We start from the raw sequence: 72,089 nt of genomic DNA on the forward strand, positions 1-72,089 counted from the left end.
TGTGGATTTAAAACATTTTAATGACTTTCAGTGACACTGGTAGGTGAGTTGAGGTCACAGAGATTTATAATTGGATGAAGTCTGGAGTATACGTCACTGCAGGTGTGAACACATTCCCCATCAACTACCCAGCCAGATTAATGACCAATTGGGTTATTTCATTAAATTTTCAAGTAAAAGTTTTTTTTTAAATGTCCCTCAGGAATCTCTTCAAGGTTGCAATTAAATTGTGCAATGAATTAAATTTTCTCTAATAAATTTCAGCCCAATCCTGAGTCCCTGAGATTAATAAAACATATAGAGATATATTATGCTATGAGTTCTGGAACCTCCAAAAGAACTGAAGAGACGTTCTTAAAGAAACAATGTGGGCATAGAAGCTGAAGAGGGTCTTCAAGGTTGGCCTAATGGCACCACTCTCTACAAGAGGACAGACAGTGCCAGGGTAAGGTGCCATATTCTCCAGTCCCAGCAAAACGGCAAAGGAGAAGGAATGCCACAGCACCTCTGTTGAGATAGATATGGGGAAATGGAATCTGGGGATTTTGGTATGATTCCACTTGGTTCTCAAGAAGGCCTAGGTGGGAGGGGAGGAGATTTGAACATGATTCTAGATTTTTTCCATTATTACAATGTACTGCTGTTTTCCTCCACAACACTCCCGGACCCTCAAGGAAAATGAGAAAGAGAAAATAAGCAAGGCAATCTGTACCACTTGGTGGGGCTCCTTCTCTTTAGGCAATGACCAGGACATCCAGACCATGGTTCTCCAAAGGAGGCGGTCCCTAGGAGATGTAGGGAGGAGAGAGATGGAGGGAGCTGGTTTAGTTTGCACCCTTGGCTCTCCCATCCATTTTAAGTGAGGATGTCTTACATGTTTTTTAAAATTTTTAATTTAAAATGTTTTAAAAGATTTTATTTATTTATTTGAGAGAGAAAGAGAGCACAAATTGGGGGCGGGGGCAGCAAAGGGAATAAGAGAACCAGGCTCTCTGGTAAGTAGGGAGACTGATGCAGGGCTCCATCCCAGGACCCTGGGATCATGACCTGAGCTGAAGGCAGACGCTTAACTGACCGAGCCACCCAGGCATCCCTTTTTTTAAGTAGCTACTTATTGCAGTGTAATTTTAAATGCACAATTCAATGACCGTTGCCATGTCATCTAACCACCATCACAATCAAGATGTAGAACGTTTGTATTATCTAAGAAAGTTCTCTCATGTTCCTTTGCACCTTTGCATCCACCCCTGCCCCAGGCAACTGCTAATCTACTTTCTGTCAAGACAGTTTCACTTTTTCTACAATCTCATACAAAGGAAATCATGTGGCACAAAGACTTTTTTGCTTTGTTTTTAGAAGAGGAATTACCTGTCCAACCTTAGCTCCCTGTTGCCCTCAGTGGTCACTGGAGTTCTGGCAACTCCACGTGGCTGTGTGGCTGCAAAAGTCCTCCAATCACACTGCATGCTGACCATCTTGCAAGGTCAGTAATGGAGCCTTCCTGTGTACCATTAATGTACACAGGGGTCTTGCATTTTCGTCAGAAGGAAGCAAATAGAAGTCTTTCTAGGACTATCATAGCATAACTTGGATGACTCTTCCCTCTGCCTTTCAAAGGTCTCCCTTTCCAGCCATGTGTGAGGAGAGAAAGAAGAGTCTTGACTGTTTAGATTGTGGTGTGTGGATGGTGGGGGAGGGAATAAAATCCCACCACATAAAATTGGGCTTATTTGTTTTCCCCCAAATCCCACATCAACTTGAATTTTCTTCAAAGAATGCACTTTTAAAAAGACTTATCCTGGACCAATGGAGTAGAAGGAAAATTTGTCCTGAGGACTCAGTCTACTAGGGGCCATTGGGGGCTAAGGAGAAGAGAGTGATGCCATCTGAAGGAGAGCACTCCATCAGACTCAGCCAGGGTCCAGCCCCATACTCAGGGCTCCTGGCTGGGTTCTCAAAAAGAGAAAAACACCCCTGGGCTGAGATGGGTTCAACCTGGGGGGCAGGGGTTTAGGAACCACATCAAGGCCTTAGAGGAAGGAAACAGAAGGGTCCCAGAATAAAATCATATTGTTTGGATTCTTACAGATGCACCTTCTTCCAAGAAGGCATCAAAAAAGAAAGCCAGAAAGCAAGAAGGTGTTTGTGTGTTTGCTTTAATCTCCCCTAGAGAAGGGCAGGAAAGTCAGTGTTTCCTGTCCATCCACTCGATGGCAGGTACCATATTAAGTGCTTTATACCCATGGTCTTATGAAAAAAAAAACAAAAAACCCTAAACTAAATTATAAACTTTTTTCCCACTTTTTATGAGAAGGGAGAAGTTGACGTAGGAATGAAAAGAAAAGGGATCTTTTAAAGAAAAGTAACAGTAGAAGAGTAAGAAAAGAATGAAAAATCCTAAGGGTTTATACACGTGTAACGGTTCACAGATTTTCAGAGCAGGCATGCTCTGATGCTCTGCTATGTGTTGGCCAAATTAATTCAGTAGGACTCACTGATGAATGATAGAATTCTTAGACCCAACTCAAGGAAGGTTAAGTTTTTTTTTCAGGATAATTACAAAATAAACAAAAGCAGTGTCCAAGAGTAGACAAGCTAGTCACTCTCACTCAAAGAGAGAGGCATAGAAAGCTAAGCAAGTCAAGAAAAGAGAGATCCGAGAGGGTTGAGGGTATTCAAATGTGAGGGAAAAGGAGTAAGGAGTTAGGACACTGGTTAATAATCATGTTTAATGGTAATAATAATTAACTACAAAAGCTGGTGTCCCTGTCCATAACATAAATAATCTTATTTATGACAGCTCACTATGTAAAATGTTTGGCTTCTTACTCTCCCTAGAATGGGTAAATAATGTCATGATTATTTGTAGACAGGTCCAGAGGACACAGACCTTCTATAAAGGATTGGGAACCTCTGGGTTCTAGCACGTAAAACTGCCCTCTATCCAGCTTCTAAGACAAAACTTCCCTCTATCTGTAGCTTCCAACCTGGCCCAAAGCCCTGCCTGATGTCAAATAGCATTTTAGGGCAAATAATTCACCACAGTAAAGAGAGTGCTGAGCCCTCTCCTGCTTCTATATCTGCATCATTGCTCATGGAGGTGGTGAGGTGGGAACTGTTTCACCAGCTATTTCAATGTGAAAGTAAATATGTTCCTGTCCAGCCAGCAGGTCATTCACTTTGGGTGCCACCTATCTCCAGTCATTCTTCTTTCTCATCATTAGTCCTCCAGAGCCCGTCAGTATCCAAGAAAGCCCACAAAATGTCTCCATCTTCATTCACTTTTAACACTTTAATGCATGGCACATACATCAGATACAAATGCAAAATAGAATCACGTTATCTTCTTCAGCCTAATGCCTTATGCTGGAAGACAGGAACCTTAAATTATGAAGGATTTTTTTTTTTACAAGGGTTTATAGAAAGCTCACTACATTGTGGCACTTGTGCAGTGGCTTATAAAAAATGTCCTCATATCTCACAATAGCTACGATTTGTCCGAAATTTATATAATCCCTTAAAATTAGTGTTATCATGATATACCTTTCTCCATCTTTTTACTTTTTATGTATCTAAGTGTATCAAAGTATAATGTACTGATAGAAAACCTGAGGTAAAGTAAGATCAGTAATCAGTAGATGATTACTATTACAAAGATAGTTTATTACCATTCCTAAGAGGAGAGGACACACCATGCTGCAAGGGGCCACACAGGGAAACATCAGGGCCAGTCAAGAGGCAGAGAAAGAGGAGAACCCCTGGCAAGAGTCTTTATTGTGCCTTCTTCAGGATGAAAACAGCAAGGGGGGACAAGCAGGCTCAGGATTGGCTTGTTTGAATAATTTCAGTGGGCTCCAGGGTATAAGGACACCTGGTCCTGGTAGGTAGAGCAAGGGGATAATGACTCAGTGTGAGAGTCAGATGGGAGAGGTGGTTGGGAGCATGGACTCTGGATTGATTGGCTTGTATCTGAGAAGCACACTCCACTGAAGGGAGGGCAATGAGGAAGGCTGGAAGTCAAGGAAAGGTGACTAAGGTATATTATTGAGTCGCCTAGAAAAAGACATGTCAAGCAGATATATCTAGAAAAAGACACATAGAACAGATGTTAAAACACAGAGTTTAGTGAAGCTAGAAAACATGAGTTTAATACATTGAGTCTTAATTTTTAAACTGAGTTGGATCTATTTTTAAAATCTAATCTGACAATCTCTGGTTCTTAACTGATATGTTTAGGCCACTCTCATTTAAATACATTGTCAGTATAGCTTAGTGAAAATCTCTCATCTTTACAAATGTTTCTATTTACTGAATTTGTACTTTCTTTCCTCTTCTTTCTCTACCTTCTGTGGTTTTAACTGAGCATTTTATTTGATCCCATTTTCTGTCTCCTCTCTTATATCATTTATACTTCTTTTAAACACATTTTAGTAGTTATCCTAGACTTTGCAGTATACCTTGCAACTACTCTAAGTCCACCCTCAAATAATACTATATCTCCTCATGTAGAAAGCAGTTACCTTATACTAGAATATTCCAAGTCCTGTGACATCTTACTTATCCATATGCTATAAACTAACTCCTTTAAACAGGGACATTGTTGTTCTAACTCCTTTAAACAGGGACATCTGGGTGGATCAGTGGTTGAATGTCTGTCTTTGGCTCAGGGCGTGATCCCGAAGTCCCAGGATCAAGTCCCACATCCAGCTTCCTGCATGGAACCTGCTTCTCCTTCTGCCTATGTCTCTGCCTCTGTGTGTGTGTGTGTGTGTCTCATAAATAAATAAAAATCCTAAAAAAATAACTCCTTTAAACAATTCTCTTTTAGACGAGTTAAAAATAAGAAAAAGTGAAGAATCAATTTATCTTTATTTATACCTTTTATAATATTTTTCCTTTCTTTTGTAGATCTCAATTTCTGACTTAGATAATTTTCCTTCTTCCTGAAGGCTTTCCTCTAACCTTGCAGGGTAAGTCTATTAGCAATAAGTTCCTCAGTTTTTGTTTGTCTTCAAAAGTCTTTATTTCTCCTTCATTTTTTAAAGATTTTATTTATTTATTCATGAGAGACACAGAGAGAGGCAGAGACACAGGCAGAGGGAACCTGATGTGGGACTTGATCCCAAGAACTGGAATCAGGACCTGAGCCCAAAGCAGACGCTCAACCACCGAGCCACCCAGGTGCCCCTCCTTCATTTTTGAAAGCTAACTTTGCTAGCTATAGAATTCTGGCATATTCTAGATGTCAAATTCAATCCTCAACACTTTAAAGATTTCCCTCCACTCTCTTCTTGCATGGTTTCTGAGAAGTCAACTGTCATTCTTTTTTTTTTTTTTAAGATTTTATTTATTTATTTGAGAGAGAGAGAGAGTGCTTGAGACAGAGCATGAGCAGAGGGAGGAGGAGAAGAAGAGGAAGAAGCAGACTCCCTGCTGAGCATGGAGCCTGATGAGGGGTTCGATCCCAGGACCCTGGGATCCTGATCTGAGTCAAAGACATTTAACCTCTGAGCTCCCCGAGCATCCCATCAACCGTCATTCTTATCCTTATTCCCCTAGAGCCAAAATGTTTACTCTCACTCTGATATCTTTCAGATTTCTCTTTGTTTTTGGTTTTCTGCAGTTTGAATATGATATGCCTACCTGTAGATTTCTTGGTATTTAAGCCGACACAGTGCCTTCTGAAATTCTTGGATTTGTGGTTTGATATCTGTCAATAATTTTGGAAAATTATCAGACATTCCTTCAAATATTTCTACTGCTCCATTCTCTTTTTTATTTTGTCTCTGATAGTCCAGTTATGCATGTTACACCTTTTATAATTTCCCCATGGTTCTTGGATGTTCTGCTCTATTTTTCATTCTTTTCTCCTTTTTTTCTCATTGAATTTCAGCTTGAGAACTATCTATTGACCTACCTGCAACGTCACTAATTCTTCCCTGAGCTGTGCTAGTCCACTGATGAGCCTATCAAAGACATTCTTTATTTATGTTACTGGGCTTTTGACTTTTGGCAACTGCTTTTGATTTTTCTTTAGAGTTTTTCTCTCTTTACATTACCCATTCATTGTTCATGCATGCCATATATCTACTTTTTCCATTACAGCATTTAACATATTCATCATAGTTATTTTTTAAGACTTATTTATTTATTTGAGAGAGAGCACTAGTGAATGGGAGGAGGGGCATGACTCTTTCTTTTATTCACAGAGACACTAGGAATTGACATATGAGTAATTACTGAACTTCAGGTACCAAACAAATGCACTTACTTACCAAAAGGGCTTGTCCTTAGCTCTTTCTTTCTAGTTACAAAAGAAAAGGGTAAGGTGTCCCTCCTCTTCTTCAAGCTAATTTCTCTACCTGTCTCTGGATTCCTTCCCTTCAGCCTTCTCAGGAATCCCACTATCTCCTCCCACGATGATGTCATTCTTCACCACTTTTTCCTTCACTTGCCACCGACTTCTCTTATGTGTTCAATTCTTGCCTCTTTTCCCATCAGCCTTTAAACACACCTTAAGTTCATCTGGAGAACACAAAGTCTGCTCAACCACATGCTGCTGGCCTCCAGCCCTTTCTCTCTTACCTCCATTACAGCCAAACTTTTCCAGAAGTATTTGTTTGTGCTCACTGCCTCCATTTTCTCATCCTCCTCCCACTCCTCAGCATGCCCCCTCCATCTCCCTCACATCTTTTTGAAGCCATCATTGTGTAAGTTTCTGCTAAAACTAATAGACTCATCTTATCTGACTTGTATCTTATTTGACTTGTATCTTATTTAACCTGGTTGATATCTCTATCATTTTTGCAATGTTTTCTTGGCTTCTCTTATTTCACAGTCCCTTGGTTTTCTTGACAAGGATTTGTGATCTCCAGGGTTCCACACACTTCATCTTATCTCACTTGACATGTGCCCTCTGTGCCATCTCATCAGTCTCTATGTCTGTACTTATCTTTGTGCTGAGGCTCCCACATCTGATCTCTATTCCAGATTTCTCTCCTAATCTTCAGATCCATTTTATCCGGCTATCTATCAAGTGTCTGCATGTGGATGATGTATGGCCACCTCAAATATGTCAATGCAGCACTCAAAACCTTCTCTACTATTCTTTGTAAATGCTCTATCAGCTCTTCAATGCTCAAAGACATCACATCACTCTTCACTTTCTTTATCCTATTCAATCTATTTACAAATATGGTAGATTCTTCCTTCTGAAAACATCTCACATGATAGAACTCTCTCCATTCCAGTTTCTACTATTTTAGTTAAAGTTGCAATCATGTCTCATCTGGGTTGTTAAAATGGTCTTCCAGCCTTTAGGTTTCTCCCTCTCCTCCAATCCATTTTTAATACTGTATCTCATCATCTTACTCCCCTGGCCAGAATTCTCTAATGTTCTCTTCTTTCTTTGAAGGTAGTCTATATTCTTTAGCATAGAATGAAGCCCCTGAATAACCTGACATGTCTTACATCTCCAGCCCTATCTCTCTTCTAACAGGAATCCCAGGCTAGATATTTCATCCACTCCCAACTTCTTTCAGTCCCTTTCACATGCCATGCTCTTTCTCACTGGTGAGCTGGTCCTTCTTCCTGGAATACTGTTTCACCTATTTTTTTCCTCCTCCTTGGCACTTCTTGGCCTCACCTCCAGGCCCTTAATATAATATGTTCCTACTTATATTTCACATTGCTAATGGGTCCTTGGCAAACTCCAAGTGAGTTAGGTAAAACATCTAGCTTAGAGCTGTGCAGATAATAAAACAAATACTCATTGAATTGAAACCATGATTTATCAAAACCATATTGAAATTCACAGAAAAACATATGACCTACCAAGCATTGCCTTCATTAATAGAGCTTGGCTGTCTTCTTCATATGGAACCACACTCTTACTATACTCTCAAAGAATCAAGTGACATATTAAAATAAATATTACAACTGTCAAAAACTTGCAGGGAGGGCAGCCCAGGTGGCTCAGCGGTTTAGCACTGCCTTCAGCCCAGGGTAGGGAGACAGGCTATGTATCGAGGTTAACCACGATTCTGTAGGGGTCCTCCTCGCCGAGACAGCCTGGAGAGGATGGCAACGAGGAAGATAAGGAAAATCAACGAGAGGAGACCCAAGGTCAGCGGCCGCCTCAACGTCGGTACCGCCGCAACTTCAATTGCCAACGCAGACGCCCAGAACACCCTAAACCGCCAGGAGGCAGAGACCGAAGAAGCAGCCGATCCCCCAGCTGAGGAGGCCCAGCAGGGCGGGATCCAGTAAATGCGGCTTACCACCTCTACCATCGTCCGGTTTAGTCATCCAACACGAAGAAATGAAGATGAAATGCCAGCAATAAGAAATGAACAAAAGATTGGAGCTGAAGACCTTCAGAGCTTGCTTTTTGCCCATTGACCAGATAAGTAGAACTATCTGCATTATCTATGCAGCATGGGGTTTTTATTATTTTTACCTATAGACGTCTCTTTTTGGTAATGATAAACGTGTTTTTTTGTTTGTTTGCTTGTTTTTAGCCTGGTTTTTCTCAATACACCTTTAAAGGTTTTTAAATTGTTTCATATCTGGTCAAGTTGAGATTTTTAAGAACCTCATTTTTAATTTGTAATAAAAGTTTACAACTTGATTTTTTCAAAAAAGTCAACAAACGGCAAGCACCCATTAATAAAGGTCTTAAATAATTTAAAAATATATATAATACTTATAAAGATATATTTATTGAAGCAAATGGAAACATACAGTTCATGGAAAAATAAATACAAATACTCCATCTATACATGGAAATCTTTAAGGGAAAAAATAGAAAGCAAAAGTACAAGACACAGTTTTCACCTATCGTTCTGGAAAACGGCCAAAAGATAATTATGCCTTGCGTCAGAAGGGAATGAGCAAAAAGGCATTGCCATACATTATGCAAAGCCAAAAAATACAAAGATATGCAGTGCTGCATTGTTCACATGACAAGAACAACAAAACTATAATAAAAAATCTAGATATCTATCAAGGGGGTGCCAAAAAAATAAATTGTGGTATAGTCATACAGCAGAATCCCATGTAATCCTTAAAAAGATTAGCATAGTTTCATAAACACAAAAATAAAATGCCTAAAAAGTTGTCCATGGTATATTAGTGAAGAAAAGAAAGGTGCAGGATGCTGTGTGGGGAACCTTATGACTTAAATGTGATATACGCTTATATATGCCTCAGAAGCTAACCCCATAGAGGTAACTGTTGCACTTAAATTTGTTTACACCTGATGTTTAGCTCAGATTGAGCCTGTCTAAAAGACTAATGTAACTCACTTAATCACTTCTTTTTCTTAAGAGTTAGAGGGGTAACTTCTTAGCCCATTTCATTTCCTCTGAGAATCTGACAAAATATTGGAACTTCTTCCCAGAAAAGTCAGGCATAAGTACATACAAAATTTTATCTATGATTTCAAAGTGAATTTATTGGAGTTCACTCACAGATTTCTGGTGATCCAAAGATCCTTAGCAAGGAGCTCTTTGTTAAGTAAGAACTTGTGATACAGTACCACACAGAATTCTAGGAAAGCATTACAGCTAGATCTGGATAAGCTGCACACTCTCTTAAGTTTAGTGGGTGTGTTGCTCCTCAGATATGTTCTCAAAGCCTTGGAAGGGCAAGTGAGTATAATCATATGGGTACAAGACTGACAAGGGACCTAGATGGGTTCCAGTCCACACCACTCCTACTTGGTCTACTGGTACTTTTCATCTGAGAGATAAGGTAATTGGAACTTTGCCTTGGTCTTTCCAAAGGGAAGGTTATCCCCTAGGCATTATGCCACTGAAAAGGACAGCCTTAAAGGGCTTTCCTGAAGCAACAGAAGATCAGCTAGAGGAGTATCTCTTTAAATGAACTTCAGGGCCTCTCATGGGTAATGGCCCTTGAGGACATGATGGTCTTCTAGCATGGTATAACACCTGCAGTTCAGAGTGATCCTCTAGCCAATAAAGCCCAATAATTGGTATGTAGATTCTATTTTATAGAGCATGGTAAAGTAGAGCACATTTTAGAAAGATTTCATTGCAAATGGATGAAATAAAAGCTTTAGAAATTAAAGCATTATACTTTAATTATCTGTAAAATTATTTTTCAGAATGTAATATTCCCCAGTTGAGATTTTCTGAAATGTATAAAGTACAAAGGATAAAAAATGTTTGATTCTTCTTAGCAGCTGCATCTGCCCCAGAGAAGCAAATGCTTGCATCTTGTCTCTCACATCTGGTTGCCTTAAGACATCAGCAGCATGATGAGTTCAATTAAAGTCATGAACTTGAGGTTTTTTCCTATGTTATTGTTATAAGGTTGGGAGTGGCTCTTCTTCTAGCTCTGAACATCCCAAGCAGAAACTAGCTATCTCAATTGGAGAAGTTTAAATAGAAAAAAATGACACGACCTGATTCAAATATTGGAAAGATAATTTTAGCACCTAAGGAAAAAAAATAAGATGATCCTGGGGCTTAGGACAAGAGAGAGTAGGGAGACCAGTCAGGAGGCTATTGCAATAGCTCAGGTAAGAAGTGATGGTGGACCACAAGATCCAGCAATCCCACTTCTAGAAATTTACCCCAAAGAATTGAAAGTAGGGTCTTGAACAAACATGATCATTGCAGCACTAATTCACAGTAGCCAAGAAGTGCAAATAACCTAAATGTCCATTAATAGATAAACAGATAAAGAAAATGTGGTAGCTATGCAGTGGAATATTATTCAGTCTTAAAAAGAAAGAAAATCTTGTCAAATAATACAACATGGGTGAACCTTGAGGACATTGTGTTAAGTGACATATGCCAGTCAAAAATGACAAGTACTATTATGATTCCACTACTGTGAGGTATCCAACATAAGTCAAACTCTGAAAAACAGAAAGTAGCATGGTGATGGAGAGGCTAGGGGGCAGGGGAAAGGGGAGTAGTTGTTTAATGAGTATAGAATTGCAGTTTTGCAAAACGAGAAAGTTCTGAAGATCTGCTTCACCACAACGTGAGTATATTTGACACTACTGAACTGTACACTTAAAACTAGTTAAGATGTTAAATTTTCTGTTAGAGGTGCAAGAGAAAAAAGAAGTGATGGTGGCATGGATGGACTAGCAGTTTCCCGTAGGAAAGAAGGTTTCCTGTAGAAAGATTCAGCCTGCCATTTGTGATGGTTAAAAATTTGTTTTTCTTTTTAAGAGAGGGAAGTGGGAGGAGCAGAAGGAGAGAGAGAAAATCCCAAGCAGGCTCCATGCCCAGTGTGGATGGAGCCCAACACTGATCAGGATCCAGCCAAAATCAAGAGTGAGACTGAGCCACCGAGGTGATGGCTAATTTTATATGTTGACTAGACCATGAGAAGCCCAGATATTTGGCTTAATATTATTCTGGGTGCTTCTGCAAAGTTGTTTTTGGATGAGATTGACATTTAAATCAGTACCCTGAGTAAAGCAGATTGCCCCCCACCCCAATATACGTGAGCCTTATCCAATCAGTTGAATGCCCAAATATAACAAAAATGCTGACCTTCCTGGGAGTGAGAGGGGCCTCCTCTTGTCTGACTACTTTTGAGATGGGACATTGACTTTTTCCTACCTTCAGACGTGAACTGAAACCTTGCCTCTTCCTGATCTATCTTCGAGCCTATTGGCCTAGAGACTAGAACTACACCATTCATTCTCCTGCTTCTCAGGCCTTTAGACTGAGACTGGAACTAAATCACTGGCTCTCCCGGATCTCTGTTTGCTGACTCACCCTGCAGATCTTGGGACTTCTCAGCATTCATAATCACATGACTCAATTCCTAACAGTAAATTTCATATATTTCAATAAATTTCATATACATATGTTATTGGTTCTGTTTCCCTAGAGAACACTAACATAAAACAGGAACCCACATTTTATAATAATATCTTATTAATTTAAATGTTTTATACAATAATTTTTATTGATTTCATTTTTTAGTTTGAGCAAAGTAGATTGAATATCATTTTTGTATATACACATAAAATGTTTAATACAGTGAATTCTCTGTGCATGTTTTAAAAATAATCATAGTCAAATGTGACCACCCATTTTAATACCTCAAAATATGCCTTTGGGATTCGTGGTATAAGCTAAAAGATTTTTTGTTTAAAATTTGTAGAAAAATGACTTCAGTTTGTCAACTGGTTCAGACTTTTGTCTGCTACAATTCATGTTTAGACAGATCCTAAGACATGTTTCTTAACACTGTCGAAAGCTTGTCCTCTTCTTTTTCCCATTATCTATCTCTCCCTGAGCAATTCAGCCTTTGTGTGAAACCACCCACCTAGGGAGTGGGAAGCTGCAATGGTATCAGGACCTGAGCAGGGGGAAGTAGGTGTCTATAGAGGGACTTCCAAGTGCAGGTTCCTCAGTGAGAGGGGTGCCTGCATGGGTGGGTGGGGGGGCCAAGTGCAAGGGTGTGGAAGCCTGAGCAGGTGAGATGGTATCACTCCAGTGGGCAACCAGCCAAAGAGGGAGGGTCTCAGCGGAGGTGGGCACACTTGTAGGAGTCAGCCCTGAATGAGGTGCTGCAGTCTGAGCTGGGTTAAGGAAGATATCCTAATGTCAGTGCCTATAACTTTCAGAAGGGTCAAGGTCGCGAAGGTCAAGGGAACACCAAGAAAGAATTGAGAGCTAAATGAAACTAACAAGATCTATTAACTCAATGGGATGCCTGATTCTTATCTGGACCCTTGTGTTCTAAAGGGTAATAATAGGACAATTAGCAAAACTTGAATGAGATGTGAGGCTTAGATGGAACTATCATCATATCAGTGTGAATATCCTCATTTTGATGGTTGTATTATGGTTGTGTTGGAGAAGGCATTTTCACACGGGAAATAATATATTGAAGTGTTTGGGGGGTGATGGGGTGTCAGGTTGACAACTTTTACCCACATGGTTGACAAAATGTTCTTTGTACTGTTCTTGCAGCTTTTATGTAAGTTTGAGATTATTTCAAAAGAAAAACAAAAAGAAGAATCTTTAAGGAACATGTGTCAACCTTATTTTCTGGCACTGTGGCACCACTTGACTGAATTGTGATGAATCAGGTTTCAGGATACTGGTTCATTTCTCTTTCCTCAGTTTTACAAGACAAACTACTTCTTGCTCTTGTGGGTCGTCCCTCATTTTCTTTAAAGCAAAGTTTAATGGGATTTGTCTTTGGAAAAGATTTAAACCCACAGTGTTGACTCTTTTAGAAATGAAAACACTTTAGACTTGATAATGTACCATGTACCGAATTGTAAGTGAACAAATAATGAATCTGATATGATTAAAAACACCTGTCAAATGCTTATGGGCAAACCATGTCAAAAGTTCTAAAAAATATACCGCAATTTTGTAGAACTATATTTTTTGTTATTTTATTATGGTCTTTTGGAAGGAAACGAATGTTTGGAATCTGTTTCCTTGAGTATTTCCTTTGCCAGTTGTGCCTCTTGCTTCTGTTAGTTGGACCTTTTGTGAATTCATTTCAGTTGTGACTATGATGCCTGTTTATCTTGTCAGTCATTCAAACTCACACATTTTTATTAACTACCTACTTAAACCATGAAAGCTGTCACCACTGAATTCTAGCTGATTTCTAAGCAGAATTGTTTTTAAATGTTGTATTCAGGGTACTCTGTACCAGGTATGAGTGAAACAAATTCAAGGGGCTATATTCTCAGATACATTGCATTTCTGAAATTCAAATGTATTAATTTCCAAATATTGAAATAGCTCTTACTCTATGCCAAAAACTAACCTGAGCACATTAAAAATATTAACTCATTTCACCCTCCAATAACTCAACGAGGAATTTTTTATTATTATTCTCATTTGACTGATGAGAAAACTAAGATACAAGAGTATAAGTAACATAATCAAAGTCTCAGCTAGAAAAGAGCATGGCCAAATTTGGAATCCAGATGGTCTGGTTCACAATGCCCTATCCTTAAGCACAATGTTACTCTACCCTTCTTCTTAATGAGAAGTTGTCCTAGATGGATTGTCTTTAGAAAATAGATGCTCAAGAAACTTAAGAATCAGTTAAATTTCAGCTCAATATTGCAGACTGAGCAAACATAGTTGCTTCATCTCTCTGCCTAGCAACCTCACTGAAATTATCATAGAGGAATAAATAAATAACAAAATAGAAAACGGAAACAGACTTGTGAGTTCAACAACTTTCTGGAATTCAGAAAAAACAATTTGGCCAAATTCTTTGGTCAAGGAATTACGAGGGAAATTAGAAAATATTGTGAAATAAATAAGATTGGAAAACAATAAGCCAACATTTATAAGATGAAGAGAACGCAGTATCAATAGGGAAGACTATAGGTGTAAATGCTTACATTAAGAAAGAAGAAAGTCTCAAATCAAAATCTAACTTTACATCAATTAGAGAAAGAAGAAACTCAAAGTTAGCATGAAGAAGATAACACTAAAGATTAGAGCATAAACAAGATAAAGAATAGAAAAAAGCCCAATAGGGATATAAGTAAAACTAAGAGTTGGATTGTTGAAAAGATCAACAAAATTAAAAACCCTTAGCTAGATTGCCTTGAAAAAAAGAGAGACTTCTTAAATAACTAAAATCAGATTTGAAATATGGGACATTGCAACTAATGCCACAGAGATGAAAAGGATTATAAGAGAATACTACAAACGCTTATATGCCCAAAAATTGAATAACCCATAGGAAATGGATCAATTCCTAGAAACATACAACCTACTAAGACTGAATAATGAAGAAACAAAAAATTTGAATAGACTAGTAAGGAGATTGAATCTGTAATTCAAAACCTGCCAACAAAGAAAAGCCCAGGATCAGATGGCTTCACTGGGGAATGCTACCAAACACTTAAAGAAGAATTAATACCACTCCTCCTCAAACTCCTCTAAAAAATGGAAGAGAAGGGAACACATCCAGACTTCTTCTGTGACAACAACATCACTCCAATACCAAAGCTAAAGACACCACAAGAAAACTGCAGACTCTATACAAATATTGAATTATTACCTCGTACACCTGAAACTATTAAGTTACAGGTCAATAAAAACTGAAATTTTTTTATTACAGGTCAATAAAAAAAGAAAACTAGAGACCAATATCCCTGATAAATATTGATGCAAAAATCCTCAACAAAATACTAGCAAGCTGAATTCATCAGCACTTAAAAGGATTATACATCATGACCAAACAGGATTTTTTTTTTTCCTGGAATGCAAAGATGCCTCGACCCAAATGTTTTTCAATCAGGGTGCCAAGACCACTCAGTGGGGGAGAAACAGTCTCTTTAACAGTGATGGAAAAACTGGATATCTATATGCAAAAGAATGAAGCCACATAAAAAATAGCAATATACAACAATTAACTCAAAATTAATGGGTTAAAGACTTAAACTAATGCCTAAACAACAAAACTCCCAGAAGAAAATACCAATGAAAAGCTTCATAACGTGATTTGCCAATGATTTCTTGGATATGACACCAAAAGCATAGGTAACAAAAGCAAAAATAGACAAATAGGACGATATCAAACTTTTAAAAGCCTGCGCATCATAGGAAACAATAAATAGTGAAAAGGTAACCTACAGAATGGGAGAAAATATTTGCAAATCACATATCTAATAATGAGTTAAATATACAGACTATAGAAAGAACACCTACAATCCAGCAAGAACAAAAATAACCTGAAGGAAAAATGGACAAAGAACTTACATATACATTTCTCCAAAAAAGATATAGAAATGGCTAACAAGTATTTTTAAAAAAAGATGCTCAACTTCACTAATCATTAGAGAAACACAAATCAAAACACAATGTGATACCACCTCACACCTATTAGGATGGCTACTATCAAAAAAACAAAACTCCTAGAAGATGTGTTGTTGAGGATATGGAGACAATGGAATCCTTGTGGGAATGTAAAAGGGTCCAGCCACTATGGAAAATGTTACGGAGGTTTCTCAAAAAATTAAAAATACAGTTATGCCATATTATCCAGCAATCCCACTTCTGGGTATTTACCCAAAAGAATTAAAGCCGAGTCTTGGAGAGATATTAGTACTCTTGGGTTCACTGAAGCATTGTTCACAATAGTCAAGAAGTAGAAGCCACCCAAATATTCACTGAGGGATACATGAATAAATAATGAATATATGTGGTATATACATGCAGTGAAATATTATTCGGCCTTTAAAAAGAAAGAAATCTTGTCATGGCACAAGGATGGAGGTTAGGGACATTACGCTAAATGAAAAATGCCACTCACAAAGAGAAATATTGTACGACTCTACTTACATGAAGTATCTAAAGTAGTCAAAGTCACAGAAACAGATTAGAATGATGGTTGCCAAGGGCTGGGAGAAGGGAGAATAGGAGTTGTTGTTCAGTGGGTATAGACTTTATTTTATAAGATGGGAAACTTCTGGAAATCTGTTGCACAGCAACATGAACATAACACTATTACACTGAAAAAAAGTAATAAATGAGTCCTTATCTTTTCAATTTAGACACTGAAAAATGTGTGTATAAAATATCATTATGTCTGCGATTAACTTCAAAATAATCTTGGGCAGCCCGGGTGGCTCAGCGGTTTAGCACCGCCTTCAGCCCAGGGCGTGATCCTGGAGACCTTGGATCCAGTGCCCCGTCCGGCTCCCTGCATGGAGCCTGCTTCTCCCTCTGCCTTCGTCTCTGCCCCTCTCTTTCTCGCTCTCTCTGTCTCTCATAAATAAATAAAATCTGTAAAAAAAAATCTGAAGGTTGCTTGGAGGAGAGGGTGAAAGTATAAATGAAGACTGGCATCGGTTGACAGTTCTTAAAGCTGAGTGGGTTCATTATACCATTCCCTCTACCCCATGTAGGTTTGAAATTTTCCAGAATGGAGGAGTTTAAAAAAAAAAAAAAAGCAACATTATCAAAATGAAAAATTAAATCAATAAAAAGTGCTAGATGAGAAAGTCAAGGAAATATCCCACATTGTATAATGAAAAAAGATGAAAAGAACAGGGAAAGAAAGCTAAGAGATATACAGGACCTCCAGAAGGTCATCCAATCATAGGAGCACCAGAAAGAGAAAATAAACAATGGAAGATAGGAGAAAATGGTTTATTTTTTTGTTCATCAGATGGATGTTATTGTACTTCTACTATTGGTAGGAGTATAAATGGGCAGTCATGTGAGGCCATCAATCTGATTATATCTTAAAATGAAAATATCTGATATCTTGCAACTGAAATCTCTTTTATCTACCTTAGAAAAAGTCATAACTGCACATAGTAAATGTTCTTAAATAAATGACTAATTCTTTAATTAATAATTTTATTATTTAAATAAATTCTGGTTATTTAGATTGGCTCTTCCTCCTCTCATTATCTAGGAGCAAAGAAGATTACTGCCTGGATCTAATCCCACTCCAGATTTCCCTACCTGTGTCTTAGGTTCTGTTTCTCAACCCTAAACCTTTGACCAAGAATGAAACTATTTAAAAATTAAGATGTCAACTGTGATCCCAGTCACAGGTCTTTTTGCCTGAATGGAAGGATGTGATACCTACTATTCCCCATCCGTTTTGTAGGAAGTGAATTGATGCTGGCTTCTCTTTGTCTTATTCCAAGTTGGGACATGAGATTTGCCCTGCATTAGGTTGTTGAGACCTGAAGCCTGGGAAGATGCATTGAAAATTACACAGGAGCTCATTGTGAAGAAGTTTTTCCACCAAGCTCCAGCATCCAAACTAAAAGTGACCTGTTTGCAGCTTTTGTGACATTGACTGTTCTTCTGGGAACTCTTATCATTGGAACCCCCTACTTTCTTCTCAAGAAAGGCCACCTTCAGAGGGCCATTTCAGTCCAGGATGACATAGACCTGGCAGAGACAAGCAGTACTGGTGCTCACCACAGTTTCCAAGATATTGGACGTCAGAAAACAAAGGATCATGATCTCTGAGAGATGGGAAACAAGATTTTCATTAAGCAGACTCCTACCCAGTTTCTACAAATGAAAACCAAGTCACTCATCTAAAAATCTCACAATTTCTAAACAAGAGGATTTAGAGTCTTCCGTTTGCATTAAAACTCAACTTATGGTGGTGGTAACCTGGCTTTGATTGCATGGGCATAGAATGAGAAAGTTTTCTCAAAAATTGCTGTATAAGGCATAGAAAATTCTCAGATTTGTTAGTTTTACATTCTTTGCGTGTTCAATGTGTTAAACTTGCACTACAAATCAATGGCAAGCCTTTTGCTATCTGGCCTCTTTTACAAATTTGAGAAGTTGCTATGTTTGCAACTGATCTGGTTTTAGGCAAAGTTGAGAGAGCTGTAATGGGTGAAGTGGCCTACTGAATGCCCTTTATTAGTATAGGTGACAGTAGATCATTATGTCACTATGTGGTGTGTCTCTTCCTAAGTCTGAATCCCAAGATCTGTCTTCTCTCCTTCTCTTTAGATTGCTATGCTTCCTTCGATAGCTTGTAAGGTGTTTAATTCTACTTGGATAAAGGGAATGGAAACATAATTCCTCAAAGCAGACTTCTTTGCTTCTAGCAGAGCAAATTACAGCAAGATTGTGCAGTGAGCATAGAAAGGAAGTATTTTAAATGTCATGATTCAATAAACCATCCTGTCAGTCCCATCATCACTTGAGAGGAGGCCGTTCAGTGTATGAAGACACTAAGACTATGATCTTACCTTCTCTTGTGCTCATGTATGCTTTCACATGACTTTTTCTCCAGCTTCAGAAAATGACTACATAAAAGTTGCCTTTTCTAGAAATTTAGTAAGTTTTTAGCTGAAAAGAAAATCTTTTAGTGCTTTTTATTTATTTATTTATTATTTATTGGAGTTCAATTTGCCAACATATAGCATAACACCCAGTGTAATGCTTGTTTTTAACACAGGTCTTCAAAATTGTAATTATTTCATTTTAACTTTAATTCCGGTTCCCTTCCATGCCACATCAAGACCTCTAGAGGCAGGATAGATGGCCCTTGTTTTCATCAACTGCTTTGTTCCTATTGAGTCAATTTCTCCTGCTTCTATTCTGCACCAAGATTACACCTTGAGGTCAAATGAATTTACCATCATAACAGGCCCCCAAAGCTCAGGTATACTAAGGAACCCTAGAACCTCAAATATTGTATTGAAATGATCGTGTGGCTGACTCTCCTTTGGGAAGTAACAAAACATTTTGTAGGAGTATTAATTTGAAAAAATAAAATAATCCATTCAATCAAAAAAAATTCTGGTTATTTAATTAAATTCAGGTGTATCCATATAATGCAAAATTCATGGAAAGAAATGAAGTATGTGCAGATATAGATATATCTCCCAGATACATAATTAATGATAAAAATCATTTACAGAACAATGTTTAATATTGTTTTTTAAAAAGATATAAATTTTATACAGCTAAAGAGAAAACAGATTATAATTACTTCTTACGTACATGGAGTTTCAAGTAATACATTAACAATACCTCTTTGGGGGGCAGCCCGGGTGGCTCAGCGGTTTAGCGCCGACTTTGGCCCAGGATGTGATCCTGGAGACCTGGGATCAAGTCCCTCGTCAGGCTCCCTGAATGGAGCCTGCTTCTCCCCCTGCCTGTGTCTCTGCCTCTCTCTCTCTGTGGGTCTTTCATGAATAAATAAATAAAATATTTAAAAAAAAAAAACCCTCTTTGGGATACATTCTATGTAAAGAAAAAAAAAGCAGTTTACAGAACATAATGTATGGGTTTACTTCTCTCACTCTAAAAAGTTTAACTTGCTATAAAAGTGAAATAGACTATTCCTAGGATGAAGGAAATAATTCATCTTACTTTCAAAAGATAAAACTTTGGCTTTCGGATGCCCGGTTGGCTCAGCGGTTTAGCACCGTCTTCAGCCCAGGGCGTGATCTTGAGTCCCAGGATAGAGTCCCATGTAGGGCTCCCTGCATGGAGCCTGCTTCTCCCTCTTCCTGTGTGTCTCTGCCCCCCTCTCTCTGTATCTCCCATGAATAAATAAATAAAATCTTAAAAAACAAACACAACTTTGGCTTTGCCAGGTTCTCCAGTATAGTTAGATCTACATGGTTACTTTTTGGTTGAAGGACACATTTAGAAAGGCCATGCATGCCCCTGGGGATTCACATATATTTCTCCAAGTGCCATTTGACCTAATACCATTGGCTAGCAGTGTACCCTGCTCTGTGGGAATGGAGGTCCTAGTGTGAAAAATATATGCCCTTAGCCAGCCAGTCTTGGTTTGGTTGGAAAATGTCTTCCAGAGACAAAGGAACATACGTATATATTCTTGAGATAGATACTCTAGTATTTTACATATGAGAACTGAGGCCCAAAGACTCACTTACCAAGCCCACATATCCAAAATAACCATGTTTTGAGATCTGATGGTATGGCCAGGATTCTCCTTTTACATTCTTTGGCCTCTTCACTTTATATCCAGAGTTTACACATTTGCACTTAAGGATGTCAGGTGAGGAGATGTGATCCAGCAAATGCACAGCCATGGTGGTTTCTGCTGCCTTATGTTTAGCTCACATTTGTAAAACAGCAGCAGTACTCTGAATCCAAGGGAAATGAGGTAAGGACTGGAGAGGCCCATTTCTTTACATGCCTAATCCATACAAGTTGGCCTCTAACTCTCGAAATCATTGGCACCATTAGCACTACTTAACCTACCTTTAGTTGGTTTCTATATATTCCAAGGTCCTGCAGGTGGTTTGTTTCCAAGTAATTCTTAAATGTTTGAGGAATTGAAGGCAATAGCAGTTCCCAAAATTTTAAATGCTGTATTCTGGCTGTATTACAGGCTCTCTCAATATTACCTATTAGCTTAAATACAACTCCCAAAAATCTGAGTGGGAAGAATTACAATTGTTTATGTATTAGTTACTTTGGCATACATCACTTAAAATTCAGAACTGTTACGAAGGCCATAGAGCTGTTCTTTCAACATCTCCTGATTTACTGAGGCACGCTTTTCCCTATTCTGTAGTCCTAAGTAGCTGTTTTCACAGAATTGTTATTTTCTCAACCAGTTCTCAGGGTATTAAGTGTATTCCAAGACTTCTATGTCGCAATATATTTAGATCATCAAAACAAACTTGCAAGTACCTGCATGGAGGTCACACATCACCAGGCACTTGTTTTAAAATGATTGTAACTGCTACCTAACTAAAGAGCTCTCTTAGCAGTCCTCAATGTAAAGCTTAAAATTGGCTGGAAAACAGGCCAGTAACTCACCATCTGGCTTCTGATTAATAATTCCTTCACTTCCTTTTTAAAAATATTTTGAGAGAGAACACAAGAGGGCCAGTATAGAAAGGCTGAGGGAGAAGCAGACTCCCCATTGAGCAGGGAGCCCAATGAAGGGCTCCATCCTGGGATTCCAGGTCACGACCTGAGCCCAAAGCACACTTAACTGAGCCACCCAGGCACCCCAATAATTCCTTCACTTCTAAACCAAGAACACCAGTTTCTTAGAATGAATCACTGCTCACCTCAGGAGACCTACCTAGACTCCTATTGTGGAATTCTTCAAACACTATGCTTTTGGCTCAATGTTTACTGAACAGTAAGTAAAATCTTTTACCAAGCATATTAGTCAAAAAATACCTGGGATTGAGTTTATCAACTTGGCATATTTCTAGATTCAGTTCCACTCAAATCTCTTAAGTCCAAATTTTCTGAAATCTGAGGAAAAATGGTGAATCCAAAGGACTTGGATGTTTAAAGTAGTGAGATAGGGGATGTGGATTCAATTTTTGAGTGACCCATGTGGTTGCATGGTGAACATGGATTGAGCACACACGTTTTGGGGAGGGAAGAGGATTTTCATTTTAGACATGTCAAGTTTGAGCTATGTGAGATGCAGGTCATCTAGTACACAACTGGATGTACAGAGCAATCTCAGCTGAAGTTCAATTTGAACAGTTACTGAGGACAGTGGACAACAGTCTAGAGTATGGTTTAAGCCTAAATCCAGAGAAAGGCATGACCTTCATGACTATAATCCTATTAAGCATAGCAAATGTGATCACAATGTTACCTATTATCATGCCAACAGGGGATGGCACATAACATGCTTTCCTCTCCTAAAGTTAACATAAATATATTATTTACAGACCATGTTAGTGTAATTCCATATTGGATTTAAATTCCAAGGATTGTCTATAAAACAAGTGTTCTATAGATATAACCATAATGTTAACAAATACTGATCTGTTTTAAAACCTATTAATTTGGGACACCTGGGTGGCTCAGTGGTTGAGCATCTCTGCCTTTGGCTCAGGGCGTGATCCTGGAGTCCTAGGATCAAGTCCTCCATCAGGCTCCCTGTATGGAACCTGCTTTTCTATCTGCCTCTCATGGGAAAAAACCAAAACTATTAATCTAAAATATAATCTGAACATTTCTCAGCAAAACTGCTTAATATAAGGGCCAGTATTTCCAGAACATTTTAAAATTTGCAAGGTTTACTCTAGCCCAAAGAGGAAGGACTATTAATTGGCAGAAACCACTATTTCCCATGTTAGTTACCTGTCCATGTAAGCAGCACCCTGTATCTACTAAGTCAAAATTTTGGGGGTAGAACTCAGATATCCTTTTGGAAAAGCTCCAATATGCAGCCAGTTATGAACCACCACACCGTATACCTTTATCAATACTAAGATCACCGTGTATTTTAATACAATTCAGTTTTTAAGCGATGTCAGGTGTCAACTGCTTTAGTGGCCTCTATGACATACGATGAAAACAGGATAGACCACCCACCTTAGGATGTTCATCTAACTTTGACTACTCCAAAGGTAGGCTAGATTTCACAGCACAACTCTGTATTCCTAAAATTCGTTGGTATGATGAATGTCAACAAGACTTAACAACAACAACAAAAAGACTTAACAACAGAATATCAATTTATTAAAAAAGGTTGATTTAAGCATCTGCGATGGTGACTTCAACCTCGACTCCAGGCTCAATACTGATGGAGGTAATCTGCTTAACAATCTCAGAAGGACTGTGCAGATCAATGAGTCGCTTGTGGATCCTCATCTGAAAACGATCCCAAGTCTTAGAACCTTCACCACAAGGAGTCTTTCTCGTAGTGATTCTCAGAGTCTGCGACAAAAGAAACCAACCATTTATGGTTTTGTACTCACCCCCACGACATCTGGAAAATCACCAGTCTCACATATTTCATTTGAATACTTCCCTAAAAGTTCTCAGACACCACTAATTGATAATGGCCAGTGCGTTTTTCCCTCAGCCTGGACAGCGCTCTTAAAAAACACCCCACCCCACCCCACGCAAGGGACAACAAGTTACCTGTGAAAACCAGCTACCTAACATGAACTCAATCCTACCCAGTTTTTCTTTCAGCGTCTGTGTTCTCTCCACCTCGGCTCACCTTGGTAGGCATCCGCACTGGTCCTTTCACTTTGAGATTCTTTTCCTTTGCACCTCTGATCAAGTCAGCACACACTACAGGAAAATAAAACCGTCTTTCAGTTCGTTCAGAACAGTCCAAGGCGGCGTTAGGAAATTTTAACTCCTGCTGGCTCAGAATAGCGTATAGAACTATCATCATTATTCAACACAGTAATGGTCTCCTCATCGCCAACAAAGATCTAAAAGACACGGTAACAGTTAGGGATACATCATGCTTCCCTTCCCTTTTAAGTTAAGCAACTTGTCGCTGGACTTGAATCAAGAGTGTGCAGCGATAAAGCCAAATTCATGGTTTTGGGGGTTTTTCTGCCCAAGCGTCTCACCCTGAAGGTATCGTACTGACCCTTTTCCAAGGATTTTACGTTGCGGCTGGTTAGAGTAATTCTAATTCGGTGAATCGCCACCTCTGGTTCTACGGGCGTCTTCCCAGTGTCTTTAAACGCCTGTTATCACACAAACGAAACACATTTCTTAAAAGCCTGGACGCGGCCTTCATCAAGAGGCCTCTCAGGCTGCTCCACCATCCCATGAGCCCCTTTACTAGGCAAGGGAGGCTCGGACTCCCGCCGCCGCCTCCTCCCATCCCGGAACCCGTCCCCAGAAGGGACCAAGTCCCGCCGCGTCTCGGACCCCGCGGCGCCGCCGCCCGCCTCACCATGGCTGCGGCGCGGCTTCCTGACCGACTTGTTCCTCAGCGAACAGCGGTGAGTCAGGAGCGGGAGCGGGGCGTCCTGAGCTCCGCTCTAGCTGCGACCGCGTCTTCCTCAAAGAGAAAGGCCGGAGGCCTGCGTAGCGCTTATATAGCTGCGCTGTCGTCCGCATCCGGGTCGCGCACGCGTCTCCGCGCTGCCCCGGAAGAGGAATTGCCCTGACGCCTCGGGAGGCGGCTGCGCGAGCCGGGGCTGCAGTACCCGTGGAGCTGGCGGGAAACGCGCGGTGCGGCTGCGGCCGCCCCCTTTCGGTCCGGCGGAGACAGCGCCCCGCGAGGGGGCGTCCCCGCCGGCGCGGTTTCCCTGGTCCTCTGGTCCTCTGGCCCCCTGGGAGGGAGGGCGGGGAGGCGGCGACCTAAAGCCTGAGAAGCTCCTCTGCCTGCCGCGTCCGCCCCTGGCGTCTGCAAAGTCCAAACGACTCCTGCGGTTTTGACGGTGCGGGCGTTGCCTCCTCTACAAACCGAACGGCTGGTTCTCGGAGCAGGTGGGTGACTTAGTTCCGGGTCCGACCCCCGTGGATGTTAGGAAGGATGCCTGACAACCTGGGCGCGTTGTCTTAAGCTTCAGCCGGCAGTTGCTCTTCGTAGCCTGAAACACACGTCCGTGAGTCTTCGCCTGCTGGCTTCCCGGAGCGCAGAGGCCTCCGGTCGGTCTCTAGGAAGCCCCTGACCCTGGGTTCGTTCCTCCTCCGAGGCGATTGCCCTGGCGCGGGTGGAGCATCGCGGCCCCTCCCGGGCGCCCGCGCCGGCCCCCGACCCCCGGTCCGTGGGGATGAGACCCTCCAAGGTCTCCCTGATACCGAGTGCGGGAGACCCAGCGTCGTGGAGAAGCCAAGAGTAGTCCACTGACTTGGGTTCACACAGGCGCGAGAGCGTAAGGAGGACACGAACAACTGAAAGATGACGCTGGGTTAAGTGGAACGAGACGGGAGAGGCTGGTTTTGGTACAGGGCAGAAGGAAGAGTGAATAACCGCATTATTTTGCAGGTGCGCGTGAATGCAGAAGACTTAGTGTGCCCGGACACGAAACCCTGAATGGAGGAGATCTGACCTCTCCCCTTAGGGCTCCTTCTGGAGCCTCCCTCTTCTGTTCCTTGAAGGGAAATTATACTTGAAACTTTTATCAAATAATAGCACTAACCGATTTGGTCATAATTGGGCTTAGCTAATCGCTGGCTCTCTTTGGCTCACAAAAATAGGTATACTAGATTTTTCTGCCACTTAACAATTAATTGAAATATTGAAATAGTTCTGTTTTTGGTTCAGTTATTCTAAGTGTCATCTGGCTGTAAAAACCCTGTTAGTAGAATTTGCAGCAAAAAAACTGAAAGCCTGCATTCTTAGTTTACTGGCTATAACCCAAGTGAGACGCTGTAACTTCGGGCTTTAACTTACTGCTATGGCTACCAGGGAATGCTTGGGAAGTATATTTGTGATTTTTTTTATTTTTTTATTTTTATTTTTTTAGGAATAAATCTGGTACAGCTATTCTTAGGTTTCCCTTTCCTTTCAAGTACTTGAGAAAATGGTGGACAAATTAACTACCTTGACTATAGAAAAGAATTTCAGTATAGAAAAAGGCTAAATGTAGCCCAGTATGTATGGGAAAAAATTGTGGATGTGACTAGAATGAAGGAAACAGCTGGTTGAGATAATGTTAGAAAAATGTAATGAAAGCATCACAATTTTCAAATTTATGTTTGGTTCAGACAGTCTGTTATATTTTTCTCTTAAATTAATACTTAACTGCTCCTGTAGCCCCCACATTTTCATTAAGAGTGTAATGTTCTAACATAACGTAAGATATTGGAGAAAAAGTAAAAATTAACAATTTATCCAAAAGAAGAAGAAAATACAGTATGCCATCCTTAATGCCTTAGATCAATTACTAGATATACGTATCCTTTGATGGCTTATCAAGGGATATGCATATTGTAAAATTGTAAGTACTTTTGGTGTTAAGTAAGTTGGCCTCTGGCAAAGTTATACCCAAATAGATACTTCCTCCAGCAGTGTAATGAAGATCTTACTGTGAAAGATGGACTTAAATATCTGTTTCATTTTAAAATTAAAAAATATTCTTAAGACCATTGCAAACTTTATGTTTTCAACATCTCCATTCATAGCCTTCCTTTTCTGATTTTTGTAGGTCTTTTAAAACGATCTCATAAAAACTTTTTACTGTAGGTATTTGTTCCTTTCTGTGGACAGCCATCTACTGGTCTTTTGCTGCAATGACAGTGTCATCATATTCCTTACAAAAGGAAATTAACAGCTTAAAAACTACTTAATTCGTGGTACACATTAGTAAAATAAAAAGAGCAAAATTTCAAATGAATGTGTCAAATGTCTGTTTAGACATTATTTTATTTGCAGAGTTTTTATCTAAATAAATTTGTGTTGAAATTTAAGAATAAAGTCTGAAATTTAACAATAAAAACCAGAAAGTTTAAAACTTTCTCTTGTGGTTACCCATGTTGTATTGATAGGGGAGTGAAATGTGGAGGCAATTCCTTGTGGTTTACAAGGATTACGTGTGAGGACTTGAACAGTACTGGGTACATGACAGCATTAATTAATTACTATTACTGTATTAACTAATATTACTGCATTAATATCCATTTGTTTGATCCTCACATCAACCCTGGAGCGTAAGTGCTGTTATTCATATTTTATGCATGAGAAAGCTGAGGTTAGGTGACCTGCCCAAGGTCACAGGAAAAGCCGGTGTTTGAACCTATGCAGTCTAACTCCAAAGTTTGTGCTCTTAGCCACTGTGCTTATGGTGTCTCTTACTGTTTGTCTCTTACTGTATATTAGCTCTTACTGTTATCATTAGTAGTAGTAGTACGCATCTGCGAGGTGTAAAATCCTATTATGTTGGATAAAGTAGCATAGCAAGGCTGTCTGTATTTTACTTTAGTTGAGGATAGAAATTTTATTGAGCTACTAATATGTGTCCTTTGTAAGGTTGAATCCTTATTTTTTAACTCTTCATTTTTTTGGTTTGAAGTCCTATAGATACCCAAGGCCAGTTAATTCGTTTTGCTCATTAAAATCATTTCACTAAAGTGAGCAGTGGAACAGAACTAGGGACACAGATCTTTTCATTGAGAATGATTCATATGGAACATGCATTGGGTTGATAATTTTTTGATCATATTTAACTGCAGAGCTCAAACAATTCTCTGTAGGGGTAGAAATGTTCTATTCACCAGGCCTTGTAGTACTTCTTTCCCCTCTTCCTTTCTCATGTTCCCAAGCCTGCAGGCCTAGAGATTCTAATGTTTCTTGAAATGCAATTTGAAAAGTTGGTCTACTCCTGTCACATAGTGCCATTTCCTAGTTTTAGCAGAGAACCTGCAAAGGACTCCCATGGTCAGATTTTTGGGATCCTGATATCATGCAGGGGAGCCAGGGATAGATTTACCTATCAATCATTTCCCCCTGAGGTTGTGCTTTTCATGTTGTATAGAATTGGTACAACTTTTTAGAAAATGCCATTTGCCTCCCTTTATGAGAAGATTGAAACCTCTGGCTTTCATGACACAATTCTGCTGCATTGCTTGTGTGGTGGACAGCCCAAATGTAACCCCACAGAGATCTCCGCCACCTGTTACTCATGCCCCTGTGGAATCTCCTCCTCTTGAATGTGGACATGTGTAAGATGCTCTAAATGCTGGAATTTGGCAAAAGTGCTGGGATGTCAGATTGAGTAGGGTTCTGACTTCCATCTTCCTGGCAGACTTTCTCTCTTGCTAGCTTTGTTAAAACCAAGCTGACAGGTTGGGAGGTGCTATAGGGAGAGGACCCCAGGCAAGGGAATGAGGGTAGTCTGTGGTCAACAGCCAGCATGAATTGCAGCTTTCAGTCCAATAGCCCCCAAAGAACTGAATAATTGTGTGATTTTGGAAGCAGATATCTCCTTGGTCGAGCTTTCAGTTGAGACCTCAGCACTGGCACCCCTTAAGTATTAAGGTACCTCCCAAGGCCTGGTTCTGGGTCTGATGAACACATGTAGGAGAGGCAGCTGCAGTGCAGCAAAGGGGACACTGATAGGAGTTTTGAGGACATGCTTAAGTCCACTGCTAGGGCAGCCATCTCTCATGAGTCATCCTATCTATGTGGGCCTCAGTTTTCTCATTGTAAAAGGAGGGTGCTGGACTATGTGATCTTCCAACTTTGAAAGGCTATTGCATGGAGATAAACAGATCAGAGAATATCTCTTCATCACCAACATATTGCCAGACATTCAAGATGGTTCTGCTTCCTTTGTCCCTCCTTTGGGCTACCCAACACCAGAGGGAGGAGGCTTGAAATAGCAGAGGAGACTCCCTCTCCTCATTTCAAGTCCTTTGATCTCAGGTGGCCATTCATCTGCTATGGCCAGGATAGCCTCAGTACATCATGACCAAGATGTTACTATTACTAGTGCTAACTTTCACTCAAGAGTGCTCCTATCTGGAATATAGATGTTATAGTTTCCTTACTCAAGCACAAGTCTAATTGGTGATAGCAAGGACAAAGCTTTGAATTAGATCAGTTTAGGGTTTCAAACTGAATTTGACTGAGTTCAATAACCTGAAGTTACCAGAAAGTCATTGATTCTTTCCTAGATTTTAATTAAGGGGTGGGAAAAGATGAGTGACACAATGCAGTTGAAACCAATAATTAGAAGAGAAAACTTTTCCATGTTTATACCCCACTTGATGGGACTCCTCAAGAAATTAATTGACTGCTAAGAAAGACCCTCCATGTTCTGAGATCATTTTTAAAAATTATCCCATGGTTGGTTTCTTTTCTTTCTTTTCTTTTCTTTTCTTTTCTTTTCTTTTCTTTTCTTTTCTTTTCTTTTCTTTTCTTTTCTTTTCTTTCTTGATTTTATTTATTCATGAGAAACACACACACACAGAGGCAGAGACACAGGCAGAGGGAGAAGCAGGCTCCATGCAGGGATCCTGATGTGGGACTCGATCCTGGGACCTCAGGATCACGCCCTGGGCCAAAGGCAGGCACCAAACTGCTGAGCCACCCAGGGATCCCAGGTTTTCTTAGATCTTAAAAATCTATTAACATGGTGAATAAGTTTTTTAATATTGAGCCTTTTTTTGCATTCCTGGAAAGAATCTCTCTTAAACATATTACAAGTGAGATTGTTTTTAAATTATGTGTGTCTGTATGTGTATTTATATGCTGGCATCAAATAAATTTGGAAGCTTCCCTTCATGCTGTGGAAAGTTTATATAGTAGTATGGTAATGTGTAAGACTTGGTAGAATGCATGTTTTAGTGAGAGGTAACTATAAAGTATAATTTCTTCTATGGTGATTAATTTTCCCTGATACCTCTGTTCCAGCATCAATTTTAGTGATTTATAATTTTCTGGAACAGTGCTTCTCAAACTTTTCATTCTTAGTAACTCTTTATATGTTTAAAAATTATTGAAGACCCCAAAGAGCTTTTAAGTGGCACTATGTCTATTGGTATTTGTTATATTAGAGGCTAAAAATGAGGAAGTCCACAAACATTTGTTAATCTCTTAAAAAATAATAACAAACTTATTCATTGTTAACATATTTTTTGAAAAATAACTATTTTCATTGTTTTTCTATTTTTGTTCAACTCTTTAATGTCTGACTTCATAGAAGAAACTCAATTTTCATATCTGCCTCTGCATTTAGTCTGTCACAATATGTTGCTGTGGTTGAAGTATGTGTAGAAATTCTGGTGAGCACAGATAAGAAGTTGGAAAAGGGAAAGGATTTTAATAACCTACTTAGATATTTGTAGATACTCTTCTTTGATGCACTTACACTGGCTAAGTGGTAGTTTCTTAAGGATTAGGTACAATGAGAATCTGAAACCATGCAGTGGAGTGATCTTGATATGAGATGTTTCAAGACAGTATCAGCGTGGTTTGAAGTGAGAACTACTCTTTGAAAAACTTAGTTTAAATGGAAGCATGTGGGTACATAAGCCATTTATTTAATTTTATTATATTTTTTAACTTATTTTTTAAGATTATTTATTTATTTATTAACGAGAGACACACACACAGAGAGAGAGAGAGAGAGAGGCAGAGACACAGGCAGAGGGAGAAGCAGGCTTCATGCAGGGAGCTCGATGTGGGACTCGATCCTGGGACTGTGGGATCACGCCCTGAGCCAAAGGCAGGTGCTCAACTGCTGAGCCACCCAGGCGTTCCAACTTAATTTTTTATTGTGGTAAAAAAGCCATAAAATTTACCACGTAAAGCATTAAGCGTATAGTTCAGTAGTGTTAGGTGTATTCATATTGTTATGAAAGGATCTCCAGAACTTTTTTATCTTGAAAATTTGAAACTCTGTATTTATTAACAACTCCTTTTCCTCCTTTCCCAGCCCCTGTTAATCACATTCTAATTTCTGTTTCTATGAATTTGACAATTTGAGATACCTCATGTAAGTGTAATTGTACAGTATTCATCTTTTTTATGGCTGGCTGTTGCCATAATGTTCTTAAACTTCATCATTGTCATAGCATATTGCCAGATTTCCTTCCTTTTTAAGGTTGAATAATATTTCACTGCATATATATATATGCCACATTTTGTGTATTTATTTATTTATTTATTTATTTATTTATTTATTTATTATTTATTTTTTTAATATTTATTTATCCATTCATCTGTTTATGGACTTTTGGGTTGTTTTCACTTCTTGGCTATTGTGACTAATGTTGCGATGAACATCATTGTGCAGTATGTCTTTGAGACCCTCCTTTTAATTTTTTGAATATATACCCAAAAGTGGGATTGCTGTATTGTAGGGTAGGTACTTCTACTTTTAAAATTATGAGACTCATCCATACTGTTTCCCATAAAGCGTGCACTATTTTACAATCCCACCAGCAGTGCACAAGGGTTCTAATTTCTCCACTTTTTAAATCCTCAGCTTTTTAAATTTATCTATCTATCTATCTATCTATCTATTTATTTATTTATTTATTTATTTATTTATTTTTGATAATAGCCCTCCTATGGATGTTAGGTGATATCTCATTTTGATTTTAGTTTACATTTCTCTGATGATTAGTGACATTGAGCAATCTTCTCATATGCTTTTGTCCATCTGTATGTCTTCTTTGGAGCAAACATCCATTTAAGTCCTCTGTCCATGTTTAAGTCAGGTTATTTGAGTTTAGTCTTTGAGTTGTATGAGTGTTACATATTCTACATATCAACCCATTGTCAGATATATGATTTGTAAATATTTTCTTCCATTCTCTAGGTTGTCTTTTCACTCTGTTTCCTTTGAGTGCAAATGTTTTTAAGTTTAATATAGTCCCATTTGTCTGTTGTTACTTTTATTGCTTGTACCTTTGGTATCATATCCAAGAAATCATTGCCAAGTTCAATATCATGAAGCTTTCCCCCTATTTTTTCTCCTAGAAGTTTTATAGTTCTAGGTCTTATGTTTAGGTCTTTAATCCATTTTGAGTTAATATTTGCATAAGAGTAAGGTAAGAGTCTAACTTCATTCTTTTGCATATCTTCTTTGCTCAGAACCATTTGTTGAAGAGACTGTTCTTTTCTAATTGGCACTCTTGTTAAAGATCATTTGACTGTATATTTGAGAGTTTATTTCTGGGCTCTTTATTTTAATCTATTGGTCTGCTTGTCCATCTATGCCAGTAGCACACTGCTGATTACTGTGGCTTTGTAGTATATTTTGAATCTGGAAGTGTGAAGCCTTCAACTTTGTTCTACTTTAATCAAAATTGTTTGGGTTATTTGGGGCCTCTTGAAATTCTGTATGGATTTTAGGATGACTTTTTCCATTTCTGAAAATTGTCATTGGGATTTTGATAGGGATTGTGTTGAACGTGTAGATTGCTTTGAAAAATAAATAAAATAAAATAAATAAAAATAAATAAAATCTTTAAAAAAAAAGAATTTTGTGTATGTGTCAATTTTTTAAAACCCTATTTTTAATTTGCATCTCTTCAAGCACTTGTGAGATTAACATTTTCCCATTTTTCGTATCTGTCTCCTAAATGTGGTTTTTTTTTTGTGAATTGACTTTTCAAGATTTGTGCATTATTTTATTAGAGCACAGTGATATTTCATGTTTATTAGTATGTATTTGTTATAGAAAAAGTATTAACCTGATGTCATATTTTAACCAAATATTTTCTCAGCTCATTGTCTGTATTTGTTTTATTTTAATATCTAGAAATTATCATTTTTATGTAATTAAATGTGGTAATGTTTATGGTTTTTTACCTTGCTTTTAGAAAAGTTTAGAAATTGCTCCCTCCTTCAAATTTATATAAACTATTCAATTCTGTCTTCCTTCAGTTTTACAGATGCTCCTCTAATCCATCTGGAAATGATTTTGATGTGTGGTATGTAAAGTATTTATTTAAAAAAAACCTATAGTTTTAGTAAAACTGTTGGTGGTAGGCTAAAAGCTCCTTTAAAACAAGAAACATGACTTACTCACTCTTTGGTTTCCTCCACTTTCCCAGACAGAAGACTCACTAAGCAGCCTCTGTTTCCTTGGGCTGCAGCATCCAAGCCAGAGGCAGGAAAGATGGGTGGCCCCCTCCTTCCCTCTTCTCAGAGATAGGAGCTTGTTCCCGTGCTGGTGTCCTAACAACTCCCCAGGGGCTGCTGCCCCTGTGGACCCCTGCGACCTCTACTGTGGTAGAATCAGGAAGACTACCCTAGCTGTTGGCTAGCAGCATCCCAGGCGCCTCTTTTTATTTTAATTGTTCTGATTTCAGTTCAAAGGACCCGTCCACCCTCCCCACTGGTAGCCCCTAAGGTAGCTTAACCTCCTTGCCCGGATACTCTTTTCAGAGTAAATTTCCTTTCCATTTGAATAACTCCTCCTCAGTTGTGGAACTGCCATTATTTCCTGGTTGTCTTTTTATATTTTTGATGGGGAGAGGTGGAGGGATGGTGTGTATGTGGGGGGCAACCATTGGCCCCAACTTCTCAGTGACCTCTTCCATAAAGTCCTTGAGGCTTTGTACAAACAACATCCCAAGCTGGCCATCCTGCTACCTCCACCGATGCCTGCAGTTGTGAGTTCCAACTATAGGTCTCACTCCAGGATCTCATTAAAGAGTTAAAAAAAATCCAGCTGTTTAAAATTGAATTTTTATTGCCTAAGGAGGAATCTATAAAATAAGGAGGTGGAGAGGATACAAATGAACTCTAAAAGTATTCTTCAAATCTAATTAAAGCCAATACTGAATAACAGACCTGTTAGAAAATAAACCATTGAATGTCTCTTAACATCCTAGTAAGAGTGCTGAGTGCCAGAATGGCCAAAATAGGGACAGCAAGAAATCCAGAAGACAGATCCTGAACAATCCATGAATTACATACTCAAGCCTGAGTTCAGTCGATTTTGTCATAGAAACAGAATTGTCCTTGTGATAGGTAATTCTAGCTCAAGTTAATAGCAGGAAATTCTGAAGTAATTTTGGAAAGATACACAGTAGACAATTAATGGTAGTTATATGATCTACCTATAGTAGACCAGTGTGGCCCTGTCATGACATTTGTTTGAGAAATAGGGGAGAAAACAGGTTATTTTCCTGTCTTTTTTTTTTCCAATAGTTTATTCTTCAGACTGTGGCAGAATCACCATTTCTTAAGGACTTCAGTAAAGATTACTCAATGTTTGACAAATGTTTGGTCAGACTGACTGTACAGTGTGTTCTAATATGATTCACCGTTCCTGAAAAGGGGAAAATCGACTTCCTGTTCTGAAGTCAGGGAAATTCTGTAACTTGACTCCTCTGTAAAGGGATTTGCTTCTGGCTTTGGCTGCCATTATTCTGTCAAGTTTTTCTCTCCTTTCCCTTTAAATTTCTTCTGGCTGTACTCTATTATTCCATAGACCTTTAGGTTTTCCTCTTTGTAATTTGATGCCCTATTCAGCAGTGTTCAGGAAGCTGTCTTGCTTTACTTCAGTCTGCTGCTGCTGCTTTCCTTAGCTGAATGGGTGGCTTGTTCCTTCTTTTAGGCTTTTCCCCTTTTGAGGGAACCTGTACTATTTCATCATGCTATTATAAAGTAAGTATGGATTTCACATAGTGAGTTGATTCACATGTATCACAGTAATCAAAGAGAATATTTAGTTTAGTTACTTTGATTTTGTTTCTTAAAACTCATTTCAGAGAGGAAGCACATTAAAATATTTCCTTATCATCCACCTTTTCCTGAGACACACCCACGGACTCATTTTCTTTTTCTTTCTCAAATTTAGTTTTACTCTTCATCAGTTACACATGAACATCATGAGTCAAACAGTTGCAAAAAAATTTGAAAAGGTCTCTAGGATGCTACACCAACTCTTCGAGTCTTGCAACCATTTTCAACTCCCTTTTGCTATTGGTTTTGATATCTGTGCCTGTGCCTGGAAGTAGTATACTTATGTAGACATTTCTTGATTTTTTTCCCCTTAGTTTGGGAATTACCTATTGACTTCTGTCTTCAGAAGACTAGGATTTCGGTTTTTTTCCACTCCTATCTCCAGTACATATAGTCAAAATTCCCCTCCATTGGCCCCTCCTTCATTGTTATAACTTTGGCTAGATCAACATACAGTATTGCATTGTTATAGCTACATAAGGCTATTTTGAACTGAATCATTGGTTTTGCTATATTTGCTTTTCTTGTATTGCCCAACTATTTTTGTCTCCTGAAGTAAATAAATTTTTTGTTTCATTTGCTTTGTTTTCTCTTATACTCATCACTTGAACCCAAACTCTCCTCAAATTGTGGGCATGTTCTTTTCAATGTATTCAAACACAGATATTCATTATTTTTATCTTCTTGAGTCTTCAGATCTGCTGTAATATGTCACTGCATGATTGACAGCTTGTGATCTTCAGTCACCATCATCCTTGGAGTTTCTCTGTGTCTGTCTATTGAGTTGTATCTATTTCTTGGATCACATATATATGTGTGTGTGTGTATATATATATATATATATATTTTTTTTTTAAATATACTTTTGCTTTGGTGGAATACCTCCACAAGTAGTTTCCTGAGAAAGGGTACACAGAAATAAATTTTTGAGATGTTTCATGTTTGGAAAGGATTTCAGTCAATACACATCCCTCGATAGTTTGGCTGGGTATAGAATTGTAAGTTGGAGATGGTTTTCCCTCAGAATTTTGGAGGTGGCAGCCTGGGATCCCTGGGTGGCACAGCGGTTTGGCGCCTGCCTTTGGCCCAGGGCACGATCCTGGAGACCTGGGATCGAATCCCACGTCAGGCTCCTGGTGCATGGAGCCTGCTTCTCCCTCTACCTATGTCTCTGCCTCTCTCTCTGTGTGTGTGACTATCATAAATAAATAAAAATTAAAAAAAATTTTTTTGGAGGTGGCAGCCTTTATTGTCTTTTAGGATCTTTATCTTTTGTATGTGACTTTTTTTGGGGTGGGGGAGGAGCTTTTAGGATTTTCTCATTGTCCCTACTGTTATAAAATTTTATGGTAATATGCCTTCATGGAGTTTGTTTTCATTTTTTTGTCTGGGCAATCAATTCTGCATCTTTTCAGTCTGAAAACTCTCTTGTAAATTGTTGATAATCTTCTGTTTTCCATATTTCCTCTTCTTGGAACTTCTATTATTTGGATATTAGACTTCTCAGACTGACTATTCATTGCCTTGTCTTGCTATTTTTAATTTGCTTTACTCTTTCTCTATTTTCTGAGAGATTTATTTCTCTTCATGTATTAGTTTTTTGAATGAATTTTTCATTTATGTTATCATAGCTCTAATTTCCAAGAGCTCTTTATTATTTTTTAGGCTTTTAAAAAAATAAAACCCTTTTTTTCCATGTTGCTGATAGCTCCTTTTATACATCTGTGAAGATAGTTAAGGTTTTTTGATCTTATTCTTTCATATTCAAGACATTCTTTAAAAATAAGCTGAGCTTAAAAAAAATAAGCTGAACTGTCTGCTACTATTTAATAGTAGGGCACTAAAAAGCTGATTGGTAATTTTGTATATGTGGATGGAACCTTAAAAATAAAAGACTCACTGTAGGTTATTCTGGCTGTTTTACTGGGGAACCTCTACTGTCAGTATCTTGGGGTATATTTTCTTGAACTATTTATTCTTCTCTACCTACAGAGTATTAGCTCAGTTGCCAGACTCTGTGAACTTAAATAACCAACACTAAGACCTTTTGGCATTTTATGGTACTACTCAGGTTGTATCTAATATTCCCTATTGCTGCTCAGGCATACTGAACTTGCCAGCTTCTAAGATTTTGTTCCTCTTACTCCTCTTATTTGTTCATCTCTTATTCTCTTTGCCCTTGTGAGTTAATGCTTTAAAAAATTAATCTGTCACATATGGAGCTTTAGGAAGGAAAAGAGAGAGATAAATGACTATGCTTTGCCCTTCATCATTCACTGGAAGTTCCAAAATTTTCAAGGATGGTCAGGCAATTTTAAATTTTGGAAATGTATTTAATATACCAATAATGAAATCATTATCCACAAAATTTTAAATATAGTATTACATGACCTCTTCAGCTAGAATGTAATATCAATTCCTGGGTCTCTGTTTGTGCCTTGGGCTTTCTCATGCTGTTCCTGCCATGGTGCTGAGGATATATTGGATTATGAAATATAGCCTTGATGAATGTGTGAATACATGGATAAGAATGGTTTTTATTATCATATTTATATGAAGGAAAGCAGATTTATATGAAGGGAAGGAGTAAGTACAGACCATAACTATTTTTTTTCAGCCTTGGGCACCATATAGTTCTCAGATATCTTTTCTATTTCCTTTTAAAAATCATTCTCAACTGCACTATTCTACTATTTGTATAAAGAAATGCCTTAAATAGTAATTTTATTGGTTGATTTTTATGAATTAGATAAAATAAATTCTTTAAACATTTGAAATAACAAAGCTACGAATAGCTATTCCCTGCTACTACCACCATCCTAGGTGCTGGAGTGAAATGGTTAAGGACATGGGTTTTGGCCCTATCATTTAGCAATATGACCCTAGTAAGTTCTTAATCTCCTTGTCTGTCTCCTCAATATTTAACAAGGAGATAGCAGTAAATATAGGAATAATAATAATAATAATAATAATAATAATAATAATAAGTTAAGATTAGTTGTAAGGATTTAATTTGATATCTATGTAAAACACTTTCAGTTCCTGGTACATAGTGCTCTCAACAGAGTTTAGCTCTGATGTTGATGATTTTTCTAAGCAGTAAAGATAGTAATTACAAGAATGATGGATGCTGTGGAGATGCAGTGTGATGGAAATGTTTATCAGAGGATGTAACTTAACCTAAGTGAGCTTTAGTCTTCCTTCAGAGGCCATGGCCCTGGCAGCTGCTCTCTGCTTTGAGTCTGAGAAAGATCAGAAAGAAATGAATTTCCTGGCACAGTTAAAAGCATGTTTGCCAGAATTTCATTGGCTTGAGGGAAGCTGGATGAAGGGAGGGGATTAGGTGAGGGGATTCAAGGTGGTTTAAGGCAAACTTGTACAGATTGAGATTTGATTTTATTTTTAAATATTGTTATTATTGAATGTTACTATTTTTGAATAGGCAATGCATTGATATGGTTCAAATATCAAATTAACAGAAAAGATATACAGCAAATCTCTCATTACCATTCCTGTTCCATCCATCTCTTTTCCTTCTACAGATAATAGCTCTTATTTTATTTTTCCTTCTAGAATTCCTATACAAATACAAAGAAATATTAATATTAAATTCTTATTTTCTTTCTTTCTTTCACAAAAGAAAGTATAGTGCGGAATACTGCATTTGTTACTTACACCTTGCTTTGAATTTAAAAATACACTATGCAGATTTCTCAGTAACAGTAAAAGGTTTGTTCTTTTTGTTCACATGCATAGTATTTTATTATATGGATGTATCATAACCTAACCTGTTCTTATTGAAAGGTGCTTGACTTGCTTCTAAACTTTTGCTACTAGAAAAATGCTACAATGAATAAGCTTGTTCATATACCTATGAGTATATCCAGAGGATACATTTCCAGAAATAGGATTACTGGATCACAGGGGAAATGATTTTGTAATTTTAATAGTTGCAACCAAATTACTTTCCATGAAATTTATTACAATTTGTACTTCCACTAGCAATATGTGAGAGGACCTATTGCCCTGTACCTCACCAATGATATCTGTCAATCTTATTTCGGTGATTTATTTTCAATTTCTATAATGGAAAATGGTATCACAAAGTAGCTTTAATTAGGAATTCTCATATATTTAAGGACTATTCATGTTTCTGTTGCAATGAACTGATCATTCATCCTTTGTTTTTTTTCCTTATTAAATTCTGAGAGCTCTTTTTCTGTTAGGGAGATTAGCTCTTTGCTGTGGTTTGAAGTACAGATACTTTCCTCCCAGTTTGTTATTTCTCTTTTGACCTTCTCTATATTGTTAATTTTTCCGCATGTTTAAGAATTTGCCTTTTATTACTATTATTGTTTTGTAATAAAAACAGATAGCTATGCTCTCAGCAAAACAAAACCAATTTTTAAAAAAAACACAGAAATCTATTAACAGCATTGCAAAGTAAGGTTTTTGAAAGATTTATTCAAATAAATTATCTTGGCCTAAACGTTTACTCATCACTCCTTTCAGTGACTTGTCAAACAACTGGCACTGAGTGGGGCACTTAATGGGATGAGCACTGGGTGTTATGCTATATGTTGGCAAATTGAACTCCAATAAAAAATATACAAAAAAAGTCTTGTCAAACATTCCAAAAACTTTCAATTATGTAAAATACATTTAATTTTGCCAATAATTTTAGATATTATGGGATTCTTCCCCAAAGGACTACTATAAAAACATTAAAAAAAAACTTAATCCAATAGGACATAAAACTGAAATGTATAGCCTGTGATTGTGTGTTTCAAATCCTGGAAGTTAAACGTAGAAGAATTTGAAGAACAGGTTCAGGACCTGGGTCGGCTCTGAGGCAGGTGTTCCTTCTTTTTGTAGTTGAGAATACCAATTATTCCTTTCATGGCTTTGGAAAGACTTTCTCATTCTAATGTTATAAAGGAATTTAGTCTTTTTTTTTTCTTTTCTTACCCCTGGTAGCTCTCATTAGTTCATTTTTTACTCTTAAATCTTAGACTCATCGAGAATATATCCGTATAGTGTGAGATCTAGACCTAATTAATTTTGGTTCCAGTCGGCCACATAGGTGTCCCAACATAAAATCATTGAAAAGTCCATCTTTTCTCCACTGATTTAAGGAACCATCTTTACTGTATACCAAATTCCCATATGTGTTTGAGTCTTCTTTGGATATTTTTTCTGTTTGAATGGTCTGTGTATTCATACATGATACCACAATATTTTTATTACTTAGATTTTATACTACATATTAATGTTTAATAGGGTTAGTACTTCCTTATTGCTCATCTTCTTCTGGAATTTTCTGACTCTTTTTTTCCATATAAATTTTAGAGTCAGCTTGTCTGATTTTCAGTTGGAGATATACACACACATATACTGAAAATTGGAATCATTTTAGTTATAAATTAATTTAGGAAGAATAGTCACCTTCATAGTAGGTCTTCATTTTGTTTGATGCTTTGAAGTACTTTTTAAAGTCTTCCCCGTAAAGATTTTGCACGTTTTTACTAAGCTTATACCTGCCTATTTTCTTTTTATTTTAATTGTTTTATTTTGAAATAATTCTAAACTTATAGAAGAGTTGCAAGAATGACACAAAAGTCCCCCAAATTCTCATCAACAATGATTTTTTTAATCAACAAAGATTCTAATAGTTAAATTTGACCACATTTACCTTATCATTGTCTTTATATATATTTATAATTATTTTTAATTTTGAACCAATTGAGAGTAAGTTACAGACATTGACAACTCATTGCCCTTTTAGTATTTCAATGAGTATTTTCTAAAACAAGGACATGCTGCAACATAGCTGCAGTATAACTATGGAAATCAAGAAATTGATATAATACTATCATCTAATCTAGAGACTATTCAAATTTTGCCAGTCATCCATTTTAATGCTCAAATAGTCTTAGGTTTGGCCAGTGGAGACCTATATATCCTGTGTCCTTTTGACATGTCCCTCTCATTCCTAGAGTACTTTCTTAATTTGGGGCAGATGGTGTTTTGGGTCTATTTTAAGTTTTCCCTGCTTGGGAATCAGTCATTTCTCTAAGAAGCCCTCCCTGGCTTCCTTCTCTCTTGAATAATTAAGAATTTAGTAACTAAAAATTCAGAATTCACAAACTAAAATCTGATGCTAAAGTCTGCTTCAAAACAGACCCTCTCAGAGGATAGACCTAGGAAATACATATATGTGCATGTATACATATCTGTATCTCTCTAGCCATCTGTCTCTGTTAAAAACTGAGTTCACACTGATACCTCCTACTTTAATCCAACAGAATATAATTTATTATAGATTTCCTCCATTCTGTACTTATAGCCCCTTCTCCAACATTTGCAAGACATGATTCCCATTATCTTCAATATATTTACTGCTTCAACCCCCATGTATACAGCTAATATTCTGCCCACACTGGCCAAATATCCCATCTTCTGGCCATAGTATCACCAACCCAGCAGGCCATGGATGTGTGAGGGAGAATATTTTCTTTTTTTCATTGCTATTGTAAAAGGAATCCTATTTTATAAAGTCAGGATTTTAAAAAATTGTTTACATATTTGAAGTCTATTGACTCATATTAATTTTATTATTGAAATATAGTTCATATGCCTCATGTTAATTTTATATAGTGCTACTTTACATAGTCTTTTCATTACTCATTAGTTTTTCTATTCTTTTTATTTTCAGTTATACATCCTGAAAAATGGAATCTGTAAACAGTTTTTCCTGTTTTTCCAATTATTAGACCCTAAATTTCCTGCTTTTTTCTAATTTCATTGACAAAGTGTTAAGTAGTAGGACAGTAGTGTACTACTTAGGTTATGCTTGGTTTTAGTGGGAATGTCTCCAGTGACTACCTATTGAGATGGTGGCTATTAATGGGTTGAAATGTGTGCAATTTACGATGTTTAACTTTTTATTTTGAAAAAATTTTAGATATGTAGAAAAGTTGCAAAGATAGTACAGATAATTCTTGTATACCTTTCACCCAGCTTTCCTTAATGTTAACATATAATCATGATACATTTATAAAAACTAAGAAATTGACATTGGTATGTAGAATGTTTTTAAAAATATTAAGGGTTCTTTTTTTAGCCTCTTTTTAAGAATTGGGAATGAATGTCTAATTTTATCAAATATCTTCTTAGTATATATTCTTATTTTTTCTTTTGACCAATTAATATGATGAATTAATAGGTTTTTAAATACTGAACCATCCTTGCATCTTGGGATAAATCCACATTTATTTATCATTCATGTTTGCTGACCATCCATTTGTGAATGATTTTTAAAATTAACTGTTGGTGGGGCACCTTGGTGCCTCAACTGGTTAAGTGTCCACTCTTGATTTTGACTCAGGTCATTATCTCAGGATTGTGAGATTGAGCTCCATATCAGGCTCTGTGCTAAGTGTGGAGCCTGCATAAGATTTTCTCTTTCCTTTTCCCTCTGCCTCTCCCTGCCTCTCTCCCTCTCTAATAAATGGATGGATGGATGGGTGGATGGATGGATGGATGGATATATAGATACATAGATAGATGGATATTGGATTCTGCTTGCTAATGTTTTATTTAGAACCTTTACTGATAGTTATAAATAAGGCTAGTCTGTAGTTTCTTTTTAAAGCAGTCTTCATCAGGCTTCAATGTGTTATTCTCAAAAAGAATTTGGAAGTTTTTCTTCTAATTTAAGTAGCACTGAGATTACCTAGTCCTTAAGGTTTGCCAGAAGTCAGTGGAACTTTGTGTCTTATGCCTCACAGGGTGGGAGGGGGAAGGATTGGATAACCTTCTTTATTCTGTAGAAATTGGCCTGTTTAGATTTTCTATCTTCATTGGTGCCAGATTCTGTAAATTATAGTTTCCTAAAATATTATATATTCTTCTAGTTGTTATAACTACTTGAGACTACAAATTTTCTTTGACTGTATTGTTTTCCTTTGTGTTCTAATATATGTGCTTTCATTATTGTTTGCTCTCTGGAGTTCTTGCAATTTTGACTAGCATTTCTTTTGATACACGGTTACTTAAAAGTCTTAAAATTTCTAGAAAAAGCTTTTTAAATTTTGTTAAAATTTCAAATTTATTTGTCTTTACTATTTTTTAGGTTTGAGAATTTAAGGTTTTCTTCATGGTATAAATCAGTTTTCCACAGGTACTTGAAAAGAAGCTATATTTATTTTTTACAGTCTTGAATGTGTTACAACTAGATGTATTCTATTAATTTTGTCAATGTCTTCTACATTATACCTTATTTTGTGCCCATCAAATCTGTTAGTCTCCTATGGATAGTGTTTCAATTTGTTCTTATACTGCTTGTTATTTCTGGTCCATGAAAATTGTTACTGTGTTTTTTGGTTCACAGTCATTTCTAACTTTTGTTTCTTTCGTGTGAGTTATATTCTTTGACATTGTTCAGTATCCTTCTTTGGCTTCAATTCCATTTTCTCTTATAAAATTGTGGCTCCTATTTTTGGTTTGCACTTAGTTGGTATATTTTTGTCTGTGCTTTTAACAAAGAACTATGTCTTACAATACAAAGATTTTCTTTTAATGGATGAATTAAGCCACTTACATTTATTGATAATGACAGATAAGTTTGATCTTAATTCTCACATTTTATGTTATTTTGTTTCTATAGTTTATGTTGCTGTCTTGCATTCTGTGCTTGGTTCTTTTCGCCTTTGTGTTTTGTTTTGTTCTGATTTTGAGGAAGGGTGTTTATTATATTTTTGTTCAATTATTTAACTGTATATAATTTCTTTAATCCTAGATGATATCTGTAAGCTTATTTCTGTGAAAATAATAACATTGACAGCTTATATCTGCTTCCCTCTCTCCTTCTCTGCCCCAATTTAAGTTAATAGTATATATTTAATACATTGTACTGTTGAATATGCCTTTACCTCTGACTTGGTTCGTCTAGTTCGTCTAATTTCCTATGACTGTTAATATTATGGGTAAAGCAGTCTACATGCTTACTCTGCCTCCCATCAGAGCAGTCTTCCCACAGCTCAAAGGCTTCCTTTCTCTGTGACCCCAAAGACCGTATTTGTTTCCTTCAAGTATAGCATTTCTGTGGGTTTCTCCAGGCAACCTCACCTTTTTCTCTCTCCAAACAAACCAGGCTTAGGAGGCTCCTGTCCTGTCTGATATTGCCTGATCCCACCCCCAGAATGACCCTCTCATGTGCGGAAGGGGATTTTTGCTTCCACTTTTCTGAGCTCTGCCATGGCTAGACCCTCCTCAACACATTCTCTTCCTTCTTTCTCTATCAATTCCTGTAAGCTCAGCTCAGTTTGACCTCAGCCCTGTCTGCAGGAGTTCTTTCCTCACCTTTTGCACTTGAGTGTGTATCTGCTCATTAGGACATCTGTGTTTGCCAGGACTTTCACTGCCACTGATAGGTCCTCCCCTGAACTATTCCCCGCTGTTCCCTGCACTTTTTTCCTATGGGCTCTGTCCAGTCATCTGGCCTCACTGCATTCATTTCAGCATCTGTACATTTTCTGTGTCTTCTAGTGTCACTGATTGTGGAGTTTACACTTCCGAGATCAGACGAGATCGGGCGCGTTCAGGGTGGTATGGCCGTAGACGACAGAAATTAAAAGATTGTGGAGTTTACAAAGCACCTCCCTCTTTGGTTTCCAGGAGAGAAGGGAAGATATTTGAATCTAAGCTGCAGCCGTGTTCATTCTGGAAGTGAATTCCGGGCCTTAATGCTTTTAATAGGGGATTCTCATGCAGCTCACAGTCTGTTAATGAGATATTCAGCATAATTAGAATTTTAGCACACTTGGTGGAACAAACTGATTTGTAATTTTGTTTTTGAGCTATTGTATTTTAAACTTTCCAACATGAACTCCTGTTGCTACAATGAACAGAGGAGGAAATTATTCATTGGTATATGGGTGGTTTGTTCTCTAAGATACATGGACAGAGCTAGCAACACTGAACCAATATTTTATGTAGTCATGGACAGCTCCCTTTTGCTTCCCTCAAGAACAGTTCCAAACCATGATCTCCTTGTAGACCTCCTACTCTTAGTCACTCTTAACGGAACAAAATAGAAATTCACAGATGTGAATCTCCCCAGTGTCTCTTTTTCTTATGTAAAAACTTATCTTCAATGACAGTTGTCCCATCCTCCTTTGCTCACATCTGGGAAGAGATGCTCTTTCTCTCCAAGCTCTAGTCTTTCCCTAGGTACTACTTTTCATTTTATAACTTTTAAATTTTATCAATTATCTTTGTCTTTTCTTGCTTCATTTACAAATAAACTCACTTTCTTCATCTTAAGACAACTAAACCAAACCCCAAATCCAAAAACATATATCTTATCCCTTTTCAAAGTTTCGGCTACCTCCATTTTTCCTCTACAGCCCAAGTACAGGTTCTACATCAAGTCCTTGCCATACTTGTCTGGTCCATTGCAATGGCCTTACCCTCCCCATTCACAGAAACTACTGTTGCTAAATGGAAGTCAAAGTGGTCCTAATGACAAAACTCAGTCACTTCATTCTCTTAAATCTTAGGTACTGGCAACCATTGTCTTGATTTTCTAGAATGGGCAGTCTGGTTTTACTTGTCTGGTCTCTTCCATCCAAATGTTAAATTTTACTGTCCCTCAGGATCATCATTTTTCCCTCATGTAATGTAAAGTCTTTGCTTTATCATCTACTTCTGAGTCCAAAAAATAGATAAAAGAGATCCAGTTTGGAAGAATATTAGCACAATGTTTCTACTCATGGCATGTACAAGTTCAAAATATCATAAGAAATCATTTGAGATATTATTCCTTTAAAAATAGATTTGCCTCAGTTGGTGAATTTTATGTGTGAAGGTCATTACAAATGAGAAGTTTTGGGGGGAGGAGCAGGAAAAAATTAATATCTTTCAAAAGTTTTTACTTGTTTGGTGTGGGAGCAAATAAAATGTTAATACTTTAAATTTAGGTAGGAGTTACAGAGCATATTATTTGAATTTATAGAACATTTTGGCACTTTACAGTGCAGCTCTATTTTGGACAGGCTGGCTCCATCAATAGCAAATTTGAATAAGTACAATACTAGAGAACTATAGCACTAAGCACACTTGCAATGAAAACAAAGCATATCTCTATAAGGGAATAGGTTTAGTTACTAACAATATTCAGCTGACTACCAAATTTGTAGCTGTGCTATTTGTCTTAGAAAGAGCATCTGAGACCAAAAGGGGTTTTAAATAACTTTATTTTCTAAAAATCCGTTCTGCAAATATGTTTTTTTCTACATGGTCACTTCTTTAAAAATGAATAGAAACACAGGCAAAGCTTATCTTGAGGGTACAGGATGGAGTCAGTCAAATTCAGCTCTTAAAGAGTTAAGGTCAACCAGGAGGAGTTCTGCACTTGGCCGCTGTAGAGCGCTGGCCCTCCAGCAGCACTGGATGATCTTCTCAAGTCTTTTCCCAGAGATGGAGTCAGTGAAGACAGCTGCTGACAGAGATGGACGGAGATTATAGGCCACCACAGCGTAGAGCACGTACTGCCGCTCCCCTGAGTAGGGCGCCTCCTTGGTAGCCATTTGCCAAAGAGTGATGGCAAAGGAGTAGATGTCAGCTTTTGGCGTTATCATCTCTCCTTTCAGGAGCTCTGGAGCTCGGTGGGTGTAGGTGCCCCCCAGGGGGTAGGGAGGAGTCTGGAAGCACAGCACGTCTTCCAGCTTCTCTGAGCAACCGAAGTCCCCAATTTTGCAGACATCCTGCTCACTGATCAGAATGTTAGCCGGCTTCAGGTCCAAGTGTACAATGTTTTGTGAGTGAAGGAAAAGCAGGCCTTTCACAATATCTAGGGAATACTGCAGACACTTTCCCAGATTTAATTGCTCTCCGGCACAGCAGTGAGGCTGCACATCCTTCTCAGAGCAGCTTGTGGCACCGTATATGACTTGGTGTAAGGTGACATTGCCACCAAACTCCATGATTATGGTGCCTAGGCTGTTAAATCCCGCAGGTGTGCGTGTGCTTGCAGCCACGACCTGCACGATGTTATCATGGCGAAGCCTTGCGATGTTGAGCTCAGCCCAGAAACTGCGCTGGGATGCCAGTCGGTTCTTGGTGCACTTGTTCACTTGTTTTATGGCCACCAGAACACCATGGTAAGTCGCCTTGTACACGGAGCCAAACCCGCCAGCTCCCAGCCTCTGCAGGAAGCACACCTGTTCCCAGTCGATGGAGCACCAGGCCAGCCGACGTGGTAGCCTTGGAGCCCTGGGAGGAGTGCCACCCAGGAAGAGCTTCCCTGCTTTACTTGGGAGCTCAGAAGGGCTGCTGCAGGGCCGCGAGTCCACCGAGGGAGAAAACTCACTGGGGAGGTAACTGTGCCGGGAAAGAGGTGAGGGCATGGCACCTTCAAAGTGGACCCCAAAGTGGCTCAGGTAAACCAAAAGAAGAGGGTCCCACGAGTTTGGAAGCATCTCTGACTCCTCCTTTGCTCCGCCCAGCGCTTTTCTCCTCTTCCTTCATTTTCCCCAAATGAGCCGTGTCTGTGCTGTTACTCACAAGGGTTTTTATCAGATGAGCGGAAGCAGTCTGAATGAAGTACAATCCTCCTTTTTAGATGAAAATATTTCCCTTCAACACTTAAAGTGACTTTTTATAAAAATAAGCTCTCCACCCAGAAGAGTTCGCCAGATAAACAGCAGTGAGCTGCCTGTGGACTCACCCCCTTTTTCCATTATTTATTATTTAATTATAAAAAAAAACAGCTTTTTTTTTAAGTGTCATCCACTGAACATGATCAGTGTTCAGACTAAAGAGACTATATAGTGCAATGAAATTATTTCACATTTTGCAGGCTATAATGATTGTCAGTGTTATTCTCCAGCTGCATTAAATCACTTCCAGCAGTTATTGGCAGAAATATTTGAAATACGAACAGCTGACATTTGTTTAGCCGATTATGGGGATAATTAGGTGCAACATTCATATATGGATAAAAAATTGTAACCTTAAAGTAATTGATCCAAATACAATCACTAATACAGGTCAAAACATACACCTCCTAAGGTCATCAGGGGAAAGGAAAATTCTCTGACACTCCATTCAGCTCATATAGCAAATTAGCAAGATTTCTTAGCAACATATCGACTTCCTAACAGTCCTGTTCCATGGCAGTTTGGCCCACCCAGTAAGCTCACTTGCAAGAGAGATCTTAGACTTCATGGCAAATGAGTTACAGAAGTTTTGAAACAGAGTTGGGGGAGAAAAAAAATTCAGATTCAGAGCCATAATCAGAGCTTCAAAGAATAACAAATATGAGAGAATCCTAGAAGAGGAAAAATCCGAATAAAAATGGCACAGAATCACCACTGCCTATATATAATGTGGAAACCCAGATGTTAAAAATAAATGAGTCTTGCTACTCAACCATAAGTTCTTTCTTTCTAGTTTTTATAACTCCCCACCTCCCACTAATTTGCATTCCATATTTGAGGAAAAGACCAATAATACTAACCTGTTGATTAAAAAACATAGGAAGGTGTTAGGATCCATATTTTTAAAAAATTGGTAAAATTCTGTTTTAACTTATTGTACTTAGCATATAGGTGATGTTTAACCACCTTCATTTTTATAAAAGAGGTCTGTTTCTGAGATATATTGATTCTGAGAAGATATGTGAATAAACACAAGCCATTTACATAAACCATTTGAAGTCTGTTGGGCCCTAGGGTAGGATTTCTAGTCTATACTACCCATCTGCCTTAGATATTGTGTGTAATATTTAATCTGTTTGAGCCTTGGTTTTTTTTTTTTTCAGTTAAGAAATTAGGATAATAATAAACTTTTTAATTTTGGAATAAAAGTTCGGGAGCCCTGTACAAATAAAGAAAGTCTAAAAATGTATATTATAAAATATATTAGTAGAAAGGCAGTTGAATCAAAACCAAAATATAAAAGAATGACAGTGAAGAGAGTAAAATAAGAAAGTAATAAAATTATATTCTACAGTAAGTCTATTACAAAATTTATTTAATAGTCATCACATAGTTGGCATTATAATTTAGGTCTCCGAAACTTTTATGGTATTAGGAATGCTATATTGATCAAAAGAGTGTCATAACCTTCTTTGCAAAATGATGTGACTTGTTATATAATCTTTATGTTTAAGCTAAGAGCATAGGTAATTCATTTTACAAAGGTTGATTTTATTACTTATATAAGATACAAGGTATTAATGAAAATGTGGCACTCTACATTCACAAGCCCCAAGTTCATTATATCTAGCATCTGCCAATCTGCTCAAGAGTATTTCGTTGAATATCCATTTTAAAACAGCCTCTGGGGCCAGATTGCCTGGGTTTCTTACTATCCTTCAGTTTCCTTATCTGTAAGACGAGGAAAATCTGCCTGAGGACTGCTGTCAGTATTCACAGCAAATACTTAGATCAGGACATGATAAGTAATTCCTAATTGCTAATTATCATTTATGAAACTCATAAAGTGTATATGGGCTTATGCTGTAAGAAACAGATTTGTTAAGACGGTGTCAAAGCGTACCCTGCTGGGCGGCCCCGGTGGCGCAGCGGTTTAGCGCCGCCTGCAGCCCGGGGTGTGATCCTGGAGACCCGGGATCGAGTCCCGCGTCAGGCTTGTTGCGTGGAGCCTGCTTCTCCTTCTGCCTGTGTCTCTGCCCCTCTCTCTGTTTCTATGAATAAATAAATAAAAATTCTTAAAAAAAATAAAAAAGCGTACCCTGCTAGGGCTGAAGTGACTCATTACTTAAGCTAAACCGAAGTCTGACTGGTCTTCTAACTTAAATTTTATTTGAGGTTAGATATGTTAAGAGTATATTGCCTTATTGTTATATACTAGGAATGCAGAGGGTCAACATTTATCTGATCAAATGCAGTCATCTCGTCATAGCAAATAAAGGCAAAGAATATTCGTTAATGACAGGGTAGGCACTGTCTCCTAGAAGTGCAAATGAACCAGACTGGGGGCACCCGGTGAGGAGCAGAAGGCTCTCCGGTTCTTAAAGGCTTTCCGTTTTCTGCTCCGCCTGGCAGCACGCCTGTGGGGAGCTGCGTGGGTTTCAGGCAAGGCTCGGCGTACGCATCCGCAGCTGTGGCGGCGGCGGGGCGGCGGCGGCGGCGGCGGCGGACAGCGGCGGGGCGGCGGCGGGGCAGCGCGCTGAACTCCGCTTCAGCGGCAGACGGGGAGGAGCGCGGCTCGCGGGAGACAACCTCGCGGCTCGCGCAGGGTCTTCCTCGGCTCCGGGGCTCGGGAGGGCGCCGTCCCGCGCGGCCGTGCGCAGGCGGCGGGCACGAGGACGCCGTGGGCGAGCTGCCCGAGGCCTCCCGGCCCTGGGGTCGGCGCGCAGCCTCCCGGGCGCGGGGAAGCACGTGGCCGGCCGTCCCGCCGAGGCGGCCTGTGCCCGGGCTCACTGCGCCCCGCTGCGGCGTGCCCGTGCCCCCTGCGCGCACAGAAGTGCATCTTCGTGCGCTCAGCATCATCACGTAGCCTTCCGGGAGACATCTTTAAGAGGCCGTGCAACTCCAGCCCGCACGGCGCGCCCTCGCCCGCTGACGCCCACGTCGAGCCCTCGGGCCGCGTCTGCGCGTGCGCGCCTCGGGACCCGCCGCCCGGGATCTCCGGTTACAGCCCGACCCCAGAAAGTCCGAAGGCCAAGGAGGGGGCGCCCTGCAGTCCTCGAAGGCTCGAAGGGTTGTACTGCTGCTGTTTGCAAGCATCAGTCGAAGTCGAAAATAAACTTTTGCCTTTTTTTTTTTTTTTTTTTGGAGCTAAAATAATAAGTGAAGACGTGCTTTGCTAAAAATAAAAACTATAAAGTTGAAAAACTTTAAATTTTTTTTTACTTAAGTGGAATTATATTATTAATTAATATTATGAAGTTTGAATTTTATGGTCAGCAAGAATTATGTATGTTCCCATGTCCGTACAGAAGCCTGGAGAGCTACTTTGGTTTTTCTAAAATAATATGCCCAGGGGCAGATCCAGGTTTTGTGGGGGCTTAAAGCTTATACAAACAGAAGGAACCCTTTGAAGGCGTAGGAAGGAGAACCAGACTAGCACTGAGCCTGAGGCGGGGCGCCATCCCCCGACCCTGGGATCATGACCTGAGCCCAAGGCATAGCTTAACCTATTCAGCCACCCAGGCAGCCTTAATTTTACTTTATGTATATTTCCATTCATATACATGACTTTGGCCAATAGTAGTATTTATCAGCTCGTATGTTTTTTGTTAATAAAATTGCTTTCTTGAAACAGATAGGGGTTGATTATGATACAGCCTCTTATAATTTGGGTCAGTGGCAAAAGTTCATTGGCTTTATTTAATATATGCTAAGCTGTCACTAAGTTCTCCCTAATCTATCCTGAATATTAAATACTTAATAAGTTTACTGAATTAAACAATGAATGTGACGAATCTCAAGCTTTTTTTTTAATAGTAGGTTGAATATTGTACATAGTCATATCTTAATTTAGAATCACCAATCTAAACAAATTATTGAATCATACATTTTAAATTAGAGATACAGGCCATCATTCTAATAGGCCAAATTCTCCCACATGTTACAAGTGTATAAAATCTGAAATACACACAGGTTCCCGCTTGCCAGACAGTAATGCTGTGGATTGCATGGATCATGTTTCTGGGTGGAATCTGCACATGCTACCTGCTTCTTCTGTGCATTCACAGAAGTTGGTGGCTCTTACCTGGGCTGTTTACTTGGATTTTGTATTTCGGCTCTTAAGATAAGTATATTTTTACTTCTGTAGTGTTTAACTTCTAATTTCTCTACCTTCCAACTTAACAGGATTTTAAGACCTTAGCAAATGCCTTTCAAATCAGTTTTAAAGATCTTTGAGTTTAATGGTATCTTGCAATTTTTCCATATTCTTAAGACCATAAAATGCTTATGGATATTTGTAATGATATTTGATTGAAATTTGGTGATCTTGAATATCTTTGTTCAACATACAGTTACACCTTATTGGGATCATTATATTGGCATCCACCTTTAAACCAGAAAACACTTTTAAATTATGTTTTTAATATTTACTGAGTTCTGTATCTTTCACTGATAAAGTAAATGAATCAAAATAACATCATATTGGAATAAAGGATTCAGAAGTAATATAGGCTATTAAATTCACCACTTTTATTCAGCTGTATGCCAATTTTTTCTTGTATATCAGTATGGACTCAATGGCTTTTCAGACATTCAATGTGATTTAACCAAATGTAACACTCATTGTCTTTTATTGCTCAAATTAATGCACCCCTGGGTATTAAGGTATTAAAACACTTGTGTTCTTTTGACACAGTCTCATTAATCTGTATTATTTCTCATCTACTGATACAATAAATTGACCCAGGCTTATAACCCGCCATACCCTAGACATGGAATCAGCCATTTCTTTTTTCTTTTCTTTCTTTTTAAAAGATTTTATTTATTTATTTGACAGAGAAAGAGCATAAATAGGGAGAGTGCCAGGCAGAGGGAGAGGGAGATTCAGGCTTCCTGCAGATCAGGGAGCCCAAAGTGGGGCTCCATCCTGGGACCCTGAGATCATGACTGAGCATAATAAGCCTCTGTCTTCTGAGCCACCCAGGTACCCCAGAATCAGCCATTTCTCCAGGGTATCCTGGAGAGATAGGATTAGAAATCATAATAGTAAAGTTTACACATTAGGTTCATTCTCTTAGGCCTTTGACCCTAGCTCATTTTAGCTCATGGAATTAGAAAACATACTTTTTCAAAAAACGTGTTCATATTGATATTTCTAATTCAGTTCTAACATTATAGTTCCTAGTTAAAACATTTTGATTTCATAATTTCCTTCTTATATTTAAAATCTTGATTCTAAACAAAATTAACATAATTACTAATGTTGTCTGACAATTATTAAATAAAGATTAAGATTTCTTTGCAGTTATTTTTATCCTTATACTTAATGCCTACACTTAAGGATGTGTAGTCCAATTATTGTCTGGTAGAGTCACTCATAATAATTTGTTGTGAGTCTATGTAATAATATATAGCATGGCCATATATGTATATGCCATTTGTAATTAGTATGATTTAATTTGTTTTAAATTCTGAGAGGTTATCAGCAATTTTCTTAGAAGGTGGTGGCTTTCAGCCAAGATGTTTTCTTTTTATGTGATATTCAAACCCTGGAGGATGGTAGAAATCAATTAACAGTCTATCTTATGAGATGAAGAGTAAAGGGCAAATCAAGCAAATTAATTTCCCAAATTCTGTATGAAAGTTTCATTTAGCTACCAGCTGGTCTTTTTGTGATGACCAAATGTAATATTATATGCATACGATTCATATATACAAGTTCTGGTTGGGCAACCTAATTCTGTCTTCTATTCAATTTCTGGCAATAGTAGAACCTACATCTGTTTATATGTTCCGTAAATATGAGATGATATTAAAACCTTTACAATTAATTATTCCCTTTTTTAGCTTCCTTACGTAGTATGTGACATTTTTCTACCAACTTAATAATATCACATTATACCAAAATTTAAAATGTGTAAAATCCAAGTGATTCTCTAGGTTTGTTTGTTTGTTTTTTATTCATGAGAGACACAGAGAGAGGAGGCAGAGACATAGGCAGAGGGAAAAACAGGCTCCCTGGGGGAAGCCTGATGCAGGATTCGATATGAGGGCCCCGGGATCATGACCTGAGCTAAAGGCAGATGTTTGACCACTGAGCCACCCAGGTGCCCCCTCTGGGGGGCACTGGTTTTATCACAGTCCAGTGCCAAAAATCTTTAATTTTTTTTCCAGGAAGATTTTAAGGAAGTATGTAGTATCTTAGGATTCTGTATTATTAAGAAAGGATGCTGTGTTAGTCCCGTGCTTCTGAGGAACAGCAAGGCAAGATTAAATGTGCAAGAGACTTGCTAGAGGAACATCTCTGAGGGGGAAACGAGGAGGGTGCTGGTGGTATCTGGAGAGCTTTCAGCCTGTGATGCAGTTCTGACCCTTGGGAAGGACGGGGAGAAAAGGAAGGTGAGGTGGGAGAGTTTTAGTCCATAGTGTAGTTCCCTGTAGTGTGTCCTAAGAATGTTGAAGATGATGGATGAGACATCCTAAAGTCAAAGTTGCCCATTAGAGGAATCCCATGTCTCCTGGGAATGGGCTGGCTTTTGCGTCCCTGCGCACAGAGGCACTGGCTGGGAGCAGTGCTGGGAAGCATGGCTTCAGTACAGACATTGTGGTCGATTTCAGATGAAGTACAGCTTACCCTGGGGCTACTGGCCAGGAATACTTTCTGCATTCATTGATCTGAGAGACACATTCTCATGGCCACCACAGATAAAATTTTATAAGCTTTAAAGATTTTGTCTGAGAGTCGCTGTACTTGGGTCAAAGTTCTGATGTTATTTTGTACATAATAGTTATTATTATCCTAATTTTTAATTACAGTGTACAATTCCAGTTTTTAAGAAGCCTTTTGACAAGTTGTATTTCTTTTTGAGGTTAAGACTAGGCTTTTAAAAAATAGATGAATTTGCTTAAAACCCATTCTTGTTTTAGCTTTATACATTTATATTTACACACATTCAACCAAAGGAGTAAACACAAAGTTGTATATATAATCAAAGCAACAGAACCTTAGAAGTTTCCAAGCAGACCACTCGTGACAATCACAGTACCCCAAGTGCCTTTTGGAAGTAAGGCATTTGTACAAAGAGAATTGTTTTATGTGTGTGTCTGTATAGGTAGGTTGTATATAAAATTGTAAGTAGTTCTCTTTTTATTGATTAAAAAATTGCCTTACTCAATGACTCTTATTTGACTAAGACTTATAAAATATAAGACTTAAATCTATGTTTATATAAAATATGTAATGTATCTTCCCAATGCCTCTTGTTAGACTAAGACTTTTTAAATTTGAAATACAAACAACTCATTTCTCACCTGGCCTTCTGCAGGCTGGACTTATCAAAGGAGAGATACACATTATTTTCATCTATTCTGAAGTACTCAAATGTTCTACCTTTAACAGACAAAAAAAAAAAAAATTATTTCTAGAGTGTGCCTCCTTGCCAGCTTGAGGATTTTGGGCTAATGCTTTAAGGCTTAATCTTGCATGAAATTAAAAAGCACTTTATAGTAAAGCTCTTGGCATCCTTGGCTCACATCTTTGGAAACAGAACATCAGGAAACTTGGAACCCCCCACACAGTGATTTTGGATGATTCTGGAGGAGGAAGAACCCATTATTAGAAGGTCTTTAACTCTCATTGAGATGGGAGGCTGGGGTATAGTCTCAGTGGGTCATACTTGGGCAGGCAATGGAAAGAGAACCTTCTGGAAGGCTTCCCTTTGGTTTTTCTCTCAACATCTTTAATGAGGTTTTGCCATTTTCTTGGCAACATGTGTCAGATTCTCATCTCCTCTTCCGTGCACACCATGAATCAGTCTCATTGGCATGGTGATTACTCTGGCTTTCCTTCAGATGTTTCAAGATACCATAGTCCCAGGATCTATAAAGGAGAAATTGAAATTTGGAGTCATCTCTAACATACCTATTGCAGAGTTTGCAGACCATGTGCTATAATGGTCCAGAGCTATCTGAGGAAAGCAGGACATGCCTTCCTGACATTTAGACGTGGTGGTAGCCATGTTTTGTCAATCCAGCCTAGGAAAGAAAGCAGGATATTAAATCCTTTTATTTGCTGTTACAGGAAAGATACAAGGGGTGTGTGTGTGTGTGTGAGAGAGAGAGAGAGAGAGAGAGAGAGAGAGGCTAGGCAAAAATTTAATATATGATTCTTACCTGAGACTAGAGGTTGCTGAAACAGAGTTGTGTATTGGAGTCCAAACATGCCACCCTGGGATAGCAAAGGGCAATTGAAGAGGGGGAGATAAGAGGCTCATGAACATTAAGTGAATGGTTCTGCAGCTTCCCTTGCTGAGCTGAAGTTCCCTGTTGCTACAGATTCCGCTGACCATGCCAAATTCTTATGACCATGCCAATTCTTATAAAAATTGTGGTCTCAAACTTTAAATTGACCCTGTCATTTACTACTAATCTGTACGCAGAAGGAAGAAATAGAGAAGCATACATATATCAATGGTTTAACCCCCTGGTTGTCTTTGAATCTCTAAGTTTTGTTTGCTCTTTCCATCATTTTTTATAGAACAAATAGGAGGAACTTAATTTAGCAACATCAGCAACCCATTTACCTAGGCAACTTGAGAACATCTCTGAGAATTGTGTGTGTGTGTGTGTGTGTGTGTGCATACGGGTGCGTACACACACAGAAGTTGCCTATGAAACAGTGAGGTGTGTGGGAAAAGGCACCTGTGTCATATGGGAGCTGCAGGTGCTTCTGGGAGGGATGAGTAGAATGTTTGATTCCCTGGAGCATAAACTTAGGATACCAGTGAACACTTGAAATATATATTCCCTCGATTTAGGCTTTTGTACTTACTTAATTACTACTGTATAATTTTAACTATGTCCATAGACATATCAACTGGAGGCTGATTTGGGTTCATATATCCCAATTATTGACACATTTGAAAAATGTTTAATTTAATAATTACCAAAAAAGAACAGCTTAACAGCTTAGTCCCTTCCATAATTGAGCATAATCCCATATGACCCAGCTCTCCCCTACAGACAATGTTTAATTATGTGGCCAGATGTTATTAATCACTTGAGTCCATATTGGTCCCTGCATGCAGCCCAACCCAAGGAAGGGGGTTGGTTACACAGTAATTTGTCCCAGATGACCCCATAGAAGACATTCTGTAGCTTGTGTCATTTTTCCCCCAGAAGGAGTAGTGTTGATTTAGCACATTAGCAAGAGCGTTGATCCAGGTGAAGCAGAATCACAGCTCCAACTTTGGACAACAGCAGCTCCAGTCAGAAAGCAGGGTCAGGGAAGAATACTAGAAGACATGAGATTATAATACATTTTCATTTTGAATGGGTTCGGGTTCCCAGTGCTCTCAACTTATACTTCTTTATTGTTTGGTTTGTATCTTGCATAATTAGTCTACAGGCTGTCATCCAGGTTTGCATCCTCCCCCCACCTCAGTCAATATATTATCAATGCAATAGGTGATTATACATTTATCTAGTTTAGGCAACAGGCTTAAATTCCATTGCACTGCAGTATGGCACAAACTGGGGAGTGTATAAATCAAATTATTATTGCTTGTCAGAGGTGTTACAGGGAGAGAGAAAACTATACTAGCTCGATTCATAAAAGCTTATAAAAATTAGGGGGATTTAAGATGATCTTTAGATATGGAAACAAAATTAGGTATAGCATTGACACAGCAGGAGCAGCCTCATTCAGTTTACTATAATCCATAGTATCCATAGTATTAGGGTTCTTAGTTTCAAAAAAAAAATGGTAGAAGCCATTTTTAAGCCAAGTTTAAGCAAAGAGAAATTTATTGGAAAGATTTTACAGGGGATGCCTGGGTGGCTTAGTGGTTAAGCCTGTCTGCCTTTGACGCAGGACATGATCCTGGAGTCCCAGGACTGAGTCCCACATCGGGCTCCCTGCATGGAGCCTGCCTCTCTCCGCCTATGTCTCTGCCTCTCTCTTTCTGGGTCTCTCATGAATAAATAAATACAATCTTTTTTTTTTTTTAAAGAAAGATTTTATAGGATCACAGACTCTGTGGGAGCCTGAAGAACCATGCTCAGAAGTGAGCAAGAACCAAGACATTTGTACAGAGCTAGGAAGCATGAACCAATGTTGTAATGGGCTGGATAGAAAAGTATGAGGAGGACATGACTACTGGACTGTAATCTTGAGCCTTAGGATGGAGCAGCCCAGGTCAATTTTGTTCACTTTTCTGTCCTCCTGGTTGTACCAGCATGGGGGAAAGAACATAACCCTTTGGCTTCCCTTGTGGGAAGCAGGTAGACACCTGGATGTACTCTTTCAACCAGACCATGAAACACTGGGGGAGAAGTAATTTTTCAAAAAGAAGCCAAAGTGTGTTGGGAAGGACTGGGTATTTTGTAACCAAAAGGTGACAAATACGCCCTACACTCACCAGAGGACCTATCTCTGGCAAAAACCAGAGAATTAAGGAGGACATGGAGGTGTGAACTACCATGGTGCATCTAGTTCCTATATTCAGCTGTGATGACTTTTCATCCTCAAGAGCCCTTGTGCTATTTCAGGTTTATAGTTTAGGTTGTGGTACAGGATTCCAAAGACTCCTGCTTTGCAAGTCCTCATAATAGTCTCTTTCAAATGTTCTCTCCACACATTCAGACTTTTAAAGGATAGTTTCCTTTTTTAAGGAACACAATAAATCCATTCTCATGCTAATCTTGAGAAGGGTAAAACTAGCACAGTATCACCAGGCCTGCCTGGCCCACTTGAGATGTTTGCACACTTAAGTCATTTTGGACTCTCACTTTTCCATAAGTTCCAGTGATGAAGGGTGGTCATTTAATTTATTAGGGCCTTCAGGCTTACCTAATCATCATATCCTCTTTCTCATGGCCCAAATGATTGGTTCAGTGAGTCCCAGTTTCAGGAGTTGTCTAGACCAAGTGCCTAGCTGAGAGAAGTGAACACAGAATAAAGCAGAGCCAAATTGTGGTCATACAGAGCTGGGGGCTCAAGTAACAACATTTGAATTCTTAGAACTAATTCTGCATGAAGCAAGATACTGTGGACACATCAATTATGTGATGCAGTAAATAAATTACCTTTGGGGAAATGGTGGATATGAGGAAGTCCCCATGGTGAGTGAGATATAGAATTTCCCCACAAGTTGGTGAAATAGGAGCCTTGCTCACCAGTCTCCCTTTCTCACTTGTTACCCAGAGACAACCCTTTCCAACTTTGTAAGCTGTGTATTTGGGTATTTACCTATTCTGGCACACTTCTGCCATGCTCCTATGGGAGAACAAGTGGGTGGTTTTTCTAGTCTCTTATATAGCTATCATCCTGGGTTTGCCTTTTATTTTTTACTCTTGGAATTCTTTTTGCCTCTCCCTTGGTTTGGATCCATTTTCTTGCATTCCGCACCTTCCTCTTGTCTGGTTTTGGTGGAACACCATCTTCCTGAGAAACAGTATACAGGAGATCCATTTTTTCCCCAGTCCCCACATGTCTGATAATGTATTTTATCCTGACACTTCATTAATTTGGCTGGCCCAAATTGTATATTGAAATCAATTTTCCCAGTTTTGAAAGCAGCTGATGAGATGTTTAGTGCTTTTTTTTCTGGGTGCCTTGCATGTGACTAATTTTTCATTTGTGGAAGTCTTTAGGATAGCCTCTGAATGAGCTATCTCTTGTTATATAACAAATTGCCCCAGGACTTAGTTGGGGCTTATATCTCATGTGTATTATCTCACAGTTTTTATGTGGTCAGGAATCTAAGTGCAGTTTAGCTGGGCTCTCCTAGCTTGGAGGCTTCCAGAACAGTACAATCAAGCAAGCTTTCAGCTGGGGTCTCAGTAAGGTTTGTTATTCTGTTCTTCTGTGCCCACAGACTTGTGATCAGAAACTATATGATCTAGGAGATAATGGCACAGCCTCTACACTATGGAGAGAGAAAGAAAACTGGTCATCTATATAGTAATCATTAGCAAAAATATCACTCATGGAGACATAATAGACTTCTTCGGACAACCAGACATGGAAAAAATTTGTTCTCTGTAGACATTCTCTGCACAATCCAAGTGAGAGGAAGATGATAGTGGATGGAAACCTGGACAAATGCAAAGGGATAAAGATGATTGGAAGTGGTAAATGTGTAGCTACATGTTCTCACTTTAGAAAGAGTCTTTAAGAGGGGCACCTGGAGGGCTCAGTTGGTTAAGCGTCTAATTTCAGCTCAGGTCATGATCTAAGAGTGCTGGGATCAAGCCCCATGTCGGGCTCCCTGCTCAGCAGAGTCTGCTTCTCCCTCTCTTTCTGCCCCTCCCCCTGCTCTTGCTTTCTCTGTCTCTCTGTCAAATAAATAATAAAATCTTTTTTAAAATTTAAAAATTAAAAATTTCTTTAAAATGCAATCAAGTACTTAAACCAATATTAATAATGTCTTGTTGGGTTTAAGACATGTAGAAGTAGAAAGCATAACAACAGTTGTGCAAAAGGAGGGGAAGATGGAAACCTGTTGTTGTAAGGTTCACATGATGACTGAAGTCACATGTGATATGCAGGTAGACTGTAATCAGGATGTATATTGAAACCTTAGAGAAACCACTGAAACAATAAGACAAGCTATCAACAAGCCAATAGAGGAGATTTTTTTTAAGTCTTAAAACTTAACCCAAAAGAAGGCAGGAAAAATGGGACAAATTGTAGATATGAAATGGAGAGCAAATAGTAAAATGACCAAATTAAGCTTAATTCTATCAATGGTTACATTAAAAGCAAATGGTCCAATTAAAAGGCACAGATTGTCAGACTGGATAAAGTACCAAGGCCAAACTCTGTGTTATCTATAAGAAACCTAATTTAACTGTCAAGATACATATAATATAAAAGTGAAAAAATGGAAAATGAAATATGGTGGAAGGGCTAATGAATACCAGCATGCCTATATTAAGAATAGGAAAAAGTTGACTTTAGATGAAGGAATTATTAACAGGAATTACCAAGTACACTTCAAAATGGTAAAGGAATGAAGAGAACATGATAGTCCTAAATGGAAATGATAGAGCTTCAAAATTAATAAAGCAAAAAAGACAAAAGTGAAAGGAGTACCCATAATTGAAGAGATCAACACTCTTTTCTCAGTGATTGGTAATACAAGTAGATAAAAAATGATCAGGAATACAGAAGAACTGAACAATGGTTCTCCAGAGAAACAGAACAAATAGGATGTCTGCTTGTCTGTCTGTCTATCTATCTAGAGATTTGTTTTAAGAAACTTGTTCATGCAATTATACAGGCGTTAGCAAGTCCCAAATCTGCAGAGTAGGTTGGCCGGTTGAAGACTCAGGTAAGATTTGCAATTCTAATCCAAAGGGAATGTGTTGGAAGAATCCTTCCTGCTTGCAAGAGGTCAGTCTTTGTTCTGTTAAAGACTTCAACTGATTTTATGAGGCCCACCCACATTATGGAGAGTAATCTGCTTTATTCAAAGTCCATCAACTTAAATGTTAGCCTCATTCAAAAAACACCTCACACAAACATCCAGAATAATGAATGGCATAAAATGAAATCTCAATATATCACTTTTTTCTTATTTGCAGCTAATGCAGTGTTTAGAGGAAACATTACTGTTTTAAAATGTTTATGTTAGAAAAAAAGAAAGGTCTAAAATTACTGATTTACCCTTTTATCTTGACCTAGAAATAGCAAGAAATAATAAAGAGAAGATTGTAAATCAGAACAGAACAACAGAAAAAAATCACAATCTTCGGCTAAGCAAAGATTTTTTAAATGGGATGTGGAAATTATGAATCAATTCAAAGGATACCGTTAAGAAGGAAGGGGCAGCTGGGTGTCTTGGTCAGTTAAGCATCTGCCTTCAGCTCAGATCATGATCCCAGGCTCCTGGGATCAAGCCTCGCATGAGGCTCCCTGCTCAGTGGGGAGCCGGCTTCTCTCTCTCTCCCTTTACCCCTCCTGTTCATCTGTTCTCTCTTAAATAAATAAATAAAATCTTTTAAAAAAGAAAAGAAGGCAAGGCATAGTGTGAAAAAAAAAAGGTATTTTCAAATAAATATATTTGATACTCTTCTAGCTCTAGGAGGTGTCTTTTTTTTATGCCACCAAGAAAGCCCTCTGGCTTTCACACTTAATTTGCTGATTAATCACTCCCAAACTTTATTCAGCTTTTGTCACAGAGTCTACTGCATTTAGCAAATTTCACCTGATTCTACTATTTCTATACCTACTGTTTACTCCATATTTTTGACAGGATGACTAGAAAGATAAACTAGACCTATCCCATCTCAGTTCACCACAGCTATAGTTACAATAGTTGCTTTGCTACTTTGTATCAGAACCCATCTATCTCATACCAAGAGCCCTAACTATCAGCAAGTAGGAGGGGTTCAGTGCCAGTAGACCACTACTGACTCAACTGTAGCAGGTTGGATTCCCTGGGAAAAAAACTGACATGGAGATTTTTGTGCAAGGTGTTTGTTATGGACTGTTCTTGGGATCAATGGAAGTGGGGCTGTGCAGAGATACACAGTAGGAGCTATGAGGGAAGTCCTGTGATTGCTCCAGAACTAGGATGGTCATACAGAAGTGTCCCAAATGAGGGCAAGGGGGTGAGGAATTTGTACACCTACACTGACCAGTTATTGAATGTGGACTGCCCCCTGGAAGGGGCTTCTGACAGTAGCCAAGGTGGTGCTTCTGCACTGAGGCCATTCTGAAAGGAGGGTGATGATGGAGGATTCTGTTGGCAGCACCTGACATCTGGAAGAAGTCTTGAGTCCTATAGAAGGCTATGGGAAGTCCCTCACAGTGTCCCCTGGACACCGTACATGGCAGATTCACTCCTTGGAAGACACTTGTTCCTCCACCCTGGTAGCCGGGTCATTCCATCAAGTCTTCTGGAAGTGGAGGGATTCTTCAGCCCTGCTTTGGCTTCTGTGTTATCTGAATTCTGTTCATTCATTCAAAGCATCATAGAGTCCATAAAATCTATAATTAGGCAATGTCTTGAAGACATCCATTTCACCAATGATTTCTTATGTTTCTTTAACCTTTTGATATATATTTCCATCATAATTTTGACATGCTAGTTCTCTAACTCTAAAATATGAACTCCTGATTTGGATACTGCAAATTCTAACTGTCCCAATGGAGAAAATTGGTATTTATCTATGTCTGTATCATGTATCTATCCTTAGGTATGGAAAACAGTGTATGCTCTAGTAATGAATTCCCCCACAACAACATGATAGCAAAGCTATTGGCCTTTGGGAAATAGAGTGGGAGAGACTTCTCCACGGTGCCCTTGTCCCCAGCAGGAGCTAATTGCCCTGAGTTCTTACGGGATTCTGCTGAGTGAGGCTCCACTCCTACCTGTAAGGTTGAGGCCACAAGGAATAGGTGGGGAAATGGCCCAGGTGTCCAAGAGCCAAGTTTTCTCATGGTGGTGACATAGTAGGATTAGCTAGGTTGCTTAGGCCAGTGTCCACTCACAATGTCTGCTGGGGCTCTTGAAGGAGATGGCTGGGAAAACAGGAAGTTTGAAACTCAGTGATTATAGAAGGTTTTATTTTTAAAATATATTTTATTTATTTATTTTAGAGGGAGAGAGCACAAGCGAGAGAGCAGGAGAGGGAGAGAGAGAATCTTAATCAGCTTCCATGTCCAGCATGGAGTCTAGCGCAGGGCTTGATCTCATAACCCTGAGATCATGACCTGAGCCAAAACCAAGAGTTGGACATTTAATTGACTGAGCCACCCAGGCGCCCCTGTAGAAGGTGTTCTTAAGAGAATGGTGGGGCACCTGGGTGGCTCAGTGGTTAAGGCTCTGCCTTTGGCTCAGGTCATGATCCCAGGGTCCTGGGATCGAGTCTTGCATCAGGCTCCCCAGAGGGAGCCTGCTTCTGCCTCTGCCTATGTCTCTGCCTCTCTCTGTGTCTCTCATGAATAAATAAATAAAACTTTCTTTTTAAAAAAGAGAGAAAGTGATGTTCATTTTGTAAGAAGTATCTCAGCACCTCTCATTATATAAAGATTGGAAGTGTTGGATCTCATGGCTTAACTTCTGGATTATGTGATTAGATTGGAATTTCCCAAAGGGATAATAGGGATTAGTGAGGAGATATTGCCACAATTGCTCATCCAGCTGGGGAGGCATTTCAACAGTGCTGGCACCAATTGGAACAATTCTTAACCTTTTAATAGTGGTAGTTCAATAATGTGGCCAGCAGGCAGGTGCCAAATATCTGGCAATCCAGACTCTTTCTGTTCTGAAAGCAAATACCTATGGGATGTTATGGGCTGAGCAGAAGCCCAAATCTAAGAGCTATGATTTTAGAAAAATCTCTGGTTCTGAGGAGTAGCTGGAGACTGTAAAGGAAACTCTTAAACCAGGAGCATTGCCTTCTCCCTTATGAATAGGATGCATGTTTTCTCCATGTTGCTCAACAGTTGTTTGAATTGAATTTCTATAGGTTTTTTGAAAAGTCTAGGAAAGCGTATTCAGCTAGGACTCATGAAATCTTATTAAAATGTGATCAATTAATGATACAACGTAAAATTTAAAAACCTTTATCCATCTCCTTCACCCTGTACTGTAGTGATGGGGAAGAAATCAGGAGAATGATAAATATGTGTAGACCCTTGGGCTCAGAATAGGAACCTAAGATAGATTAATCCATTGTACCTATTCATTAGTTCTCAGTACTGGATATGATAAGTGGATATTAACATATACGCAGGGCTAGAGAGGCCAGAGCTGGAGTCGCCTTCATGTATCCTCTGTGGTTTTAAATTTTGACTGAACATCTCAAGATATTTCTGGGGCACCTGCCAAATTCCAGCAGTTAATGGGAAAGTAATTGGGGCTATTCATTATCTAGAATTGTTGGTTTGGCTTGATCCCTGGAGGTGGGTGGAGTAGGCACTCAGAGTTCCCTAGACCACCACCTAGTCTGTCAGACATCTATCGAATGCACAGGTGTTAGGACTACTCTACTGACTTGAAAAATGCCGCCATCACTGACTGGTCCTTTCATTCTGCTAATTGCAGGAAATTTATGATTTAATAGCAATTGTAAGAGGTCTAAAAAGGATCACTCCCCAATTTTTTAAACCACTCAGAAATTCACTCCAAATCATGGCGTGAAGGCTGCACAGCAGAACACCCTCCTGGTGGCTACCTCTGTTCCACCATGTGGCCTCAGGGACATGACGAAATTTGCATTTTTACTAAGTTTCTTTTGGTAGTTACTGGAAAATGAATTGGATCCAAGCAAGCCTGGAGGAAGGGAGCCAACTGGGAGGGCATTCTAGTAACACTGACCTTTGAATTAGAGGAGCCCCCCCCTGCCCCTTGCCCAGGGCTGCTGGCCCATAAGGCACTCCCAGAGGTTCAGGATCATTTTAGAACTTTGTGGTTTTAGGTCCAGCTGGAAAAGAGTGGGGCTGAAGGAAAGATGTGGACCGTGATCACAGGGGCAGGCTTCCCGTCCACTAAGCACACCAGCAGATGGGACATGCAGAAGGCCGAGAACGAAGTGCAAGCAATGCTCTGGGAATGCTCAGGAAGGTGATGTAACTTGGGTAAGACGGTCAGGGAGGCCCCACCAGCCAAAAGACCAGGTGGTGGTTCACAGTTTTGGACACAACTGGCATTCCCTGACCCCAGCTGACCGGGTACTTTCCTGTCCTGTGCCACGCCAAAGTTAGGGCTGGGGAGTTCTGTCCTATTCTTTTTTAAAAAGGATTTATGTATTTACTTGAGAGAGAGAAAAAGAGAGCGGGTGTGGGGGGCAGAGGGAGAGGGAGAGAGAGAGAAGCCCAGACTCCCTGCTCAGCACAGAGCCCAATGGGGCTGGATCCCAGGACCCTGAGATCATGACCTGAGCCAAAATCAACAGTCTGAGAGTCCGAGGCTTAACTGACTCGACTGAGCCACCCAGGCAGCCCAGGGCCAGGGGTTTCTAGACTAGTCTGTGCCAGATGGGGCAAAAAAGGAAAAGTTGCTGGGAGGATAGGAGGAGAAGGAAGGACCTGGATTCAAGAGGAAGAGCTGAAACACTGTCTGTTTATATTCATTGAGGGGTTTAGGGCTTGCAAAGGTTGTTATAATAATGGTCCCTTGTAACCGCCTGGTCGGTATTTTGCTGTTTTGTTGTGGTTATTGATGAGGATATGTACCTAGTCCACTGTGCTTTCCTTAAGGACATCACCCTAAAGGGTTAAGAGTTTTCCCATCATAATGTGAATAGAATTCTTTCACTTTTGTTACGTGAGATTATGGCAAACTGGTTCTGAAACCATCCCCGGGTTCACCGGGGATTTGTGTGAGATCAGAGGTTCTGAAACTTTTTGGGCTCAGAATCTATCTTTTATATTCTGCACCCTCCACAATGTAAAAGGTGTATTTATTTAATTTTCCAATAGGTAATATTTCTGTAAGTATAAAATGATAGACACGGAAAAGTCTGTCTCTTTTCCTGCTTGCGTCTCTGTCCTCACCATGGAAACCATTGTTACTAGATTCTATGTATCTTTTAAGAGTTGATGCATATCCAAGTCGACACTGATACAGAGCCTCATTATTATTATTTTTATTATTATTTTTCTCTATTTTTACACGAAAGGTGGTACAATATGCATCTTGTTCTGAATGTTACTTTCTACTTATATTATATCTTGGAGGAATTTCCATGTCAGTGCACAGAGATCTACCGATTGGTTTTTATCTATATATTACCCATTATATTGATGTGTTACAATCTATTTAAGCTCGCTTTCCTTTTTCCAGTATGTACTGCCCCCACCATTTTATTGAGATATAATCGGCATACAGCACTATATAAGTGTAAGGTGTACAGTGTAATGATTCAACTTACAGATATTGTGAAATGATTACCAAAATAAGTTTAGTTAACATCCATCATCTCATATAGATCCCCCCCAAAAAAGGAAAAAGAAAAAATATTTTTTTTCCTTGTGGTGAGAACTCTTAAGATTTATTCTAATGACTTTCACATACCACCCAGCAGTGGCATAGCTCTAGTCAGCATGTTGTATATTACAACCCTCATACTTATTTTTTACCTTATACTTGGAAGTTTGTAGCTTTGACCACCTTCCTCCAATTCTCCCTTCCCTATCCTGTACCTCCTGCCTCAGGGAACCACAGATCTGGTCTCTTTTTCTATGAGTTTTTTTTTCCTTTGGATTCCACAAATAAGTGAGATCATACAATATGTATCTTTCTTTGCCTGATGTATTTCATTAGCAGAATGCTCACAAGGTCCATCCAATGTTGTCTAAAATGACAGACAGGATTACTTTCTTAAGCATCCATCAATGAATGACTGAGTAATGATGACTATATAGATATGGATACAAGTATAGATAATTAGGCTATTAAAAGGTAGTAATTCAGGATGCCTGGGTGGCTCAGGGATTAAGCATCTGCCTTCAGCCGAGGGCATGACTCTGGAGTCCCGGGATCGAGTCCCACATCGGGCTCCCAGCATGGAACCTGCTTCTCTCTCTGGCTATGTCTCAGCCTCCCTCCCTCTCTCTCTGGGTCTCTCATGAATAAATAAATAAAATATTTTTAAAAAATAAATAAAAGGTAGTAATTCTAAAAAATAAATAAGTAAAAGGAAGCAAAGTTTCCTATTTAATCACACAAATTATTAACACATTGAGATTTCATATAAGTGAAACTTTTAGTACCATATTGGAGATATTTGTAAGTGAAACTGCCTCTTTTGTTGTTTTTATTGTGAGTGTTAGGCAATGAAGAAAGAATACCTACTAGCAGGTTTGGCGCTATTGCCTTGACTCATGCTAAGGTACCAGCACTTTTGCCCGCCTTTCCTTTTGCATCATAGACACAAACACCAACTGAGTGAAACAGGAAATTCAGTTCTCATTTCATGGAGTTCCTGAGGGGGGACCTCTCCGAGACCACAGGGGTCCATGTAGCATGCCTTATGAGGACTGGTGAAGACAGAAATGAGCAGAGCATTAAACTTTGGGGTTATTTATGAAGATTGAAGGTTGGGCTGAGAGGAAGATCCACCAGAGGAAAGTGAGGAGTGGCCATTGAGGTAAGGAAAACATCCGGGAGGATTAAGGTGTTATTACCAGAATGTAGAAGCCAATAGTAGTAGGAAGAAAGCCTGACTGTGTTTTTTACATGCTGTTGCTTGGCATCTGGGGCCTTACTGATCTTGGATGGTCTGCTCAGGGTTACCAGTTCCTAGAGATACTAAACAATGCGCTCCTGAGCATACTTTTCAAGTATAAGCCAACTGGTCCAGAGCCCATATCCCCACCTCTCACATTCTGGGCCATTATCCTCTCTCCAGATCACCCAGGGCCAAGTACCAGACAACCAGACAATACTTTGAGCCCCAGAGCCCACTGGAGCAATCCGAAGCCTGCTTATCCTGCCTGCCCTGTTCCTTCCTGAGGAAGCCACAATAAGGCTCTGGTCCATAGTGGCTCCCTCTCTCTCTGCCTCCTTACCTCCCAGTGCTTCCCCAGGGGCCCCTGATAGCATAACATTCATCTGCCTTTAGGAACTATGAGTAACAAACTATCTTTTCAATGGTAGTCATTTCCTGATCTGTTGGCCTTACCATACCTCAAATTTCCTATTAATGTGCTATATTTTAAAACACTAGTGATGTTGAATATAGATAATTCCTTTAGAGCCCTTTGCTGTAAAGAATAGAAAAATAGGGGGTAGGCTGGAGGGAAATGTGGGATCAAGGTAGTGCACAACATTCACATGACACATTGTTGGTGGTAACGATCCTATACAAAGGGGGACAAGAATGATTTTACTTTAATGGAGTGTGTGTGTTGGGGGGCGTGTAGATGGGATCCAGTGCAGAAATGGAGTAGCTGGTCTTAGGTGTATGGACAGTTCATTTATTTTAACAGGAGGGAAGGCAGAGTGCAGATGCAGGTAGATGGTTAGATTCAGTGGTCAAAACATGTGGAAATTCTCTTCTGTTTGTTCCTATTTTCTTGGTAAAACACGAAGCAGGACCACTAGCTGGGACTGGGCTGGGGAGCAGTATGGAAGAGATGTGAGCAGTGAGGAAATGTGGCTTGGAGAAAGGCAGAGAAATTTGTTCAGGACAAGATAGTAAGACTGCCAGACATCACTGAGTACCCATTTGAGGCTTGGAGTCACAAGTTTTAGGAGACATGAGTTAGCCTGAATGTGTGGTTTTCATAAGGAAGAGATGCAGAGTGTACAGAGAGCTTAAAATTCTACTTAACTTTAGACTTTTAATTTTAGAACAGTTTTACATTTATAGAAAAATTGTAAAATATACAGAGAGTTCCCATATAATCCACACTTGGTTTCCTCTATTACTAACAGCATACACATTTAATGACAAGTATGGGTACATTATTAACAATAGTCCATACTTTATTCAGATGACCCTATCTATTTTTTTTTATCTGATGTCTGTTTTCTGTTTAGGATCCCATCTAGGATACATTACATTTACTTATCATGTCTACTTAGGCTCCTCTTGCCTAGGGCAGTTTCTTAGACTTTCCTTGTATTTGATGACCCTGACAGTTTTTTTTTTTTTTTTGAAGATTTTTTCCTTTATTCATGAGAGACAGAGAGAGAGAGAGGCAGAGACACAGGCAGAGGGAGAAGCAGGCTCCATGCAGGGAGCCCGACATAGGACTGGATCCCGGGACTCCAGGATCATGTCCTGGGTGGAAGGCAGGTGCTAAACCACTGAGCCACCCAGGGATCCCCTGACCCTGACAGTTTTAAAGAGTGTTGTGTAACATATCCCCCATTTGGGATTTGTCTTATATTTTCTTCATGATTAGACTGGGGTTATGGATTTTTGGAAGGAAGACTACGAAGTAAAGTGCCATTTTCATCATATCATACCAAAGGTGTAAAATATCAACATGACTTATCTCTGTTGATGTTGACCTTGTTCACATAGCTGAGGTAGTGTTTATGTTTCTCTACTGCGAAGTCACTATTTTAAGCACCCCCTCCTTTTCCGTACTGTACTCATTGGAAAGAAGTTACTATGTGCAGCCTTTCCTTAAGAGGCAGGAATTATGTGGTTACATATATACATAAATTATTTGGATTCTTCTGCACAACAGATGTATCTGTTCTCCCCCATATTCAATCATTTATTTATATCAGTATGCAGTCATGGATATTTACTTTACACTTTGGGTTATTATACAATACTACTTTATCTTGTTGCTCAAATCATTCCAGCTTTGACCATTGGGAACCTTTTAAATTGATTACTGTATCCCTTTGACATACCCCTATCATTACAGGTTCTTTATTTCTATTTTGAGTACTTCCTTTCTTTCTGACACTAAAAGATGGTCAAGGCTCATTTTGCATATTTCCTGTTCCATCCTAGCATCCAGTGCTATTGTTTTAAATTTATTTTTTTATCTTTTTAGCTTTAAAATGTTAAAAAAATAAATGTACAACTCAGTGAGTTATTACAAGGAACACAGCCTCCCAGTGCTGTACTGGAGCTGGTTCACAGTCCCCACAGAGATGTTTGTGCAATTTCTTCCCAGCTCCTCATACAATGACATCATGTTGGTAGCTTGAAAATTGGCCATGGTGGTAGTGTTTACATGATGGAAATCAGGAAATGCTACAAATCCAGACTTTCTTTTCCCCTTGGAGAGCCAGTTGTTAAATACCAGCACATCACTGCTTGTAACTACCACCCAAGTCAAGAAATAAAACTACCAGCTAATATATAAAATGTTGCCAGCCATCCCAGTAACCCCTCCGTGTATCCCATTATAACCCTCTGTATTCCAAAGTAACCACTACCCTGACTTTTATAGTAATCACTTCCATGGTATGTATGTGTGTGTGTGTGTGTGTGTGCGTGTATTTAATGGTGTCCATTCCCAGACCCTATGGATAATATCACACATTATTTTTATTTACTCTGTTATGTATTTTAAGGTCTTTAATCTGCAGATTCCCTCTCTATCCCATTTTTTTTCTTTACAAATTATCCTTTGAAGCATGTGGGCCATTTTATCTATAGACTTTCACTAGTCTGGATTTTACTGATTGCATACTCACGGTATAGTTCAACATATTTCTTTGTACTCCATTATTTCAAATGGACATAGATAGAATATTCCACCTAACAAAAACAGAATACACATTATCTTCAAGTGTCTGTGGAATATGTCAAGAAGACTAAATCCAGAAAACAAACCCCAACAAATGTAAAAAAATTGAAACCAATCAGAGTGTGTTCTCTGATCATAATATAATTAAACTAGAATAGAATAACAAAAAGATAACAGGAAAACCTCCAAGCACTTGGCAATTAAATTACACACTTGAAAATAATCCATGTTTCAAAGGGAAAAATCTCAAAGGAAATTTAAAAAAAACCACATTGAACTGGTATGCATACAGCATATTCAAAATTTGTGGAACATGGCTATAACAGTGCTAAGAAAGAATTTGTAACACTAAATGTTCACATTATAAAATAAGAAAAATCTCAGATTAATGGTCTACATCAAGAACTTAGAAAAAGGGATCCCTGGGTGGCTCAGCGGTTTGGCGCCTGCCTTCAGCCCAGGGTGTGATCCTGGAGTCCTGGGATCAAGTCCCACATCGGACTCCCTGCATGGAGCCTGCTTCTCCCTCTGCCTGTGTCTCTGCTTCTCTCTCTCTCTATGTGTCTCTCATGAATAAATAAAATCTTAAAAAAGAAAGAACGTAGAAAAAGAAGAGCAATGAACCCAAGAGATGCTTAAGAAGGAAATAAAAGAGATCAGAAAACAATGAAATTATAAGCAGAAAAGCAATAGAGAAAATTAACTGAACAAAACCTAGCTCTCTGAGAAGATCAAAAAAGTGGACAAACTTCAAGCAAAACTGACATATAAGAAAAAGACACGAATTACCAATATCAAGATTGAAATAGGAAATGTTACTACAGATCTTACAAACATAAAAAAGATGAGAGATACTACAAACAATTCTCTCTATATAAATTTCACAAATTAAATGAAGTAGATCAATTCCTCAAAAAATGAATTACCATAATTTACCCAATATGAAATGCATAATTTGAATTGCTCTGTAAGTATTAAGGAAATTAAATTCTGAATTTTAAAACTTTCTCAGAAGAATTCTTGAGATTCCCTTCTCAAGGAATGGCTTCTTTGGAGAATTCTTTCAAAGGTTTAAAGAAAAATTGTACGAAACTCTGCATAATCTATACCAGAAGATACAAGAGGAGGGAACATTTTCTAATTCATTTATGAAGTGAGTATTGCATTGGTACCAAAACCAAGGACAGTATAAGAAAAGTAAACTATAGACCAATATTCCTCATGGACATTGATACAAAAATCCTTTTTTTTTTTCAAAAATCCTTAACAAAATATTAACAAATAGAATTCAGCAACATACAAAAAGAATTGTACACCATGACCAAGTGATATTTATTTAAGGAATGCAAGGCTAGTTCAATATTTGAAAATCAAACAATATCGTCCACCACATCAACAGGCTGAATAAGAAGTCACATTTATACATTAATTGATGCAGAAAAAATTGGAAATATTCAAGATTTATTCATAATAAAACTCTTCACAAATTAGGAATAGAGGGAACTTCCTCAATTTAATAAAGTACGTTTATAAAAATCTACAGTTAATAGTATACTTAGTGATGAAAGACTAGAGGTATTTCTCTTAAGATTGGGAATAAGGTATAAGACATGATCCTTATGTCTGCTCTTCCACCCTTATTTAACAAAATACTGAAAGTTCTAGCCCATATAATAAGGTAAGAAGAGTAAAGGATAGGTCACAGAGATTGGAAAGGAAGAAATAAAATTGCTCTTATATGTTGACGACATGCTTATTATCTATATAGAAAAACCTCAAAAATCTGCTCAAAACTCTTAGAATTAATGAGTTCAGCAAGTTCATAGGATACAAGATAAACATACAAAAATCAGTTGTATTTCTACATACTAGCAATGAACACATGCACACCAAAATTAAAAATACAGTCCCATTTA

General features: G+C 38.7%; 3 protein-coding genes, 2 long non-coding RNA genes and 1 other non-coding gene across 6 annotated transcripts; 3 read left to right on the forward strand and 3 right to left on the reverse strand.

Moving 5' to 3' along the window:
* The first annotated feature begins 1,251 nt into the window (after window positions 1–1,251).
* LOC111093247 lies at window positions 1,252–8,498 on the forward strand. The gene is made up of 3 exons (XR_005380967.1): window positions 1,252–1,483; window positions 4,909–4,970; window positions 8,049–8,498. It is a non-coding gene; the product is annotated as an uncharacterized LOC111093247 (long non-coding RNA).
* A 1,309-nt stretch (window positions 8,499–9,807) lies between these two features.
* NRG4 (neuregulin 4) lies at window positions 9,808–18,351 on the forward strand. The gene is made up of 2 exons (XM_038579848.1): window positions 9,808–9,869; window positions 17,690–18,351. The coding sequence occupies exons 1-2, from the start codon at window positions 9,808–9,810 to the stop codon at window positions 17,973–17,975; spliced, it is 348 nt and encodes a 115-aa protein (XP_038435776.1). The 3' UTR covers window positions 17,976–18,351.
* Window positions 18,352–22,930: 4,579 nt separating this feature from the next.
* Window positions 22,931–24,297, reverse strand: RPS20 (ribosomal protein S20). The gene is made up of 4 exons (XM_038579346.1): window positions 24,136–24,297; window positions 23,824–23,923; window positions 23,440–23,513; window positions 22,931–23,150 (listed from the first exon to the last, which is right to left on the reverse strand). Exons 1-4 carry the CDS (start codon window positions 24,136–24,138, stop codon window positions 22,968–22,970), a joined length of 360 nt encoding a protein of 119 aa, XP_038435274.1. The 5' UTR covers window positions 24,139–24,297; the 3' UTR covers window positions 22,931–22,967.
* LOC119866815 lies at window positions 23,585–23,651 on the reverse strand. The gene has a single exon (XR_005381324.1). It is a non-coding gene; the product is annotated as a small nucleolar RNA U54 (small nucleolar RNA).
* Window positions 24,298–24,397: 100 nt separating the features above from the next.
* On the forward strand, window positions 24,398–26,274 carry LOC111093246. The gene is made up of 2 exons (XR_005380966.1): window positions 24,398–24,674; window positions 25,177–26,274. It is a non-coding gene; the product is annotated as an uncharacterized LOC111093246 (long non-coding RNA).
* A 19,310-nt stretch (window positions 26,275–45,584) lies between these two features.
* On the reverse strand, window positions 45,585–49,450 carry MOS (MOS proto-oncogene, serine/threonine kinase). The gene has a single exon (XM_038579345.1). It carries the CDS (start codon window positions 46,815–46,817, stop codon window positions 45,699–45,701), a length of 1,119 nt encoding a protein of 372 aa, XP_038435273.1. The 5' UTR covers window positions 46,818–49,450; the 3' UTR covers window positions 45,585–45,698.
* Between the last annotated feature and the right edge of the window lie 22,639 nt (window positions 49,451–72,089).

Source organism: Canis lupus, chromosome 29 (assembly GCF_011100685.1).
Source record: "Canis lupus familiaris isolate Mischka breed German Shepherd chromosome 29, alternate assembly UU_Cfam_GSD_1.0, whole genome shotgun sequence".
Taxonomy (NCBI): domain Eukaryota; kingdom Metazoa; phylum Chordata; class Mammalia; order Carnivora; family Canidae; genus Canis; species Canis lupus.

Coding starts and splice junctions, on each gene's coding strand:
- NRG4 (XM_038579848.1), top strand. CDS start 9,808: ATGCCACTGAAAAGGACAGCCTTAAAGGGCTTTCCTGAAGCAACAGAA. Junction 9,870..17,689: donor ACAGAAGATCAGCTAGAGGA/GTATCTCTTTAA, acceptor TGAGACCTGAAG/CCTGGGAAGATGCATTGAAA.
- RPS20 (XM_038579346.1), bottom strand. Junction 23,514..23,823: donor CGTAAAATCCTTGGAAAAGG/GTCAGTACGATA, acceptor ATTTTCCTGTAG/TGTGTGCTGACTTGATCAGA. Junction 23,151..23,439: donor CAGTGCGGATGCCTACCAAG/GTGAGCCGAGGT, acceptor CTTTTGTCGCAG/ACTCTGAGAATCACTACGAG.
- MOS (XM_038579345.1), bottom strand. CDS start 46,817: ATGCTTCCAAACTCGTGGGACCCTCTTCTTTTGGTTTACCTGAGCCAC.